We start from the raw sequence: 72,089 nt of genomic DNA on the forward strand, positions 1-72,089 counted from the left end.
ATAAAGTTTAATGCCACATTTCTGCTCCCCAGATCTTGGTGCCATCCCCCTAAATTGTCAGTTTGTAATAGTTACCTGTCAAGGTTCCTTCCCCACTCTGAACTCTAGGGTACAGATGTAGGGACCTGCATGAAAGACCCCCTAAGCTTATTCTTACTAGTTTAGGTTAAAACTTCCCCAAGGTACAAACTTTTTTACCTTTTGTTCTTGAACCTTATGCTGCCACCACCAAAATGTCTAACAAAAATAACAGGGGAAGTGCCCACTTAGAAACATCTTCCCCCACAAAATATCCCCCCAAGCACTACACCCCCTTTCCTGGGGAAGGCTTGATAAAAATCCTCACCAATTTGCATAGGTGAACACAGACCCAAACCCTTGGATCTTAAGAACAATGAAAAATTGATCAGGTTCTTAAAAGAAGAATTTTAATTAAAGAAAAGGTAAAAGAATCACCTCTGTAAAATCAGGAAGGGAAATACCTTACAGAGTAGTCAGATTCAAAACATAGAGAATCCCTCTAGGCAAAACCTTAAGTTACAAAAAGACACAAAACCAGGAATATACATTCCATTCAGCACAGCTTATTTTATCAGCCATTTAAACAAAACCGAATCTAACGCATATCTAACTAGATTGCTTACTAACTCTTTACAGGAGTTCTGACCTGCATTCCTGCTCTGGTCCCAGCAAAAGCATCACACAGACAGAGAGGACCCTTTGTTTCCACCCCCTCCATCTTTGAATGTATCTTGTCTCCTCATTCGTCATTTTGGTCAGGTGCCAGCGAGGTTATCTTAGCTTCTTAACCCTTTACAGGTGAAAGGGTTTTTCCTCTGGCCAGGAGGGATTTAAAGGTGGTTAGCCTTCCCTTTATATTTATGACACTACCAAAGGCCATTATGCCAGCCAGGAGACATCCAGAGTCAATATTCCCCTTTCCTCCTACCAGGCCCTCAATTTCCCTCTGTGCCAGTTTCTACAAAGGGGTATGATGTAGAGCAGTGTTTTTCAATCTGTGGGTCGCAACCCAGTACTAGGTCTTGGCATGTAAGATGCTGGGTCGCTTTGCTCTGGTCAGCATGGCCAACCGGGACATTAATGGTCCCGTCAGCGGTGCTGCCCAGCAAAGGCAGGCTAGTGCCTACTTACTCCAACACTGTGTGCTGTGCCCCGAAAGCAGCCAGCAGCAGTCTGGCTTCTAGGCAGTGGAGCCATGGGGCTCCATGCACTGAATCCCAACCCTGAGCACTGGCTCCACACACCCATTGGCCAGAAATTGGCCAATGGGAACTGGAGGGGGCAGTGCCTAAGGGGGAGAGTTGCGTGGAGCTGCTTGTGCACCTCTGCCTAGGAATCAGACCTGCAGATGGCTGCTTCCAGGGCACAGCACAGTTTATGGTGCACCCCGGCAGCGCCACTGAGCCATTGGGGGTAAGTCTGTGCCCAAATCCCCTGCACCCCAATCCCCTGCACCCTAACCCCCCACCCTAGTGCTGACCCCCTCCCACATCCCAGCCCTGAGCCCCCCCAAACCTGGAGCCCCTACTGCACATCAAACTGCTCATCCACATTCCCAGCCCCAGCCCAGAACCCTGACCCCCTCCTGCACTCCAACCCCCTGCCCCAGATCTGAGCTCTCACCATCTGGAACCCCTTCCTGCACCCCAAACCCCTCATCCCTTGCACCAATGCGGAGCCCTGACCCCTTCCGACACCCCAACCCTCTGCCCCAGCTCTGAGCCCCTCCTACACCCAAGCCCCTCATCCCCAGCTCCGTTGGGTTCCGGACATCAACAATTTTCTTCAACTGGGTCCCCAGCAAAAAAGTTTGAAAACCACTGATGTAGAGACAACTATACTGTATCTATACTACCTGGGGATTCGCTTGTGCCAGCTGCTCATTTAAGGCTGTTTTACATCTCGTTTGCACTGTCAGAGTGGCACAATAGGCTATATCAATGGCTAAGATCATAATGTTATTTTGAAATTCTGATAAAATAAACATTATATCATCTCTATGTAGCATATTTTCTTCTGACACATATATAGTTACATTTCTGCTCTTAGAAATGTAATAGCTAGATCATTCTCCAAAGCAATAAATATTTTACAGGAAAATCTTTCCTATGGAACTCTTTTTGTCAGGTGGATAAAGGCAACAAAAAGGGCCAGATTCAATATATAGTGTTCTTCTTGACGGATAGCTAAACTGTCTTGACACTCCCTTCCCCCTCCCCCTCCCCCGCCCCGCATCCCTTCCAAAACCTGGGAAAGTTAAGTTTTTGATAGAAATATTTTTTTGTCGATTTGTATGTGTAAGGTGAAATTGACATTTGTCTACCTTTACTGATAAAAATCTAATCCTTTCAAGTTTATATATAAATGAAAAATATTTAATTCCTCTGCATATATCACATAGGATATTTAGTAATATTGACAAATTTTGTAAGAAAAGAAGAATATAAAAAGTTCAAACTGAATTAATATTTTTGAAGGAAAGTCTTCACTAAAAAAATACCCTATTTTCAAAGGACACTGTCAATATTAAAAAAAAAAATACAAATTCTACCTGAACTGTTTTTACCTAGTATTTGCACACCTAAGATAATTAGAACTGAAGAAGTTACAGAGAAAATAGTAATCTATTAGTTAGTTAGTTTTTACTTTGTTCCTCTTCCTGGACTGTCAGTAAATTAGTATTACTGAGTTTCTTGTCTAGTCAGTTCCCCTTGTTGATTGTGTGGCTCTTCATACAACAACAGGGACAGGGGAAACATTTTTTTAAAAAATTTGATTGTAAAACTAAGAAAATTGGGAGGTAGACTGATGGTCAAATCTAATACATGAAACTGCTTTCAAACTCTGCTTTTCAAATTGGCTGGATTTTAAATTGATGGTGTCCCCTCAAAATAAATGTCTACAAGATGGATTCTCCTCTACACTATAATCCCAGTGATACAAAGGGACCACAATGTCTGCTCAGCTGATTGTGTAGAGATTTCCCTGAGTGTCGGGAGAATCCCTGGTTGGTGTCAAAGGTAATCTCTTTATACCACTTTCTTTACAGCTCTTGGCATAAGATGTGTGGTCATATTACATCTCTCTCTCTCTCTCTCTCCCCCATTGTCTCCTTGGGGGAATAGATATTCTGCACAAGCTCTCTTTGTGGACACTCTTATTCTGCATTAAAAGTGCCTTTGTGTGGTTTAGCTTAATCTACTTCAAAGTTAAAACACAATAGCTATTCTGCATTTCCAAAGTGGATTAAGCTAAACCTTACAAAGGCACTTTTAGTGTGGAAAGAGAGTGTCCACATGGGGAGCTAGGGTGCTTTAAATTCTCACCTTAGCTAAGATCTCAATACCTTTCCCATATAGGTAAGCCCTTAGGTACTTATATGGCCCCTATGACAAACCCCACACCAGGCAAGAAGGGGTTAAAAAGAGCAGCTTTGGACTCAGCCAGCCCCACCACACCTGTGAGGCATGCTAATCTTGGGTAGAGGGAGGGACTTGGTTCCCCTATAGCCTCACTGGGAAGACTAGTTTGAAGATCACAGACACAAGGGACCAGAAGGACTATTGGCCCTGGCACTCTTGGGTGAAAACCCTGGTTTACCCTGAAAGGGGCAAGACCAAAAGTGACCCAGCCAGTGGGTCAAGTTACAAGGCAATGGGGAGCAGTTGTTGACCTTGTAGGTGGGACTACAGAGTACGAAACACTGCAATGTTGCTCCTAGCCACAAGGCGGCACCTGGCTGGAGAATCACTTTTCCACATTGTAGTAATTACTGAGTGACTCATTATCTTTAATAGATTTATCCTTGCAACTCCCTTGTGAAGTAGAGAAGTGGCTGCAGAATGATCCTTTGGGACCATTGGTAGTTGGGCATAAATTAGAACAGTCCTGAGGTTCCTCTAATTTATGCTGGGGGCTGAGCCAGAGTTGAGGAAGTACAAAGATGTTGTAATGCCACCTTTCTCCCCACAAGTCCTATATTTAGTGCAGCTCAGCCAGGCTCAAGAATCAGGGCCTACGTTTTTGCTCAGCCTGACCCAGAAATATGAAAGTTCAAGTTAATTGAAATCACTGTGTATTTAAAAATGCAGAGTTTTAAAAACTAATTGGCACTTCTAGGCCAACTTCGATTGGCAACTTTTTTGCTAAAAGTGACACAGGCAGCAGGAGTGTTCTGTTTAGGAGTGAGTAAATAAATTCCCCTACTTGCTACAATGTTGGTTCAGCATTCAAAAAAATAGTTCTACATTTTAAAAATTAAACAATTCCTGTAATACTGCATAATAATCCCTTTCTTCTGACTGCTAAAGCAATAGCACAGCAGGCTGAAACTTGATTAGAGTCTATTAAAATGAGCTCCCATATTGCTGGTGCCACAAATGATACCATTTTTTAGCAAGATGGCTGCCACCAACAGCTGTCTCAGAAATACCAGCTACAATTTTTAAAACTTCCAGTTTATTTGTGGTGAAGAGGGCCTCTGATCTTTTGAACTTCAGGTGGTAGGACTGAACCAAATCAGGAGAATGTGCTTGTCAAGGTTCCTCTCCCACTCTGAACTCTAGGGTACAGATGTGGGGACCTGCATGAAAAACCTCCTAAGCTTATCTTTACCAGCTTAGGTCAAAACTTCCCCAAGGTACAAAATATTCCACCCGTTGTCCTTGGACTGGCCGCTACCACCACCAAACTAATACTGGTTACTGGGAAAGAGCTGTTTGGACGCGTCTTTCCCCCCAAAATACTTCCCAAAACCTTGCACCTCACTTCTTGGACAAGGTTTGGTAAAAAGCCTCACCAATTTGCCTAGGTGACTACAGACCCAGACCCTTGGATCTTAAGAACAATGAACAATCCTCCCAACACTTGCACCCCCCCTTTCCTGGGAAATGTTGGATAAAAAGCCTCACCAATTTGCCTAGGTGACTACAGACCCAGACCCTTGGATCTTGAGAACAATGAACAATCCTCCCAACACTTGCACCCCCCCTTTCCTGGGAAATGTTGGATAAAAAGCCTCACCAATTTGCATAGGTGACCACAGACCCAAACCCTTGGATCTGAGAACAATGAAAAAGCATTCAGTTTTCTTACAAGAAGACTTTTAATAAAAAATAGAAGTAAATAGAAATAAAGAAATCCCCCCTGTAAAATCAGGATGGTAGATATCTTACAGGGTAATTAGATTCAAAAACATAGAGAACCCCTCTAGGCAAAACCTTAAGTTACAAAAAAGATACACAGACAGAAATAGTTATTCTATTCAGCACAATTCTTTTCTCAGCCATTTAAAGAAATCATAATCTAACACATACCTAGCTAGATTACTTACTAAAAGTTCTAAGACTCCATTCCTGGTCTATCCCCGGCAAAGACCAGCATATAGACAGACACAGACCCTTTGTTTCTCTCCCTCCTCCCAGCTTTTGAAAGTATCTTGTCTCCTCATTGGTCATTTTGGTCAGGTGCCAGCGAGGTTACCTTTAGCTTCTTAACCCTTTACAGGTGAGAGGAGCTTTCCCCTGGCCAGGAGGGATTTCAAAGGGGTTTACCCTTCCCTTTATATTTATGACAGTGCTTTAACCCAATACTTATTCTGTGCATTCAACACACAAGTCAGAAAATATAATGGTCACTTATGTTCCATTCTTAACCCACTGTTGGGAGGTGCGGGGGGGGGGGATAGTCTTCAAGTTTGGTGTCAGCTTCTCTTTTGAATTTCCTGGCTTTTGTCAGTTTGTGTTACACCAGTGATATTATTTACACCAAGCCCAGATTCAGCTTTCCTTGCACTCTGTGATGGAATGCAGAATTGAGTCTATAGACTGTACAGTTTCAATCATAATTCCACCTTTAAATAGGATTTTAATCTGTTGCAACCAAAGGAGATAGCAAGAGTATCCCATGTTAATGGTTGAGGAAGATCCTGTATTTTATTCCACAAATCAAATACATGGTATTCTATCAAAGTGACAAGTTAAGTGATCTCTATTAAATAAAAGTTTAGGATTTGATCAAAAGACTGTTTAAATCAATTGGAGTTTTCCCATCAACTTCAAAGGGCTTTGGATAAGGCCTATAGGCAGTTTAAAAATATACACAAAGAACTGGAAGAAAATCTAAGTTTCAGTGTGGGAGAAAAGTTTGTGTGTCTCTTCCAGCTAGCCTGCTCGCCATAAATGGAAAGTACTTCATCAGGAAGGGGCCAGCTTGGACTGGACTCTAGTTTCCCTCTGTCAAGGTTCCTCCCCCACTCTGAACTCTAGGGTACAGATGTGGGGACCTGCATGAAAAACCTCCTAAGCTTATCTTTACCAGCTTAGGTCAAAACTTCCCCAAGGTACAAAATATTCCACCCTTTGTCCTTGGATTGGCCGCTACCACCACCAAACTAATACTGGTTACTGAGGAAGAGCTGTTTGGACGCGTCTTTCCCCCCAAAATACTTCCCAAAACCTTGCACCCCCCCTTTTCTGGGAAATGTTGGATAAAAAGTATCACCAATTTGCATAGGTGACCACAGACCCAAACCCTTGGATCTGAGAACAATGAAAAAGCATTCAGTTTTCTTACAAGAAGACTTTTAATAAAAATAGTAGTAAATAGAAATAAAGAAATCCCCCCTGTAAAATCAGGATGGTAGATACCTTACAGGGTAATTAGATTCAAAAACATAGAGAACCCCTCTAGGCAAAACCCTAAGTTACAAAAAAGATACACAGACAGAAATAGTTATTCTATTCAGCACAGTTCTTTTCTCAGCCATTTAAAGAAATCATCACCTAACACGTACCTAGTTAGATTACTTACTAAAAGTTCTAAGACTCCATTCCTGGTCTATCCCCGACAAAGAAAGACTATAGACAGACACACAGATCCTTTGTTTCTCTCCCTCCTCCCAGCTTTTGAAAGTATCTTGTCTCCTCATTGGTCATTTTGGTCAGGTGCCAGCGAGGTTACCTTTAGCTTCTTAACCCTTTACAGGTGAGAGGAGCTTTCCCCTGGCCAGGAGGGATTTCAAAGGGGTTTACCCTTCCCTTTATATTTATGACACCCTCATTCCCTGCAGCCCAATCCTACAAGATGCTGAACATCACTTGTCATGTGCTGAAATCAATAGGGATGATGATGCTCCACACCTTACAAGATTAGATCCCTGACATCATCTAATTCTCTATTATTTATTGTCATAAAATACAAAAATCTTTAACAGAGATTAACAAGTACAAATGTTCTATATTTACTTAAATGCCAAATAACTGCAAGATTGTTGTTCTGTCATCTGGTGTTGTCTTGCACATTTTGGGTTCTTATTCCAAAGAGTAAAGTCTGGTTTCACGCATGTGCTGAAAAAAGCTATGAAGAAGGACAATAGACCATTCCTTTTTCAGAGAGTGAAATGACAAAAGTGGGAGCTAATAGGGTAATGATACCACATAACTCCAACATAATGCATTACAGAGGAGGATAAGTATTATCGTCCCCATTTTGCAATTAGGGGAAAACAAGGTGGAGTGATTTGCTGAAAGTCAGATAACAGGTCAGTGGTAGACCAAGGAATAGAACCCAGGTTTCCTTACTCCTAGCTGAGTGTTCTAGCCCCTAGACCCCACCAAATAAGCTGTTATGGGTAGACAGCAGATGTTCTACTAGAAAAGCAGCTAAGGTACTACAAAGCAGTGTAGTAAAAACTTATGTATGAAAATAGGCAATACAAAGAATAGACGGTGTTACTATTTATTTATTATTTTTATAAAGTCAGATGTATGCTAATGGAGGTACTGCACAAAAACATGAGACTCTTCCTTGAAGAATTTAAACTTTAAATGGACAATATGTAGGGGAGGGAATGAATGCAGCTGAAATCAAACTGACCCTCTGATTTCATTTCAGTCCCCTGTATATATATATATTTATGATATATAAAAATACATGAAAAGAACATTAATAAGATGGCAACGTCAAGCACTCAACAATGAGGAAATTCCAGATATTAAGTTTGCCTGTGCAAACTTGTTTGTATGCATTATGATACAGTTTTTGATTACATGATCACATACTATATTGTCATGAAGTAATGTAAATATATCAAAATGAGAAACCCATTAAAAACATTCCAAAACAAAATATTGTTTTAAAAAAATTCTTGCAGGGATTTGTCTCAATTGACAAGTTTTTCAAAATATTTAGATTTTGGTGAAAATGGCATTTTTAATCAGAACACCATTTTGACAAAACAATTCTGCATTGGCACCCACATAATTAATCAGCAGGGTTTGAACCTCTAGATCCACTGCTCAGATCTCTGTCTCTTGAACTAATGGAATAACTGATAGCAATAGTAGGATGTCATTCTCTCTGTGGAATGGTTCTAATGGGGGGGGGGGGATACATTGCCTGAAGGGCTTCAACAGATATTTGCTGACAGAGCAAAATGGTGAGACTCGGTATTCTTGGGTTCCATTCCAGGCTCTGGAGGGGAATGTGTTATAGTGGGCACAGATTCTTCTGCCCATTCCTCCCAAGCATGACCGCTTCTGGCCTCCAACTTGTCCCCATTCCAGTGCTGTCTTTATCTCATCACTGGCTCCTCATCCGAGTCCCATTCTGCTCCCTCCCACACTCAGTCTCCTGGACCGGCCATTCCCAGTTAGCCCCTCTTTATTTTCAGTCTCCTTGCCCTTGCAGCCCCAGCTCTCTCCTACCCAGCTCCCCAATCTGTCACTCTCCTCACCTTGGTCTCCACTCACCAACCTCCATCCAGACACTCCATCCCCAATGGCTCTCAGTCCCAGACTCCCTCCCTAAGCTTCTCACCCTATGTCAGTGTCTTTGCCCAGTCAATCACAGTTTTTTCCCCAGTACCCCAACTTCTTGTCAGAGCTGTCTCCCCCCACCCCATATAGATGTCCCGCCTCACTGGCTCCCCCAGGCTCCTTGCCCAGCCTGTCCCAGTCTCTTCCCAGCTCCTCATCTAATTTCAGCCCCCCCAATATTTCTCACTGTTTTTCTCACCTTGGTTTCTAGACCTAGTCTCAATGCCCAGCCAGTCCAAATCTCCACCCTCAGTGCCAGCCTCCATTTCCAGTTACTGCCCCCAGGCTCCTTATTCCAATTTACTCTCCCCCAGCCTTCCCTTCCTTTCTCTAGTTCTTGTCCCCTCTGCATTTGAATCAGATGACTTTCTCCTGCATGCTGTCTGGGTGCCAGCTGAGGGACATTGATGGCACAGGAGAGACAAGCTTCCTGCTTTCCATTGCAGTGCCCAGCCCTAAATCAGCCCAGGAACTGGGAACAGCCATTACAGTTAAAGTCTGGCTTTGCTCCTACAGACCTGGGATGGAGTGATCATACTTAGTTGCTCTGTGGGAACAGTGCATGTGCACTTCTGTCACATGCAGGAACTATGAGCAGATGAACCATGCTCAGGTGCTCTGTAGAGTTGGGGCACATGTAACATGGTCAGCACTTGGAGATATGAGAGTATTGAGCTTGCTCAATCTTTGGACAGTTTAGCTGTTAAACTCTAGCTAGTCTCTATTGAGCATGTGTAAAATATTATTTTTTTCAAAGACTTATAATTTGTCCAAATGTGGATAGATTTTCACAGGGATGGCCAAACACACATCCCTCACATCAAGGCCACTCCCATGCCAAATTTCAAGCCCCTGCTTCAAAGAATTGGGACTCTACAGCTTTCCAAATCAAAGGTTGCCAGAATTTTTTTAACATTGAAAAGCAACTTATTTTCCATAGCATCATTCTGAGAAAAGGCTGAACTGTTTTGTTTGAAATTTTAAAAAAAGGCTAATCTGAAGCAGACACTTGGCGTGGAAAATTTCAGCTTGAACAATTAATGTTTGGTAAAGTTATTATAGAACCATAGCAATGTAGGATTGCAAGAGACCTTGAAAGTTCATCAGGTCTAACCCCCTGTGCTGAGGCAGGACCAAGTTATCCTAGACTGTCCCTGACAGGTGTTTTGTCCTTGTCTTAAAAACCTCCAGTGATGGGTATTCCACAACCTCCCTTGGAAGCCTATTGCAGAGATGAACTACCCTTATAGTTAAAAAGATTTTCCTAATATCTAACCTAAACCTCCCTTGCTGCATTAAGCTCATTACTCCTTGTCCTATCTGCAGTGGACAGGGAGTACAAGTGATCACCCCCTCTTTAGAAAAGCCCTTAACACATCCACCATCAGTTGTCTTTTCTCAAGACTAAACTTGTCCAGTTGTTTTAAACCTTTCCTCATAGGGCAGGTATTCTAAACGTTCTACCATTATTTTTAGCTGACCTCTGGACTCACTCCAGTTTAGCCACAACTTTTCTAAAGACTTGTGCCCAGAATTGGACACACTACTTCAGCTGAAGTCTCACCATTACATAATGGAGTGGGGGCAATTGCCTCCCATTTCTTATATAAAACTCTCCTGTTAATATAACTCCAAAATATTAGCCTTTTTTGCAATTGCATCACATTGTTAACTCGTATTCAATTAGTGATCCATTCTACCCCACAGATCTTTTTCAGAACTACTGCCACCCAACCTATTATTCCAATTTTGTGTTTGTGCATTTGATGTTTTTCTTCCTAAGTGCAGTACTTTGTGCTTGTCTTTATTGAATTTAATCTTGTTGATTTAAGACCAATTCTCCAATTTGTTAAGGTAATTTTTAACTCTAATCCTATCCTCCATACTACTTACAACCACTCCTGACTTGGTGCCTTTCACAAATTTTATAAGCATACTCTCCACTCCATTATCAAAGTCATTAGTGAAAATGTTGAATTGTCTCAGACACAGAAAAGACCCCTATGGGACCCCACTAGATATGTTCTCCCAGTTTGACAGCAAACCATTGATAACTATTCTTTGAGTATAGTCTTTCAACCAGTTGTGCACCCACCTTATAGCACTTTCATCTAGACCACATTTCCCTAGTTTGCTTATGTGAATGTCATGTGGGACTGTGTCAAAAGTTTAACTAAAACCAGGATCCATCATGTTTAGTTCTTTCCACTGTCCACTAGGCCAGTAACCCCATCAAAGATGGAAATTAGGTTGGTCTGTCATGATTTGTTCTTGACAAATTCATAATTGCTTATTCCTCATGACCCCATGATCCTCTAGGCTGTCACAAAATAATTGTTTAATAATTGTTTGCAGTATCTTCCAGGTATTGAAGTTAGGCTGACTGGTCTATAATTCCCTGGGTTCTTCCCCCCCCTCCGCCCCCACTCTTTTAAAAATAGGTACTATGTTTGCCCTTCTGCAACCCTCTGGGGCCTCACACATCCTACAAGTATTCTCAAAGGTAATTGGTAATGGTTCTGAGATTGCTTCTGCTGGTTCCTTAAGTATCCTAGGATGAATTTAATCAGGCCTGGCTGACTTGAACACATCTAACTTATCTAAGGTTCTTTAATCTTTTCTTTCCATGTTTTGGCTTACATAACAATTAACATTAACAATGAAGAAGAAATGCATCTGGTCACCACTGACCTTTTTAGTGAAGACTGAAGCAAAATAGGCATTAAACATCTCAGCTTTCTTGATGTTACCTTCCCTGTTAAGTAGACCTACATTTCCCTTTCTCTTTCTCTTGCTTCTAATGTTTTTGAAGTACTTTTTGATCTTATAAGCAACTGAAAATGAGGTTGTCATAACCATACAGCTAAGGGTAGCCTAGAATTCCTCCTTACTTGTAAGGGGTTAAGAAGCTCAATTAACCTGGTTGGCACCTGACCAAAAGGACCAATGGGGAAAGAAGATACTTTCAAATCTGGGGCAGGGAAGGCTTTGTTTGTGCTCTTTGTTTTTGTGTGTTCTCTTGGGAAGCAGAGAAGCACCAGATCAGAAAAGTCCTCCTCCTATAAACCATCCTAAAGTGAGTCTCAATATTGCAAAAAGAGTAAGTAAATAAGGCAGGGCGCGTTAGATTATCTTTGTTTTCAAATTGTGAATTTTCCCTGTGCTAAGAGGGAGGTTTATCCCTGTTTTTTGTAACTTTAAAGTTTTTCCTAGAGAGGAATCCTCTGTGTTTTGAATCTGATTACCCTGTAAAGTTACCTTCCATCCTGATTTTACAGAGGTGCTTTTTCCTTTTTTTTCTTTATAATAAAGTTCTGTTTTTTTAAGAATCTGGTTTGGTATATTATTCTCAAGCCTTCCCAGGAAGGCGGTGTAGGGTTTGGGGGGGGATATTTTGGGGGAATAGGAATTCCAAGTGGTCCTTACCCTGATTCTTTGTCTAAATCACTTGGTGGCGGCAGCATACCATCCAAGGACAAAGGATTTGTGCCTTGGAGAAGTTTTTAACCTAAGCTAGTAGAAATAAGCTTAGGGGGCTTTCATGCAGGTCCCCACATCTGTACCCTAGAGTTCAGAGTGGGGAGGGAACCCTGACAGAGGTGTTAGAATCAGATGAGCCAGGCAATCTTATTAAGAAATGATGCTACCAGCCCTGCCTGTAATAAACCACATATGGGGGTGTTTGCCAGCAAATACTTGACAAATCCTCAGGAATCACAATTCCAAGTATGTCACAGATGTCTAGATAGCTAGGCTAGTTTATGCCTTGCTTCCAGTGGTCACTTACTTGAAATGAGACCCACGCTTAACGGACCTTTTGGAAGGTGTGTGCTTTAAGGAAGGAATTAAAAAGAGAGAAGGCAGTCAGTAACTGGTAAAGAGAGAATACAACAAAAGCCAAAAGTCAGGATCTCTGCAACCACGGAAGTTTATTCCTTTCCTTCTTGTTTTAAATAATTTGAGCAGAATGGAGGAAGAAGCAGGAGAACTCAATTTTTATTATTGGGAAAGGTCATGTGTTTAATACTACTCATATGCATAAATGGACATAGATGCTGGAACTAGGGGTGCAGTGCTCCCAGCTTGAAGTGGTTTCCATCATATACAGGATTTACAGTTTGATTCAAGGGCTCTCAGCACCCCCATTATACAAATTGTTCCAGCACTCCTGTAAACAGATCAGGTCAATACTACTCTGTTTATGCAAGATAACCCTGCTTCTTTACACAAGGAAAACTCATTTCTCTGAAGCAAGCATAAGGAAAAAAATAAACTCAGGCTTTTGAGATTAGCCATATTATAATTTTGGAGTATTATTACTATTTAATATCTTTAAAACTGACAGATTTCTTAAAATGTTTTTTTTTGTACCAAAAAGGCTGGGTCCATTATACTCCAAAATGTCATGTTGTATGTTTTTTAGTAAGAGGACCTAGAAGAGAGTCACTCAAACCAGGTTAATTTTAAAATTTGTGTCTATAACTTAAATATATAAATGGAAATGTAAAATAAAAAGACTCCCAAGATGAATATTTATATGTCAAGCCAAACACTGGAGTGATTTTTTTTTATGGTCCAGTTATGAACCCATGAAAGTAGAGGTTTAGAAGTGCTGACAAAACCTTAAAGTGGCGTGAACAGTGCTACTATAATACTTCTAGATTTCTGGGATTTCTTTTAAAACATTTGAAAATAAATAATACAGATTATGTTGAGAATCTACAAAGGAAAGAAAGTAGCTTTGACAATACATAATAGGTGTCAATACTAAAGATGATTAGCGTTCCAGCAACATATTGCAAATTGACCTTGTGCACTTCAAATAAAAACTTAGAAGTGAATTGCAGTAAAAACAGAACAAAACCCCTTTTCTTATAAATCATAGTCATTCAGTTACCTGAAATTATTCTGATGATTTTTTTCTTCATTATGGCCACCATCTTCTTTTCTGTGGGGTGGGAGGTTTGGGGGAGAAAGACTTTGTGTCAGAAAATAAATATCTTCAAATACTGCATCAGTATTTCTAACACTGATGAGCGTTTTTTGCCTTCATTTATAGTGTATCATCACAAACATACAGCAAACTTATGCTTTCATTTGTAGTTTATAAATTATAGGATTTTATAGTTATTATTTACAATTCATTTATAGTTATATATCTATAAAAATTAAGATTTACATGTACAATAAAACTACATTGTTGTCATGAAACTGATTGTTAGTTAGTTGTTAGTTGCTTAAAAAAAATTGTCCTGGATGAGTGCTCTACTTGTTACAGAACCAATGTTGTATATTTTATCTAGTGACACTATGAGATTGACTAACTCATAAAAATCTATAAGCAGGATGTATCTTTATGGACAGTATAAAGATTATAGAATCATAAAAACATAAGTTTGGAAGGAACCTCGAGAGGTTATCTAGTCCAGCCTTCTGTGTGTGGCAGGACCAAGTATACTTAGACCATATCTGACAGGTGTTTGTTTAACTTCTTAAAAAGCACCAGTGATGGGGATTCCACAATCTCCCTTGGAAGCGTGTTGCAGTGCTTAAGTATCCTTATACAATTTTCCTAATATCTAACCTAAGCCCTGGTCTACACTAGGACTTTAGGTTGAATTTAGCAGCGTTAAATCGATGTAAACCTGCACCAGTCCACACGATGAAGCCCTTTTTTTTTTTTGACTTAAAGGGCTCTTAAAATTGATTTCCTTACTCCACCCCTGACAAGTGGATTAGCGCTTAAATCGGCCTTGCTGGGTCGAATTTGGGGTACTATGGACACAATTAGACGGTATTGGCCTCCGGGAGCTGTCCCAGAGTGCTCCATTGTGACCGCTCTGGACAGTACTCTCAACTCAGATGCACTGGCCAGGTAGACAGGAAAAGAACCGCGAAAAAAGGCGCGAAACGATTGTCTGCTGCTGCTTTCATGGAGGGAGGGAGGGAACGGGGGCCTGATATGTACCCAGAACCACCCGCGACAATGTTTTAGCCCCATCAGGCATTGGGATCTCAACCCAGAATTCCAATGGGCAGCGGAGACTGCGGGAACTGTGGGATAGCTACCCACAGTGCAACACTCCGGAAGTCAACGCTTGCCTCGGTACTGTGGAAGCACTCTGCCGAGTTAATGCACTTTATGCACTTAGAGCATTTTCTGTGGGGACACACACACTCGAATATATAAAAACAATTTCTAAAAAACCGACTTCTGTAATTTCGACCTAATTTTGTAGTGTAGACATACCCTAAATCTCCCTTGCTGCAGATTAAGCCCATTTCTTCTTTTTCTACTTTCAGTGGACATGGAGAGCAATTGATCACCATCCTCTTTAGAACAGTTTAGTTTTCTTTTTTCAAGACTAAACATTACCTAGGTTTTTTAACATTTCCTCATAGGTTTGGGTTTTATAAACCTTTTATCATTTTTGTAGCTCTCTTCTGGACCCTGTCCAATTTATTCACATCTTTCTTAAAGTGTGACACCCAAAACTAGATACAGTAGGCCCAGTTGAGGCCTCACCAGTGCTGAGTAGAGTGGTATAAATACCTCCCATCTCTTATATACAACACTGCCTTTTATACACCCCAGAATATTAATCTTTTTTGCAACTGCATCTCATTGGTGGCTCATATGTCATTTGTGATCCACCATAACCCCTAAATCTTTTTCTGCAGTAATACTGCCTACCCAATTATTCCCCATTTTATAGGTGTGTATTTTATTTTTTCTTCCTGAGCGTAGTACTTTGCACTTGTCTTTATTGAATTTAATCTTGTTGATTTCAGACCAATTCTCCAATTTGTCAAGGTAATTTTGAATACTATACCTGTCCTCCAAAGTGCTTGCAACCACTCCTGACTTGGTGTGATTCACAGATTTAATAAGCAGTCTCTCCACTCCATTATTTAAGACATTAATGAAAATAATGAATTGTTTTGGGCCCAGGAAAGACCCCTTTTGACCCCCACTACGCATGTTCTCCCAGTTTGATAGTGAACCATTGATAACTACTCTTTCAGTACAGCCTGTCAACCAATTGTCCACCTTGCAGTAATTTCATCTAGTCCACATTTCTGTAGTTTGTTTAAGAGAATGTTATAGTCATAGAGGCCAAGGCCAGAATGGACCACCATCTAGATAATGTAGTCTGATCTGGACATCACAGGCCACCAACACCATCCCTCATCTGAACACTAAATTCAACAACCAAAATTAGACCAAAGTATTGTGGCCCACAGGAGAGTAGATTTTTATGTGCCATAAGCAAAGAATAGGAGGGACTAAGGTGCAGCAAGGTCTAGGACCCCACAATAGAAGGGAAATGATTAAGTGAGATATGCCCAGATGATCCTGGCAAGTGACCCACATGCATGTGCTGCAGACAAAGTAAAAAAAAAACAACAACCTTAAGGTCATTGTCAACCTGACCTGCAGGAAATTCCTCCAGGAAATGACTCCAGGTCAATACCAAACAGTTAGACCCATGTGAGCAAGAACAAGCCAACCAAGCACATGAGAGAGAGAGAATGTCTGGTGCAACCTCAGAGCTCTGGCCCCTCCCATCCAATGTCTCCTCTTCAGTCATGGCCTTCTCTGATGTTTTACAGGAAGGAGATTAAAAAACAAATAAACCCAAACCCATACATTAGAAGGAGTAAAAATACCTTCCTGACCTCCGTAAGTGATTGACTGAAAGCCTGAATCATGAGCTTTTAGGATCATAAGATCTAAACCAAAGTGAGTGAGTCCCAGGTCCACTGAGCCTTGCCCCTCACCATCACAAGCAACCCCATCATACAGTCACACTCATAAACTTGTCCATCTCTCATATGGTACTCTGTCAAAGTCTGACTAAAAATCAACATATAGTGTGTCTACTCCTTCCTCTCATCCACTAGGCCACTAATCCTGTCAAAGAAGAAAATTAGGTTGGTTTGGCATGATTTGTTCTTAGAATCATAGAACTGGAAGGGACCTTGAGAGGTCATCTAGTCCAGTCCCCTGCACTCAAGGCAGGACTAAGTATTATCTAGACCATCACTGACAGGTGTTTGTCCAACCACCCCTTAAAAATTCCCAACGATGGAGATTCTACAACCTCTCTAGGCAATTTATTGCAGTGCTTAACACTCTGACAGTTAGGATTTTTTTCCTAAAATGCAACCTAAACCTCCCTTGCTGCAATTTAAGCCCATTGTTGCTTGTCCTATCCTCAGAGGGTAAGAACAACATTTTTTTCTCCCTTCTCCTTGTAACAACCTTTTATGTACACCTCTACCCCGATATAACACGACCCGATATAACTCAGGGTCGCATATAACGCGATAAAGCTCTGACACGCTGCTCTGAGCAGCGTGTTAAGGATGCAGGGTGGGGCTGAGGGGTTGGATAAGGGGCAGAGGGTCTCGGGGGCACTCGGGGGCTCCCCCCAGGGTCTGGGAGGCAGGAGCTCTGGGGGGCACTTTTGGGGGCCCCGCAGTCCCAGAGTGGCCCAGGAGATTAGTGGGGGGTTGGGAGCAGCCCGCTCCACTTCCCTCACCCTGGCGCCAGCCGCGTTGCTTGGGGGAAGGGATCCCCCCGCACTCACTGGCAACAGCAGAAGCGGAGCAGCCTGGTCCCAGCTCATTCCACTCTGCCAGCTTCCTGCCGCAGGTGAGTGTGGGGAGCGTCCTTTCCCCAACCTCCCTGCACTCACCGGCAGCAGGAAGTGGAGTGCTGCGGCTGGGAGGTGACCGAGTGGAGCGGGCTGGGGCCATGTTGCTCTGCTTCCTGCTGCTGCCAGTGAGTGCCTGTCAGGAGGCGGGGGGAGTGGGGGTATGGATAGGGGTCAGAGCAGTCGGGGACAGGGAGCAGAGGAGTTGAGTAGGGGGTGGGGTCCTGGGGGGTGATTAGGGATGGGGGTCTCTGGAGGTGTCGGTCAGGGAACAGGGAACTGGGGGGGCCAAAGCAAGTTCGATTATAATGCGGTCTCACCTATAACACAATACTCCAGTTGAGGCCTAATCAGCATGGAGTAGAGTAGAAGAATTACTTCCCATGTCTTGCTTACAATACTCCTGCTAATATGTCCCAGAATGATGTTAGCTTTTTTTGCAACAGCATTACACTGTTGGCTCATATTTAGCTTGTGATCCACTCTGACCCCCAGATATCTTTTTTCAGTACTTTTTCCTAGGTGGTCATTTCCCATTTTGTATATGTGCAACTGATTGTTACTTCCTAAGTGGAGTACTTTGTATTTGTCCTTATTGAATTTCATTTGATTTATTTCAGACCACTTCTCCAGTTTGTCCAGCTCATTTTGAATTATAATCCTATCCTCCAAAGCACTTGCAACCCCTCCCACCTTGGTATCATCCACAAACTTTATAAGTGTACTCTCTATGCCATTATCTAAATCACTGATGAAGATATTGAATAGAACTGATCCCTGTGGGACCCCACTTGTTAGGCCCTTCCAGCATGACTGTGAACCACTGATAACTACTCTCTGGGAATGATTTTCCAACAATTTTCTTGACAAATGCATGTTCCCTATTACTTACTACCTTATGATTCTTTAGGTGGCAATTGATTGATTGTTTAATAATTTGTTTCCAATATCTTTACATATACTGATGTTAAGATGACTGAGCTATAATTCCACAGGTCCACTTTGTTTCCCTTTTTAAAGTTATGTACTGTGATTTCTCTTTTCAGTTCCTCTGGGACCTTACCTGTCCTCCATGAGTTCTAAAAGATGGGTCTGAGATTGCTTCAGATCATTCCTTAAGTACCCTTGGGTGAATTTTGTCAGGCCCTTACAACTTCAATACAGCTAAATTATCTACATATTCTCTAACCTATTCTTTCCCTCTTTGTTAATATTAATTGTATTAAGGTTCGGATCATAATTAACATTTCTATTGAAGACTGAAGCAAAATAGGCATTAAACACCTGAGCCGCCTTGGGGTATGTCTACACTAAGAAATTAGGTCAATTTTATAGAAGTCGATCTTTAGAAAGCGATTTTATACAGTCGATTGAGTATGTCCCCACTAAGTGCAGTAGGTCGGCGGAGCGTGTCCTCAGTACTGTGGCTAGCATCGACTCACGAAGTGGTGCACTGTGGGTAGCTATCCACAGTCTCTGCTGCCCATTGGAATTCTGGGTTAAGCTCCCAATGCCTGATGGGGCAAGAACGTTGTCACAGGTGGTTTGGGGTACATGTCGTCAGTTTCCCCTCCCTCCCTTCCTCCTTCCTTGAAAGCAACAGCAAACAATCTTTTCACGCCTTTTTCCTGGGTTACCCATGCAGACGCCATAGCACAGCAAGCATGGAGCCCGTTCAGCTCAGCGCTGCTGTTGTGAGCATTGTAAACACCTCGCACATTATCCTGCAGTTTGTGCAGAACCTGGTTTGGAGACTCCAGCACGAGGACGGTTGTGAGGAGAACATGGATGCAGACGTTCCTGAAAGCACGGGATGTGGCAATTGGGACATCATGGCAGCAGTGGGGCTGGTTGATACAGTGGAATGCCGATTCTGGGCCTGGCAAACAAGCACAGACTGGTGGGACCACATAGTGTTGCAGGCATGAGATGATTCCCAGTGGCTGCAAAGCTTTTGCATGTGTAAGGCCACTTTCATGGAACTTTGTGAGTTGCTTTTCCCCGGCATGAAGCACAGGAATACCAAGATGAGATCTGCCCTGACAGTTGAGAAGTGAGTGGCGGTAGCTCCATGGAACCTTGCAATGCCTGATTGCTACCGGTGAGTCGGGAATCAATTTGGAGTAGGAAATCTACCGTGGGGGCTGTTGTGATCCAAGTAGCCAAGGCAATCCGTGATCATCTGCTATCAAGGGTAGTGACTCTGGGAAATGTGCAGGTCATAGTGGATGGCTTTGCTGCAATGGGGTTCCCTAACTGTGGTGGGACAACAGATAGAATGCATATCCTTATCTTGGCACTGGACCACCTTGCCAACCAGTACTTAAACTGCAAGGGGTACTTCTCAATGATGCTGCAAGCACTGGTGAATCACAGGAGACGTGTCACTGACATCAACGTGGGATGGCCTGGAAAGGTGCATGATGCTCGCATCTTTAGGAACTCCGGGCTGTTCGAACAGCTGCAAGAAGGGACTTAATTCCCAGACCAGAAAATTACTGTTGGGGATGTTGAAATGCCAATAGTTATCCTTGGGGACCCAGCCTACCCCTTGCTCCCATGGCTCATGAAGCCGTACACAGGTAGCCTGGACAGTAGTAAGGAACAGTTCAACTATAGGCCGAGCAAGTGCAGAATGGTGGTAGAATGTGCCTTTGGACGTTTAAAAGCTCACTGGCACTGATTGCTGGCTAGGTTAGACCTCAGCGCAACCAATATTTTCATTGTTATTGCTGCTTGCTGTGTGCTCCATAATATCTGTGAGACTAAGGGGGAGACATTTATGGTTGGGTGGGAGGTTGAGGAAAATCGCCTGGTGATCAGCTTTGAACAGCCAGACACCAGGGTGATTAGAAGAGCACAGTTAGGCACGCTGCACATCAGAGAGGCTTTGTAAAACAGTTGCATGACTGGCCAGGCTATGGTGTGACAGTTGTGTGTGTTTCTCCTTGATGCAAAACCACCCCCTTTGTTGAATTTACTTCCTGTAAGCCAATCCCCCACTCCCCTTCGACCACAGCTGGCAAAGGAACTAAAGTCCCTATTGTTTTGAATCCATGCATTCTTTATTTATTTTAAAAAAGGGAGATTACTACAAGGTAGCCTGGGTGGGATGTGGGAGGAGGGAAGGACAAGGCTACATTGCTTATTGTAGCCACAGTACAAATCAAAACTGTTTGAATGACAGCCTTCTGTTGCTTGGGCCATCCTCTGGAGTAGAGTGGCTGGGTGCATTTTTTTTCGCTTTCTAATCTGCGATAACCTCAGGGACAGAGTTGATATGGGGAGCATAGAAATATTTGTACCTGCAGGGGGGATAAAAAGGGAAAGTAAAATTTAAGAAGATACATTCCTGAGATCAAAAGGGAGACTCTTTCACAGTGAATCAAGCAATTCACAGCAGATAGCACATGTGCTTTAAGCACAAGGTCTCATTTTGCCTTTTATATTGAGCACCTGCTGGTATGGGCAACAGAATTTGGTTTCCAGTCAGCCATGGTAAGCCAAAGGCTACACAGGGTTGGCTTCTTCTGCCTTCATAACATGAGGGAATGGTTTCAAACTGTAGCACCCTCCTTTCCCATAGCAAGCAATGCTGGTTGGGTTTGCCGTTTAAAAGGAAGGGCTGCAGTTTTGGGTTGGATGTGCAACACACCCCTCCCCCCACCGCGTGGCTATCTCCGGGATGATCCCTTATAGCCAAGTGCAAACAGCCCAATATGAACAGAGTCCTTTTACTGTTCCCTTACAAAAATTCCTCTATTTCAACCAGGTGACCATGAATGATATCACTCTCCTGAGGCTGACACAGAAAGATAAAGACCAAATGTTGCATGAATACGACCAAAACCCAGGACCATTCACTGCCATGCTTTGTGCTGCAATGATTCCAGAGTACTTTCTACTTGCTACCGGCTTGGCATGGTAAAGTGTCCTACCATGGAGGACGAAATAGAACAGCCCTCCCCAGAAACCTTCTGCAAATACTGGAGGATTCCTGCTCTGTCCCCAGACACGTTAACAGACATTTCCAGTAGCTGAACTGGCCGTGACTGCATCCCAATTCTTCAGGGCAAATCAAACATTAAACACTATTGCTTTTAAACCCTGTACTGTAGTTACAAATGTGCACTCACCAGAGGTGCCTTCTCTGCCTTCAGGGTCCGGAAACCCATCTTGGGAGGGTATTGGCTCCACGGTGATGAAAAGGTCCTGGCTGTCAGGGAGAACGGATTCTCCGCTTGCCTGCTGCGCATTCTGCTCCTCTTCCTCATCCACAAAATCCTCCTCCCTGTTGCGTGAGACTCCCCCTTTTCAGGTGTCCACTGACAGTGTTGGGGTACTGGTAGGGTCCCCCCCTAGAATGGCATGCAGCTGGTCACAGAAGTGGCATGCATGGGGCTCTGACCCAGAGCGACTGTTTACCTCCTTTGTCTTGTAGTAGGCTTGCCTGAGCTCCTTAACTTTCATGCGGCACTGCTGTGTGTCCCTGGTGTAGCGTCTCTCCACCGTGCACTGTGCGATTTTGGCATATATATTAGCAGTTCTTTTTGATTGGAGTTTTGCCTGCACAGATTCTTCTCCCCATACAGCAATCGGATTCAGCATCTCCTGTTTGCTCCATGCTGGAGTTCGTTTGTGATTCTGGGACTGCATGATCACTTGTGCTGCTGAGCTCACCATGCTGACCAAACAGGAAATGAAGCCTTTTTTTCAGGCATAACTCCCATGAAGTCCTTTACTTCATGGAGAGTAATATCAGGCAAGTAGCAACCAAATAAAAGCCACCAAAAATAATAATCTTCATCCAAAATTGTCAGATACTATGCAATCAAATAGATTAACATTTTGAGATACATACTAAAGTGAACAAGGACCTCATATGTTTAGGACATCTGAAGCTCAGTAAATTATTTATATAAAGGTGTGGATGGAATTTGTTAGTGTGAATTGTAGCCACCATGTCAAAGTTTCCTTTGAGAACCAGATCTTCAGGCGGTGTAAAGTGACCTAGCTTCACTGAAGTCTGATCCAGGGCTAAACCTATCACAATGTACAGCAATTGAGGATCTGACCCTGAAACTGCACTGCCATCTGAAAGTTGTTGTACTCCAGATCTTCAGGCTGGTCTGTATTTTTACTGTAACAAAAGCCTAGTGAAGAAGGGTGACTGTCTGTTGTAACAAACATACTGTTTCTTCTTTGGGATGAAATTATAAAGGAATACAATATATTGCTCAGAAGTATCTTTTTTGTTTTGAGTTTATTCTTCAAGGATTTTCCTGCATTATCAGAAGCTTAAATGTCAGTAATTATTCTGATCACATCAGTCGCCTACATCGCCCTCTCAATACCAGGGGGGGTAGCCATGCTATTTTACAGTTTAGTATAATTCAAATGACACTATCTTGTAGGTGGCTGTGTAAGTAGGAAGCCAAGAGTGAAGATATGATGCAGAGAATGAGAAACAGAAATATAATGAAAATGTGCAATTCATGCTACTTTTAGCTAGTGATGTAAAACTTGCTTGCTCTTGGTTTGAGAAATATGAACTAATACCCAAAGCCTATATGATTAAATGGTTTTAGCAATTTTAGGCAGATGAAGAGACTTCACTAACCCTGCTATCTAAAACTAGCAGCTACTCCGAAGGCTTGTTCCATTTTGAAACATCTCTTGATACCAATAGTGAAATCATGCTGCAAATAGTGGCCAAATTGGCAAATTAAAAGCAGCTCTTCATTTCATTATTAATATATTGATTTTTTTAAACAGTTGGAAACCATCCAGTTTTTGTATTTTTCTCTCTCTTTTAACAGTTAGTTATAATCATGTAATAAGAGCAGCTTGATTCAGTTCTGAAGACTTTTCTTTCTTACTAAAAAGAGTAAAATATCTTTTGATATCTGGCACGAGTGATGATCAGATATGTATAATATCACATCTACTTTTAGAAGAATGAGAGCCAGGCAGATGCAAAACTTGAAGTCAGATAACAGACTTGCATTAATTACTTGTAGGCTGAATTTGATACTCAGTGTCCATATTTTTCTTTATAGTAATTGGCCAAGTGAACTTCGGTGCTATGCTCAACTCAATGTCAAGCACAGTAGGCAATACGCTTAAAATTGTTTTTTTTTTACCCACAATACTAGTGATTATATTTGAGGTATTTGCCAAACACTCATACTGCTGATGATTATGGAGCTCTGAATAATATATTTTATTTGATATACATCCAATATTCAAAGGAAATATACATTTAATAAAGCCAGTATAGAAGAGAAAAAGATAAGAGGATTTTCCCCTACAATTAGATTCTATGGGCCAAATTTTGCTCTCAGCTACACCTGAGGTTTTGTACAGATAGAAATAAGAGACAAAATTTGGCCGTAAATCCTTTGCTAACATCTTTGAATGAGACCTGTTGAGAAACAGAGAGTTAATTGGGACAAAGAAGTGGGTCTCAATCTGGCTGGAGGATCATTGAATAATTCCTCTGTAGCATTCCTCCTGATGTCATTTTAGATTCAATGTCTTTAACTAAAAGTTCCAGGTTTTGAGCAAGGAAGCCTGGAAAATGTTTAAAAGTTTCATACATGAAAGCATATAAATGTGGGCCTATTACATTTCTAATGGCTTGTTTTATCACATCTTTTCCAATAGAAGATACTAAAGCAGTAATTAAGTCTACAGGCCAAATTTTGTCCTCAGTTGCATGCAGAAGTCACATACACATCAGGAGTCAGAATTGGGCCCTTTTTCTGTTCCTTAAAGAGAAAAAGTCAAGAATCAAGATGCTGTATTACTGTAATATTCTGATGCGTGGTGGGTTTTTTTTGGATTTCTGTAGGTCCAGTGCAATCCCAGAGATAAATTGCTTTGTTGAGCAGTGGGTGCGCCTGTGTTTCTGGAAAAACAGGCTGCACACCCCTGGTAAGAAAATACAGGAGCCTTATCAGGCCTTGGAAGACACAGGATAATGAGTGGTCCAACTGTGAAGAGCCAGGAAAGGTAAGGCTGGTCTCCCTTTGAAGATGATGGGAGGTTAGAGGCTGAAGGACAGTGAGATACCGGGAAGAGCAGTTGGGAGAAGGGAGGGAACGTGCAGCTGCACAGTGCAGAGTACCTAATTATAGGATGGTAACGGACAGGCTTATTGCTCTTAATTCTGCTGATAATCTGCAAACCTCAATTATTCAGAGACTTTAAAAACAGATAGCTAAGTTGTAGATATGTGGAGTTATATATAGGCTGGCAGTATTGTATGATTCTTTTATATCACTCATAATCACATTGACCATGCTCTTTGGTAGTCACGGTGCAGGAGAATTGTTTGTTTACTCTAGGCTGCTTAAATCATAATGCTGTCAATTGAGGAGCTGATTGTCTGCAACTGCCACTGCTTCTGAGAACAGGGCAGGTGGAATAGGAGAGCCATTGCTTTGGTCACTGACTATTGACAATGGAAACAGTGGCATCTTTAAGGGACATGCTGGCTAGGTTGATTTGTGGCATGGTAGCCAGGAATGTATTATAGTCACATTTCACTTCCAGAAACATTGGTTGAGCTTGTGCCACCTTAGAGACTAACCAATTTATTTGAGCATAAGCTTTCGTGAGCTACAGCTCACTTAGAATCATAGAATCATAGAATCACAGAATATCAGGGTTGGAAGGGACCCCAGAAGGTCATCTAGTCCAATCCCCTGCTCAAAGCAGGACCAATTCCCAGATAAAACATCCCAGCCAGGGCTTTGTCAAGCCTGACCTTAAAAACCTCTAAGGAAGGAGATTCTACCACCTCCTTAGGTAACGCATTCCAGTGTTTCACCACCCTCCTAGTGAAAAAGTTTTTCCTAATATCCAATCTAAACCTCCCCCCCTGCAACTTGAGACCATTACTCCTCGTTCTGTCATCTGCTACCATTGAGAACAGTCTAGATCCATCCTCTTTGGAACCCCCTTTCAGGTAGTTGAAAGCAGCTATCAAATCCCCCCTCATTCTTCTCTTCTGCAGACTAAACAATCCCAGCTCCCTGCCTCTCCTCATAAGTCATGTGTTCTAGACCCCTAATCATTTTTGTTGCCCTTCGCTGGACTCTCTCCAATTTATCCACATCCTTCTTGTAGTGTGGGGCCCAAAACTGGACACAGTACTCCAGATGAGGCCTCACCAATGTCGAATAGAGGGGAACGATCACGTCCCTCGATCTGCTCGCTATACCCCTACTTATACATCCCAAAATGCCATTGGCCTTCTTGGCAACAAGGGCACACTGCTGACTCATATCCAGCTTCTCATCCACTGTCACCCCTAGGTCCTTTTCCGCAGAACTGCTGCCTAGCCATTCGGCCCCTAGTCTGTAGCGGTGCATTGGATTCTTCCGTCCTAAGTGCAGGACCCTGCACTTATCCTTATTGAACCTCATCAGATTTCTTTTGGCCCAATCCTCCAATTTGTCTAGGTCCTTCTGTATCCTATCCCTCCCCTCCAGTGTATCTACCACTCCTCCTAGTTTAGTATCATCCGCAAATTTGCTGACAGTGCAATCGACACCATCCTCCAGATCATTTATGAATATATTGAACAAAACCGGCCCCAGGACTGACCCCTGGGGCACTCCACTTGACACCGGCTGCCAACTAGACATGGAGCCATTGATCACTACCCGTTGAGCCCGACAATCTAGCCAGCTTTCTACCCACCTTATAGTGCATTCATCCAGCCCATACTTCCTTAACTTGCTGACAAGAATACTGTGGGAGACCGTGTCAAAAGCTTTGCTAAAGTCAAGAAACAATACATCCACTGCTTTCCCTTCATCCACAGAACCAGTTATCTTGTCATAGAAGGCAATTAGATTAGTCAGGCATGACCTTCCCTTGGTGAATCCATGCTGGCTGTTCCTGATCACTTTCCTCTCATGCAAGTGCTTCAGGATTGATTCTTTGAGGACCTGCTCCATGATTTTTCCAGGGACTGAGGTGAGGCTGACTGGCCTGTAGTTCCCAGGATCCTCCTTCTTCCCTTTTTTAAAGATTGGCACTACATTAGCCTTTTTCCAGTCATCCGGGACTTCCCCCGTTCGCCACGAGTTTTCAAAGATAATGGCCAATGGCTCTGCAATCACAGCCACCAATTCCTTCAGCACTCTCGGATGCAACTCGTTCGGCCCCATGGACTTGTGCACGTCCAGCTTTTCTAAATAGTCCCTAACCACCTCTATCTCCACAGAGGGCTGGCCATCTCTTCCCCATTTTGTGATGCCCAGTGCAGCAGTCTGGGAGCTGATCTTGTTAGTGAAGACAGAGGCAAAAAAAGCATTGAGTACATTAGCTTTTTCCACATCCTCTGTCACTAGGTTGCCTCCCTCATTCAGTAAGGGGCCCACACTTTCCTTGGCTTTCTTCCTGTTGCCAACATACCTGAAGAAACCCTTCTTGTTACTCTTGACATCTCTCGCTAGCTGCAGCTCCAGGTGCGATTTGGCCCTCCTGATATCATTCCTACATGCCCGAGCAATATTTTTATACTCTTCCCTGGTCATATGTCCAACCTTCCACTTCTTGTAAGCTTCTTTTTTACGTTTAAGATCCGCTAGGATTTCACCATTAAGCCAAGCTGGTCGCCTGCCATATTTACTATTCTTTCGACTCATCGGGATGGTTTGTCCCTGTAATCTCAACAGGGATTCCTTGAAATACAGCCAGCTCTCCTGGACTCCTTTCCCCTTCATGTTAGTCCCCCAGGGGATCCTGGCCATCCGTTCCCTGAGGGAGTCGAAGTCTGCTTTCCTGAAGTCCAGGGTCCGTATCCTGCTGCTTACCTTTCTTCCCTGCGTCAGGATCCTGAACTCAACCAACTCATGGTCACTGCCTCCCAGATTCCCATCCACTTTTGCTTCCCCCACTAATTCTACCCGGTTTGTGAGCAGCAGGTCAAGAAAAGCGCCCCCCTTGGTTGGCTCCTCTAGCACTTGTGCCAGGAAATCGTCCCCTACGCTTTCCAAAAACTTCCTGGATTGTCTATGCACTGCTGTATTGCTCTCCCAGCAGATATCAGGAAAATTAAAGTCACCCATGAGAATCAGGGCATGCGATCTAGTAGCTTCCGTGAGCTGCCGGAAGAAAGCCTCATCTACCTCATCCCCCTGGTCAGGGGGTCTATAGCAGACTCCCACCACTACATCACTCTTGTTGCACACACTTCATCTGATGAAGTGAGCTGTAGCTCACGAAAGCTTATGCTCAAATAAATTGGTTAGTCTCTAAGGTACCACAAGTACTCCTTTTCTTTTTGCGAATACAGACTAACACGGCTGTTACTCTGAAACCATTGGTTGAGCTCTTACTCTTATCTTTCTTCAGTCCTTTTTTGGTAAAATGGAAGAAATTCTCTATAAACCAAAAAGCTGGTTATCTATGGTATTGGCATGGAGAGACCTGTGTTCCCTACCTCCACTGAAACTTCCCAGTGCTTTTTAGAGAGAGAGAGAGAGTCAGTCATCATGTCATCCAGAATCATTCTTTTAAACAGTCTGAGGGAAAACTTGGCCAGGACTCATCTCATATGCTGAACAGGTACTCCCATGAGTCTGATTTTGTCATAAAGCAATCTGTTCTTCCCTGAATCAATTTCACAAGATGACCGGGCCTTGGGGTTCTACCCAAGACACAGAGTGGAATCCCTACCTATACTCCTTACCAATAATCAAACAGAGGTTAGTGATGTGTGCTTTCCATGGCTCTTGGAGCATGCCAGGAACACTACAGCCAGATGTACAGGGCAAAGGAGGACTGATGATAAGCATAAGGTTTTTTATTCAAAATGAGTCCATTTGGGGTCAAAGTATGTAGGAGCTGCCCAGTGTCTCCTTCACATTCCTGTTTTGCAACAAGTGAGTACAAAATTGAGACTTTATAGCATTTTTTTCTAGCACTCTTGCAAATCTCAATAAATTACAGATTTATTTAAGATACGAAGAAATACTTCAATAAATAAGTAGGGTCTATTCCTGCACCCATTGAAGTTAATGGGAGTTTTGCCATTTCAAAATTTCAGCAGTAATAGTACTTTAATATTTACTTCAAAATCATGGGAATAGAAAACAGATGAGGTGTTTTTTCATACTTTCTTTGAATAACCTTCTCCCCAACTGGAACATAAAAATGAAAGAAAAGCCATGTGTCTTGATTCTATTTATTTTTTTTCATATAAGTAAGTAATAGCTGAACAGAAAAGAAAGCATCCAGCAGAGCTATTCTCTGCCATCTGTATTTTATCCTATCGTATCCTACTAAAAAAACAAAAGCAAAAAAACCCTATCGCAAGAAAACAAAAGCTAAAATCAAACAGAGGGAATGGAGACAAAATATCTCACCACCTACTGTGCCTCACCAGTTTATTTAACAGCAAATGAAAAGGAATGCAGTCCCTTGATGGCTTCTTGCCAACAGCTACCTTTCTTTTGCTGTATTCATTTAATTCTTTAGAAAGAAAAAATATATATCAGGAATAATAAAATGCAGATAATCACTTATCTGTCCCTCCCCATTCAGTCTGTCACCTGTCACTGGAACCTTGCGGGGGGGCCCCTGTTGCCTGTCACTGCTGTCGCTGGAACCCTGCTAGGGCCCCACTGGCTGCCAGTTCCAGAGTCCCGCAGCCCCTGGGGCTAAAGCAGAGAATGTCATGGAGGTCTCTGGAAGTCACGGTTAATGTAACCTAAGGGAAGTTAACGTAGCCTTAGTTATTTGTAATACAGTAGCACCCAAAGGCTCCAATCAGGGCCCTGTTGTGCTAGGTACTGAATAAACACAAAGGCTGTTGTAGACTCTAGGGCTTTATAAGGTCCAAAGCTCCTTGAAGGGAATGGGAGTCTTCCCACTGGCTGAAAGGACTTTGGATCAGGCCCTATGTTGTTACGTTTTTGTTATTTATTTTTAATTACGTGCTGGGGCTGTATTCTCAGAAGTACCAGCAATGTTCACAGACAGCTATGATGCAGGTATTATACAGGTGCACACACCGTTGCTATAGCTGCAGGTATTGGATACCATCTCAACTGCTTTACAAAATTCCCCAAGCAAAATCTACAAATATATTGTTCATATCAGTTTACCTCTAGGCACTCTACAAACAGTATAAATGAACTGATACTTTCATGAGTCAAAAAGTCAAATAAGAACACAAACATTGCATTTCAAACTGCAGCAATCTCAGCTTGGAGAGAGCTCTGCAACCATGAGACATCAGAGTTAAAAGCCTTGAAGATATAAAGTACAATATGTCTGAAAATGGAAGGTTGGAACCACAAAAACACCAATATCAGAAAATCCCATGAAACAAGGAGTTAGATTGCCTTTCAAGAACAGTTCCTTATGAAGTGCCAAGCCATGTTATATCATACATATAAAAAGTGTAATCTTCTACCCAATGTTTTGATTACCAGGCAGCAAATGCAGGAATAAAATCATATGCTCTGAAAATTTTTAGTGATGAGTGTATTAATGTGGGTAAATCCTAAAATGGTAAAAAGATGATTTAACTGTTGAATTCACAGAAGGCTGCAGTGTTTTGTCTCCTGTATGACAAACTATGTCAGAAATTATATAGGATAGAAGTTGTAAAAGGGATGAGTCTGAAATAGACTGGACATAAACATAAGAATCCATTTTGGGATCCTGCTCTTCAGAGAGCTCCAAAGCTCTCATCTCATAGTTCATCTTCATTTGTCTCTGACAGAAGTTATGAGGGGAAAGGTAATTCTCTGTTCAGCAGTCTCTTTAGTGGCTTGGGACCCTGGACTTGCATGGAGCTGTGCAAAGTATAAACTCACCCTTTATTATGTAGGCAACGGTGTCTTCCGAGTGAAGGCTCATAACCAGCACAACTCTGTCTTATTCCAGAAGCATACTAGGTTGAGGGCCCCTTTTATTGTCAACTCTATTTTTGGGGGGGAAATGTTTTAAGGCCTGGTCTTAATGTGGAAGCAAATATTATCTTTAGAGTAAAAAATATATATTTTTTAGTTGTTTGAGTTAGAGGAACTTAATAACTAGTTAATTTATTGTCCAGTGTGGAAAACGTTGCCACATATAATGCTTACTAATGTCATAGTCGGTGTGAGTTGTCCCATTGATTATGACAATAAGCCCGATAGCCCAAAGACTTAGGCATGTGCTTAATGTTTCACACTGTAAGTAGTACCATGTAGCTGAAGTCACCTTGCACTACAGAAGGCTGAGTTGATGTTAGATGTTGGTGTTGTTAGATGTTTGGCTGCATGTGTGTGTTCTCCCCGTGTGCTGCCCCAGCTCTGCACAGACAGCCGGCATAGCAGACTTCGGGCGAACACCTGATGACCACAAGATCCTTTAAGATATGAAGGCTCCAGGCCAGGTTGACAAAGCACAGTAATAGCACCTTGCAGACTCTCCGAGGATACTAAGACATAGATGCCCGTAACAATGGATGCAGCTCAGTGAATGGCGGGACTTTCCATTCCCCCTTCAGCTGGACAAAGATACTCCCTCTGAGATACATCTTTATACCCTGATACGAACTAGTTATGTACTACCTCTGACATAGTTACTGCCCCTGACATGGCTAGTTATCACCCATCACCTTGTACATGTTGGTTCAATCAAAACATCTCTATTACATACTGTCATCCTGACCTTATCTTTTAGGAGGCCTCAGTGTATTCCTGTTATCCTTGGGGAATGTTTTTATACCATTCTTGATATCGGGATGTTCTGGTACCACTTGATATCGGGATGTGTTTGCATGAGTATTCTACGCTTAGAATACTTCTTAGGAATTGTATTTCTGCAATATCCATCCTGTTCTTGCCAGATTCTATGAGCAGGTCCTGCCTCATACCAGGCCTCTGATACAAGGGCTTATGGTTCAGGCTCTCTTCCTACTACAACAGGGTGCATAGTTAAGCCTATTCATAAGTCTTTGAAGGATCTGGACCATGCTGGGCAAAAAGTATATGGATTTTAGCTCTGTATTCCATAATTTTTGTGTGCTCAGAAAACAAAAATGGCCTTGTTTTCTCCCAAAAGATTCATAATGAAAAAATCTTTACTTAAAGATTTTATTTAAGTAAAAATAATTTTATTTAAGATGATGCTGTTGACATAGAAAAAAGCACAATGAATTTAAAATATTAGTCCTCCACAAGGATTCACTGTTGGTGGTCATCTTAAAGTTAATGGGGTATTTTAACTGAACATTCAGGATGAGAAATAAATTTACGTTTTGGAAGAAGCAGAAGGATGCATGGAGCTCTTGCAGTGTTTGGATCATGATAATCTCTTGGAAGCATGTTACCAGAAAAAGAACTGGTCCATTACGGATGGAGCTGCCTTGTCCATACAAGAAAATATTTTAATTACAGAACCAAGGGCACAGTGAATTTCTTATCTAATCCTAAAACAAACAAGGGAGACTATATCACAGAGGTGAAACCTTTAGAGCATCATTTTGGCAAGGGATGATTAAGCATGGTATTGAGGGATCTGGAACAGATGTCTTTGACAGTATTATACTACATATTGTAGTTATATATCATTCATTGAGCTTGTAATGTTTACTCATGTTGAGCACAACTCAACATCCTTAGTCAGCATAAATAACACTCTTTAGATTTTTAATCATTTCTACTGCACAGCCATTTATAAAATGTTAGCAGTTAAAATAACTAATAGTGAATACATAAGTGTATCCTAGAATGAAATGTGAATCATAGTGAATTGAAATAACAGTGGGATCAGGGAATGTTTTAGTTCAGACCAGAGCAAGAGGTTATACTGGTCTTGCCCTTATACACTGTATATTTTAAAGCTGATGTCACTCACATTAGAATCATAGAATCATAGAATATTAGGGTTGGAAGAGACCTCAGGAGGTCATCTAGTCCAATCCCCTGCTTAAAGTAGGACCAAAACCAACTAAATCATCCCAGCCAAGGCTATGTCAAGCTGGGCCTTAAAAACCTCTAAGGATGGAGATTCCACCACCTCCCTAGGTAACCCATTCCAGTGCTTCACCACCCTCCTGGTAAAACAGTGCTTCCTAATATCCAACCTAGACCTCCCCCACTGCAACTTGAGACCATTGCTTCTTGTTCTGTCATCTGCCATCACTGAGAACAGCCTAGCTCCATCCTCTTTGGAACCCCAAAGGCTGCTATCAAATCCCTCCTCACTCTTCTCTTCTGCAGACTAAATAACCCCAGTTCCCTCAGCCTCTCCTTGTAAGTCATGTGCCCCAGCCCCCTAATAATTTTCATTGCCCTCCACTGGACTCTCTACAATTTGTCCAATATTCTTTCTGTAGTGGGGGAACCAAAACTGGATGCAATACTCTAGGTGTGGCCTCACCAGTGCCAAATAGAGAGGAATAATCACTTCCCTTGATCTGCTGGCAATGCTCCTACAAATACATTCCAATATGCCTTTGGCCTTCTTGGCAACAAGGGCACGCTGCTGACTCCTATCCAGCTTCTCGTCCACTGTAATGCCCAGGTCCTTTTCTGCAGAATTGCTGCTTAGCCAGTCGGTCCCCAGCCTGTAGCGGTGCATGGGATTCTTTCTTCCTAAGTGCGGTACTCTGTACTTGTCCTTGTTGAACCTCATCAGATTTCTTTTGGCCCAATCCTCTAATTTATCTAGGTCCCTCTGGACCCTATCCCTACCCTCCAGCATATCTACCTCTCCCCCCAGTTTAGTGTCATCTGCCAACTTGCTGAGGGTGCAATTAATTCCATCATCCAGATCATTGGTAAAGATTTTGAACAAAACCGGCCCCAGGACCAACCCTTGGGGCACTCTGCTTGATACCGGGTGCCAACTAGACATCGAGCCATTGATCACTACCCATTGAGTCTGACAATCTAGCCAGCTTTCTATCCACCTTATAGTCCATTCATCCAATCCATACATTTTTAACTTTCTGGCAAGAATACTGTGGAAGACTGTATCAAAAGCTTTGCTAAAGTCAAGATATATCACATCCACCGCTTTCCCCATATCCACACAGCCAGTTGTCTCATCATAGAAGGCAATCAGGTTGGTCAGGCATAACTTGCTCTTGGTGAATCCATGTTGACTGTTCCTGATCACCTTCCTCTCCTCCAAGTGCTTCAAAATGGATTCCTTGAGGACCTGCTCCATGATTTTGCCGGGGACTGAAGTGAGGCTGACCGGTCTATAGTTCCTCAGGTTCTCTTTCTTCCTTTTTTTAAAGATGGGCACTACATTAGCCTTTTTCCAATTGTCTGGCACCTCCCTCAATTGCCACGAATTTTCAAAGATAATGGCTCTGCAATCACATCAGCCAACTCCCTCAGCACCCTTGGATGCATTAGATGGACTTTTGCACATACAGCTTTTCTAAATAGTCCTGAACCTGTTCTTTCACTGCTGAGGGCTGCTCACCTCCTCCCCATACTGTGTTGCCCAGCGCAGCAGTCTGGGAGCTGACCTTGTCTGTGACGACCGAGGCAAAAAAAGCATTGAGTACTTCAGCTTTTTCCACGTGGTCTGTCACTATGTTGCCTCCCTCATTCAGTAAGGGTTCCACACATTCCCTGACCACCTTCTTGTTGCTAACATACCTGTAGAAATCCTTCTTGTTACCCTTCACATCCCTTGCTAGCTGCAACTCCAATTGTGCTTTGGCCTTCCTGATTACACACCCGCATGCTCTAGCAATATCTTTATACTCCTCCCTAGTCATCTGTCCAAATTTCCGCTTCTTGTAAGCTTCCTTTTTGAGTTTAAGCTCACTGAAGATTTCACTGTTAAGCCAAGCTGGTCGCCTGCCATATTTGCTGTTCTTTCTGCACTTCAGGATGGTTTGTTCCTGTGTCCTCAATAAGGCTTATTTAAAATACAGCCAGCTCTCCTGGACTCCTTGCCCCCTCATATTAGCTTCCCCGGGGATCTGGCACATCAGTTCCCTAAGGGAGTCAAAGTCTGTTTTTCTGAAGTCCAGAGTCCATATTTTTCTACTCTTCCTTCTTCCTTTTGTGAGGATCCTGAACTCAACTATCTCATGGTCACTGCTGCCTAGGTGGCCACCCACTTCTGATGTCACTCACATTGAAAATCTACAGAACTGTCTATAGTATGTCATGTTGTTTCTGTTACGGTACATGATCCTTTAACAATTAAAGACAATGAACTAACTTCTGCCAGCATGTGAGTGAGTGAAATTCTCATTGAAACTATCATTTAGTTGCACATGTTTACACCTGAACTGAGTTGGATCCTACATCAAAAGAAATACTTGTGTGGGGGAAGAGATAAGGTTCCTGTAGGAGCCTTAATTTATGAATTTCCCATCTTTTTTGTGTTTACATTTCATACCAAACTTAGCATTTACATAATTTTATTATACTTGAATTGCATTTATTTTAAAAAAAGGAAAGGAGTACTTGTGGCACCTTAGAGACTAACAAATTTAAGATGCCACAAGTACTCCTTTTCTTTTTGCGAATACAGACTAACATGGCTGCTACTCTGAAACCATTTATTTTAAAAACATCCTGAGCCATCTACTATGTTAACTTCACTAAGACAGGATAAAGAAAAAGTGTTTTCTGGAAATTAAATAAATAATTCATAGTATCATCTGCTTAGAAATAATAACCTACATTATAAGAGCAAGAAGCCTTATGAAGACGCTCCTGGGAACTCTGTAAATGACAGGAACCTTATCAGAAGAACACTTATCTAAGGTGACAAACTGCTACTGCTGACCTAAAGGAAAGAACTAAAATGTGGCAAAGCAATGTGGGAGTTCCAACGTGAGAGCTACAGTAACCATACTAGCAACAAACCACTGAAAAATTAAGAATAATTCAAATTGTAAATGTGGCAAAATCAGTTGATAATTGCAAACCTTCATCAAAGCTGGATGTTCTTTATTTTGTTCTAATACTTGATTGAATTTTTAATGACATTATCTGAAAGATAATACTGCTGAAGAATATTTTGTAACACCCAAAGAAATAATAAAGTGGTAGATAAAGCTTCAGGGATGTGGACAAATTGGAGAGAGTGTAAAGAAGAACTACAAAAGGTTAAAAAAACCTGACCTTGAAGAAAGGTTAAAAAAAAATGGTGTATGTTTAGCCTTGAGAAAAGACAACTGAGGGGGACCTGATAGTCTTCCAATATATTAAGGGCTGCTCTAAAGAGGATGGTGAGCAGCTGCTCACAACATACACTGAAGGTAGGACAAGAAGTAATGGGCTTAGTTTGAGGCAAGAGAGATTTAGATTAGATATTAGGGGAAACTTTCTAACTATTAGGATAGTTAACTACTGGAACAGGTTACCAAGGGAGATTGTGGAATCTCCAGCATTTGAAGCTTTTAAGAAAAGTTTGGATATACACCTGTCAGAGATGGTCTAGGAATACTTGGTCCTGCCTCAGCATAAGGGAGATGGACTAGATGACCTCTCAAGCCCTACATTGCTATGATCATTTCCTTAATTGTATACAATTTCATATTTTTTGAGGTGGAGAACTGTGCTTTCTTTCTGAAATGTCATTTTCCAGCATTTGACTTATTAAAACACAAAAATCCCTACAAGAACAGCCTTTCACTTACGGCAGAAACTTCCAAAGCTGCATTTGTGAAAACCATCCATTTTTACCAAATGAGTGAAAAGCCAAAATGAGTTAATTTTATAATACTAATGAAAGATTTCGCACAGTTTTCATATAGACATAATAATGGTGCCAAATGCTGATCTCAGTTTCAATGTCTATATTGGTGCTATAGTATGTATTATAATTATAGCCCTGGTTTAGCAATTATTATTTCTTCAGTAAGTGTAGTCAGCCATGCAACATATGTAGGGCTAAATTTTCAACCTATTTATAGCACTAATCAGGGCAATAATAATTACTAATTAAAAATTAATAAATAAAATAAATAAAGACCCTGGTTTAGCAGTTTATCACAATTAAGCAAAGTGCTTAAGCATGTGCTTAACTGCTTGGGTGAATAAGGATGGATTTAAGCATGTACGCAGATGTTTTTCTGAACTGGGTCTAGAATTTGCAACTTTTATTCATATTCAGTCAAGAGACTTAATATGATTTAACATCAGTGCAGCTGAAATCAGAATTTGGCCCATGATGCTATATCCAATCCACTACCTGTAGAGTACAGAGAGTTATGAACCCCTGAATTATTGCATTAATAATATTCTGGTTGTGTTGGTTAAAGAAAAACAAAATATACAGTAACTTCTGGGATGGGAGTAAATTTTCATATGAAGTGTGTCTTTCTGGGACAAGTACCTCCATAAAGTGTAGTCACATTACATTAAGGAATTCATTCTCAAGTATTCAGAGTCACTGATGAAATCTGAGTGGTCCAGAATTGTTTTTGTTTTCTAAGCTCTGCAGGTCAGTCAGCAGTGAAACGTATGTAGGATTAAATTTTAAATGTATTTAGCACTAAGTTGGACAGTTACACCCGTAGTAACAGACACCAACTGTGGGCCAGTGCTGCAGCTAGTGTAAAATGGCATAGCTCCATTGCTGAGGACATAGCCTGGTATTTTTGCTTGCAGTGGGATACAAGTGGAATATAAGCACTAATAATTAGAGGAGACAGGCTGGGTATTATTGGGGCATGATTTTAAAAATATGTATCTTCAGTGTAAGTTTGAAAGGAGAGCATGCAGGTGCAAGTAGTTATTTAGCGGCCAACATTTTGTACCTTCAAATGCAAAGGAAAGTCCTATGCCAAGGTGAGCAGCCCATATATCAGCTGATCTACATTAGTTCATTAAAACAGCCTCAGATTTGTGGCCAGTCTCAGGAAAGAAGGAGACATGTAGAAGGCACAGACAAGGATTTCTAGACAATGCATTCGTTTTCTTGATTTGTTGGAGGAACAATGTTTCAAAAGTGTAGTTTTGACACACAATCCTGAATTTTTGTGAGAAGCAATAAAGGGCTCGCTGAGTCAAACTCAAAGTGCTCATGGTGAAACCTCTAGTGATCAAAGTAACCACTGCCTCCAATGCCTGTCTACAAGTGCTTTTCAGAGAACTATTGGAGACACCACAGGTAAAGCAATCCATTCTGCTGCTTCTGTCTACACTAAATACTACTATCTGGACGTTTTAGTCATTACATTAATGTCTCTGAAGTCTAGCACCAGCAGCAGTAAATAATGAGAGAGTCTGATGACATAACTAACTTGTCATCAGTCCTGTTTGGTGAAATGAACACTCATTCCTATTACCATAGATTATTCATTATACAAGAGTGTCTTGTTGGGAATCAATCTATAGATCATTTGTGATGCAAAACACCTTGTCACGTACGCAGGAGTTAAAAGCCCAGGCACCTGTTCCGAACCTTATATTCTCAGGTCCGGCTTTGCAGGAAAATTTGCCCCTGGGAAGCTGCATGGTGGCTGACTAATGGCTAAGCAGAGGTTGTCAATTACAACCTTATTAATGATAGTCTATTATTATAATCTGTGATACTATTGAAGACACTGTTTCATAATAAATATACTTTGTGCTTAACCTTTTAACACGTATTTAATGATGACCCTTTTCCAAATCATCAGTTTCTGTCAGACTAATATGATGGTGCTAAGCATCTTGCCATCAGATCCATCATAGGATAAATGTTGGGGCACATTACAACACACCACAGAAAGATCTGTGAGATAGTTCCAACATAGTGTAAATAAGGTAGCCATGAGAGATGGACTATAATGTTCCTGAGCAATTGGATATTGAACTATCAGACCAAAAGGAGCACAATGATCATGAGCCAAGGGAAATGATTGTAGGTTGCCCCTGAAGCTTAAGCTAAAATGCTGTAAATAATCAGCAGAGACTGATGGGGCAATTGCTGAGCTAAATACAGTACCACCATTTTGTTAGTTCCTAAGTGTAAGAAGCTGAATGTATGTTTACAGAAAAAATAGCAAACTGAACTTTTAATCAGTGCAGGATATTGGAATGAAGAAATTGACTTCATCTTGACCTGATTATCAGTTTCCCTGCCTGAAGCTATGGCTGGCAGAAATCTTTGTAAAATATCTGAGGTTTCTAAAATCATAGAATCATAGAATCATAGAATATCAGGGTTGGAAGGGACCCCAGAAGGTCATCTAGTCCAACCCCCTGCTCGAAGCAGGACCAATTCCCAGTTAAATCATCCCAGCCAGGGCTTTGTCAAGCCTGACCTTAAAAACCTCTAAGGAAGGAGATTCTACCACCTCCCTAGGTAACGCATTCCAGTGTTTCACCACCCTCTTAGTGAAAAAGTTTTTCCAAATATCCAATCTAAACCTCCCCCACTGCAACTTGAGACCATTACTCCTCGTTCTGCCATCTGCTACCATTGAGAACAGTCTAGAGCCATCCTCTTTGGAACCCCCTTTCAGGTAGTTGAAAGCAGCTATCAAATCCCCCCTCATTCTTCTCTTCTGCAGGCTAAACAATCCCAGCTCCCTCAGCCTCTCCTCATAACTCATGTGTTCCAGACCCCTAATCATTTTTGTTGCCCTTCGCTGGACTCTCTCCAATTTATCCACATCCTTCTTGAAGTGTGGGGCCCAAAACTGGACACAGTACTCCAGATGAGGCCTCACCAATGTCGAATAGAGGGGAATGATCACGTCCCTCGATCTGCTCACTATGCCCCTACTTATACATCCCAAAATGCCATTGGCCTTCTTGGCAACAAGGGCACACTGCTGACTCATATCCAGCTTCTCATCCACTGTCACCCCTAGGTCCTTTTCCGCAGAACTCCTGCCTAGCCATTCGGTCCCTAGTCTGTAGCTGTGCATTGGGTTCTTCCGTCCTAAGTGCAGGACCCTGCACTTATCCTTATTGAACCTCATCAGATTTCTTTTGGCCCAATCCTCCAATTTGTCTAGGTCCTTCTGTATCCTATCCCTCCCCTCCAGCGTATCTACCACTCCTCCCAGTTTAGTATCATCCGCAAATTTGCTGAAAGTGCAATCCACACCATCCTCCAGATCATTTATGAAGATATTGAACAAAACCGGCCCCAGGACCGACCCTTGGGGCACTCCACTTGATACCGGCTGCCAACTAGACATGGAGCCATTGATCACTACCCGTTGAGCACGACAATCTAGCCAGCTTTCTACCCACCTTATAGTGCATTCATCCAGCCCATACTTCCTTAACTTGCTGACAAGAATACTGTGGGAGACCGTGTCAAAACTTTGCTAAAGTCAAGAAACAATACATCCACTGCTTCAGAAGATACCATAAAGATAACATTTTTGACCATTTTGAGTCTCGTTTTAATGCAGCCTTTCTTTGCTAACCCCTAACCCTTCCTGATGATGCTCCGCCTGTCAGGTGTTGGTGACCATAGCTAGCACCGTTTTTAACTCTGATAACAATATTTTTGTACTAGCCCTTCAGAGAGTGTTCATTCCAGACAGGGGAAAAAAGGGATACAAACACATATGCCATGCTTAGATTAGGTGTTTAGCTATTTGTTTGCAGATATTATGCTTGAACTAAAAAGTAGTATACAGCATTTTGTACCAGATGTTTATATTAATGTAGCAGAATTTTCTTACCAACTTGTTATTTTCTTGCATTTGGCATGTATCGTTTAGATTAGATAGTGAACACAATACACCAAGAGGAAAGTACTGATAGCTCTTTTGAAAATATTTTAATACTATGAAATTCAAAAAATTCACATTATTAATTTGAAGGCTAAAATTAAGCATAGTAAATACCAGACATTCTGTAGCATTTACTCTACTAGTTCAGCTAAATCCCAAATTAATTTAAATTTAGAAAGGCCTTTCCATCTGTAGTGAAAGCATGTTCTCAGTTATAACTGAATTAAATAAGAGATAAGAAGATTTTTGAGAGCTTGAAATTTATGGTATCATTAGGCTGAAAAATTAAACCTAAAAATGTGTAAAAACCCACATTAATCATTTAATTTCAGAACATAAATGCAAATGGATTGGAACTCAGCTTCATTTCAGACTGTAAGTAATAATTGCCTAGCAACACTGCATGAACTTCATTAGACGCCATGTTTGATAAAAAGTGGGGTGCACCAGGGACCTGCACAACAAGAGGATTATGGTATTTAATCAGCACAAAGTGGTAGCCATAAAGCTTCATTAGGTAACATTTTCAAAAACTGAAATCAGGGAGGATGATCTGAAATAAGAGTGCGTGAACTATTCATGAATAGCAAGTTATGCAATTAATCCTGCCCTTTTTTTCTATTCATGAATTATTCGTGAACAGCCTTTGATATATATGAATCAGTTTGTTACTTGACATTATTCACCAGGGTATATAGGAATCTCTTTCAGCTAATCAATAGCTCACACACTACTTGCTGTCACAGTGTTTTTACACATTTGATAATCACAATTTGGGGTTTGTGGTGTGTTATGGTTACCTATATCAAAAGGCTGTTTCTGCTCCCTGGCTAGATGACCCACAACCAGCTTTCAAGATGGCCTGCAAACAGGTTCAGCGTGAATACGCATGCAGATATTTGTATGAGTATTCACACCATTTTTCCTTTCTTCATACATTATCTCTAACAATATCCCACAGTCATTAATATTTGTGAAAAACAAATAAAAGAGGTAGCAAACATTAAGATTCTGTGGATTTTTTTTCTAAATGAACCCTTGCAAATACATTTTTTGCATTATTTTCTCAGCCCGGATCTTGAAAATGAAATCTGTTTCCAGGTGAATGTTAACTCAGGAAAATATAACTAATTTCAGACAGCTGTATTTTAATTCTTCTTTTGTAATAAAAAGTGATGGGGGAAAGATTCATATTTACCAGAGTGAGATTCATGGATTCATTTTCTTTGTTTAGAATATTTTTGTAATGTATACACAAGGCTATTGGATGTTATATTCTAAGAAAGATACTGAGGCAAATACTTCTAGTGCATGAGGAGTAAGATGCACTGCTCCTGTGATTGTAATTAAGAAAAGTTGTGCTGAAAAGTTGCATGCTGATATATTTAACACCAAACTGAAATTGCAACTTTCTTAGTACTTAGCTGGTCTCTCACTGTATGTTGATATAAAATTGAGCTGGGGAGCTTATGTACAGTAATGCACTGAACTGAGAAGAGTGTTTTCATCTCAGGGTTTCTAGGTGAGCTGGCACTATATACAAGGAATTTAGATGAGGTGTATGTCATTCCCTTCTCACAATTCTTTATTTAGGATAATGAAAAAAACTGAATTTGGGAGGTAACTCTTTGATTAGTTTCAAATTGTTTTTGTCCTTGACAAATTATGCATAGTTTAGTACATGAGAAACATGTATTAATTGTTTTCTTGCCATAAAACATGAAATATATTATAATCGTACATTGGTAGAAGATAGAAAAAAGGTCTCGAAATATACCCTGATGTAGACTTTTTACAGTATCTTCTAACAATGTTTTAAAAGTTTAAGGAAATGAAAGTAGTGCATTAAATTACATGAAACACGAAGGAATATAAATGTAAATGTTTCATTATATATTGTATTAATAATAATTATCTGAAAAAATATAAATGCAAATAAGTATACAAACCAACAACTAAAATGTACAAGTCTACTTTTCATTCTATAGAACAGATATCTATTGAAAGGGTATGATATCTCCACTCTAGTCAGGCCTTTCCCCTTCAGTCCAGTAAATAAAAAGCTCTACAAACCTTAATTTGTCCTTCCCTTATTTCAGTGGTGAACTCAATTTCTAAGCCTTGAGTTGTTTTATTTTTAAGAATCCCTAATTGCGTTTCCAGATACTCAAAACTCTTCAAAGCATAACCACTGTTTTTGTGGCTATGTGGCTAATAAATGAGTAGTCTTTAAGAATTGAGCGGTAGCTGACATAGGGTTTTGGCCATTAGGACTTATTTTATGGAGCATGATAGAATTTTAGGTAGAAACCCAGAGTTCCTTTCTAGTCTTTTGAACAATGCTGTGAGATCTTCAGCTTCCTACCTGGTCAACAATCAGAGAAGGGCAGAAGGGACTTCTGTTTAATATCTTTGTGAAGGTGGCATGCCAATTCTGGTTAAAGTTTAATTCTGACAGATGACATCTCTATCAGTTCTGCACTACAAAAGTCGTAAACTGCATGTGCTCAAGACCCTGCATAGGACTTCAATCCATGATGTTCTGAAACAAAGGTAAGAGTATTGCAGTGGATCTTACTGATTTATACAATGGCCTCTTTGTCTTATGTTCTCCAAGTCTTCCCTACCCGTTTAATATTTATCCTGAAGCTCATTAATTTGTTGTGGCTGTTGGCTATGTTGCATCTTACAATATCTTCACCTCAGCACTTTTATCATCTGTACGGTTTAAAACTAGGCCGAGTGCTATATTTCTAGATGCCTCTGCGATCTATTTATTTACAGGGGCAAATATCAGAACCTTTCTTAAGGAATGCAAAACTTATGCTTGTAGAAGTTTGCATGTTTATCCAGGTATTTCAGAACATCAGATGTGAACCTCTTCAATAACAGAGGAATTTTGGATTCATATCTCTGTCCAAACGATCTCTACAATATGGATCTGAACTGCAAATCAGATCTGAAGTTCAAGGTTTTGGGAAGTCGCTCTCTGATTAGAATGAGTATTGCTTAGGTAGCTGAAATGCCCAATGATTTGCTATCTTTTCTCACAAAAATCTCTCCATTTTGAATCATTGTCTCATCTCCTACAATATATAACATTGTCTAGATGTCAGCAATAATCCTCTGATCATGATTTTGATTATCTTTAAGTTCTAGGCTGTTTTGAATTGTTTTCTCCTCCCCACCATGGCTATTTTTATCACTCTATCATTTTATCCCAAAATTTTCTCCCTCCCCTCCCAGCTTCTACCCCTTCCCCACACCTTCTGCTCCTAACCCCCTCTCCTCTGCCATGTTTTGCTATACTTTCCCCAAGAATGTTCCTTACCTCTCTGCATTTGAGTCAAGTTTCTCTCTGTTTTCATTTCTGATGTCTGGCACCATGTCAGCAGTTGGAAACAGCAATTGTAGGAAAAAGCCGTGATCAGTCCCCACAGTCCTGGAATGGAGCATGCTCAGTTGCTCTGTAGGGATGACACATATGCTATCTAGTTTGTACATAAGAAATGTGAAGGAATGGAGCATGTTCAGAGTAGATGGAATCTTCAGAGAATTTAGCTGCCAAACTGTAACATGTCTCTACTGAGCACATGGAAATTGAGATTTGTCAAAGGTTTATAGCTTGGGCAGATTGTCACAAGGATTGCAAAATGTCCATCCCTGACACTAGGGCAACCTCTTGCCAAATGTCAAGTCTCTGATCAAAAGCACAGAAATGTTAGTTTCTTAGCATAACAGTTGTAAGATATTTTAACTCATCATCACACAGCCTCTTGCATGAATACAGATGCTTCCTTTCAAAGTAGCCACTCGGGTTGTGTAGTGGATATGTTACTGCCTTATTTTGCTGCAATAACCACCATTGTGTAGTGTATTTGGATAACTCCTATTTCAGAAGAAATCATTCCTCTCTTCCTCCCAGCATTGAAATGACCTGGACCTGGGGGACACGGAAATAATCTAAAAATATTAACAGAAAGTTAATAGAGCAAACAGCCATTATGCAGATTGAAAACTGAAGTACACTAATATGAGAATCTCTTAGAAAGATCTTGCTGTAATACACAACACAATATTTTCATACCTGGAGCTGGAGAGGAAAATAAGTACTAAGGGCAGATATGACATAATTCCACTGTCTTGTTGGCAAATGAGCACAAACAATAAGAAATTTTAAGATAGCTAAACTACTACATGGCGTTCAGACATTCTGGAAGAGCACATGCCGCAGAAGTCAGCACATAGCTTCAGAAAGAGAAGGAAACCTCCCTCTTCAAGTTTAAACTTCACCCCAAAACTCCAATCTCAGTTACTGATCATTTTTGATCACTTCGAAACATACTCTAATTTAACAATTGTTTACAGCAAATGTTAATAGCAGAGCAGGTCAAATACCCAAACACAGTGCAGATGGACTTTCACTGTATTTCTGAATGGTTATTCAATCTGAATCAAATCCTTTACTTTTAGCATTGATGAATACTCTCCAGAAGTAGTTTATATTCACATGAATGTTTCAGAAATAGCTGTTCCCCTCATAGGTTAAATTTGTCCACATAGTTATTCTGAAAATATGTTAACAGTAAACAGGATCGGCTCATAAGCACTTTGTAAACAAAATGCTGAATTCATGGAATAATTTATTCCCAATTAGCTCTAGGTAACTAGTTATATTTGCAGTGACTGAACTTTATGTTCTTTACAATGACAATTTCTGATTTTTTTTATACACAATTTCTGGATATGGCCACCAGCTGTCCTCAACCTCACCCCCAAAACGTCCAAATTTGATAGCTAGATTGAAGGGCCAATTATAGATTATTTTAGACATGAGATTGAATTGAAAAGAACTTTCAGACCTCCTGCAATAACAAATCTGCTGCAACAGTATTCTAGGAGGCACTTTATGGGAGGGTAGATGGAATGTCTGAGACCACTATTAAAAAACAAAGTCACAGCAGTACTAACCAGTATTTGGAAGGGGTGGAGCATGTGAAAAGACTCCAAAGTTAAACCTTCTAGGACAATTCTGTGCTGAGTTAATGCATGCATCAGGTTTTTTTTCAACTTATTTACCACAGTGATGCCACTGATTTCACTGAAGTAACTCCTGATTTGCACTAGTATATGTGAATTCAAAATCCCATGTATTCTGAATGAAAAGAATGGGATTGTGTGAGGTGTAATCTAGTACAGAATTATGCCATTTTCTTTTGGAGGTACCAAACTTGGTCTGAAGGTATTTTACCAGTGCCTGGGAATCATTTTGAGAAGCGTTTACATATGTCTACAAACATTCAGTTAAATTTATGGTGTAACTGTGACTTGATTGGAATTACATCAGGAATGAGTTTTGCCCATTATTTTTAAACGAATTACTTGTGGATGTGAAATACCATTTAATTTAGCAATTGAATTCTAACAGCTGTGGCAAGATTTTAAGTAGTACCATAGGTGAAAGTATTCATGATTGTTTCTAGAAACTCCCTGAACATATGCAAATGTAAATATTGAATAGTTTTTCATTTTGCCTGCTTTTATTTATTATTCCAATGTGTTACTAAAATATAATGCTGAAGTAAATAGTATCATTTTAAACATATATTAATAGAAAACAAGCTGGGTGTAATATTTTAATTTGTAGAAGGCAGTCAAATTAAAAACATCTGTTGTGGAAAACAGAAGTGAAACCTGTAGGTTTAATAGAGAAGCAGTATAGCATAATTTATAGTGAGGGAATGAAATTTCTTGAACTTAATCAGCCCTGAATTAAACAAGCACTGAAAGTACATTAGTCAAAATTTCAAACTAGCTTTGTCTGTACTGCAAAATATCTTTGAAATGGTAACCATGGATATGATTTGTAGCTTCCTCTGAAAAATGGATGTAAAACTAAAGAGAATGTAAAACATGAATACCTACTACCAGTCAGCACCATCAAAGCTTCCCCCACAGTAACTTGACAAAGCCCCTCACAGTCCCATTTTCTACAACAGTCCTGTTGTGTACCAGTATCTGACAGCTTATGTTGTCACTGAAAGGCAGTATTTCCAGGAAAAGCTTTGTAGTACCAGTCAGTAAGAGGGCCTCATGAGGCAATGTTATTCCAGGGATGATCACTTTGAGGGTATATATGTGGGAAAAGGCATATGCTCCTCATTAACATAAAAAAGGCAGGAATTCACTCCCGTTCATAGGAGAAAGAGGTAGCAAACCAAATATCATCATATAGTATAACCAACAGTTACAAGCAAATGAATGGTCCACTCTACCACTCCTAAAAGACAAAAAAAAGTATTGTGAAATGAATTTGTGATCTAGTCCGTAGTTACACTGTCCCAGGAGAAGCCCAGGACAATCTTGAGAGTGACCATCTCCCTCTTAGTCTCTCCATTGCTCTGCAGAAGGGATAAACAATAGCAAGTCGATACCTGACACTGCGTAGATTCCATGAAATGCTGGCAGCATTATGTCATCAATACTCCAACACCTCCCCAGCCCTCTGCACTCATCTGCATGAGGAGGGTACATAGCTGCTCTGTGGAGACTGCTTCTTTCCTACATATGCAGGAAGTGGTGGTATAGGCCACCAGCACAAGAGATTCTGTTGTGCCAGCAGGAAGGATGAGCCATAATCTACCCCACAGTGAAAAAGCTCATTAGACCTATGTAAACAATAAATGTTCTGTTATTGCACCCAGTGCTGGCTATTATTTAAATCAAAAACAAAAAATATTGCTGGACTAAAGAGTTCAGCATCTACCGTGCTAAGTGCCCATATTAAACTACATCTGAACACAGTTACTGTTGGGTATAGTACTGTGTTAATAACCCAGCTTTAGTGCAGGAACATGCATCTAGTGAGCACAGTGCAGATGGGTGCAGTCATCCTCTGAGTGTTATTACTGTCCTGGGAACTAACAGAATTTTAAAAAAAGTGTTTTGTTCCCGTATATGTAAAGGACTCTTTCATCCTGAGCATTATTTAAAAAACCCAGAGCCAAATCCTGAAGTCACTGTCAAATTTTTACCCTGTTATTTTAGTCCTTTAAGGCATTCAAGTCCATGAGAATATTCCTGAGTGAGGGCTGATTATGAACCAATGGCCTGATCCTGCAAGGTGCTGAGCATCTCCTGATACCTGCTCAATACCTTCAGATCCCAAGAATTCAATGAGTTGAGGGCACTGAGTGCTTTGCTGAGGGCATTCAACACCTTGTAGGTTCATGGCTGCCATAGAGAGGAGGGCCCCAATCATCAAAGGCTTTTAGATGCCTAATACCGTTTGATGATCTGGGCTGAGGTGCCTTGGATAGAACAGTGTGTTTTACTGCAGTCTGGTCCAACCCATGTTATCCTGTTGAATCTGATTATAAACTCATGTAGTGAGAACTAAATTCATACACAGACTCCAGACCTGCAGTGGGTTCTGTGTGGATGGACCCCCTCTGCCTACATGGAGCATCTTTCAAGACGAAGGCCAGAATCCATAAGCACAACTATGAGGCTAATATAGATGAGCTCTTACTAAATGATGGTTACTCATTATGGAGATGCACAAGGGCTTTCCAAGCCTTGAAATTCAGATGAAATTTATTCTCACTAAGCTCTCCATCATAGACATTCAATTAGATATCCTGAAAACACATACAGAACATAAAGAAAGCCAGGGAGACAATGGAAGCAAAGACTAAAGTATTAAAAACTACAGAAAAAGCAAGGAGTGTAGGATAATATTTGCACAGAATAACTGGTAAACTAAATAAGTGCCAAACCCCTAGAGTTCTTGGATGCCATATGTAAAAATAATTATTTGCTACAAGACTCACTAGTTGCAAAAGAATTCCTGATTTGCTGCATCTGGATGCTAAGGAAAATCCTGTGAACGTGGAAAGATGTGTATTCTACATAAAACTACTGGAGGATTTCAATGTATCAATGTGCTTCAGTATCTCCCTCTCCTCCCCTCCCACACTCCCTCTCCCCAAAAGAAGAGAGACACATAAGTTAAAATAGAAACACATCTATTTTCTTTTTTGAGGCTCAAGTCCAGTAACCCAATGTTTTCTTCATCTACCCTAATGTTACAGATAGAGTGTATATTTGGCCAGATCTTAAAGACAGGGGATGATGACATGCTATCTACCCCCAGAGGAGGGGGAATAAGGGTTGGGAGGGAGTGGTCATCAAAGTTGACTCTATGCCATTGTTATACCAATAAAATAAAAACCAGCAGGATCTTATTAAAGGGGAAAAGGCAAAATGCCACATTTATTGTGAATACGGAAAGAATCATAGTAAGCAGTTAGTTATAGCTATAACATTCCATTCAATTTCATATTTATTCACACATTCATTCATACACACACACACACAGGTTCTGCAAGGTTGTTATCATAGTTACCAGCCTTCGAGTTGCTCGTGCCAAGCCACTGCCCAGGTGGTCTGGACATGAGGAGGGAGCAGGGCCTTGTCAGATGCTCATCTGATGCTCCTGGAAGTTGGTTTGAGGAATCAGACCCCAATGTTCTCAGTTTCTAGAGTCCATTTTTATAGGAATTTATTCCTATGCCAGTCTATGGGAATTGTTTCATCATGCTATTGCTGAATCAATCAGCAGATGGCACATTCCTGATGGTTCCGTGCTGCCAGATGTTATCTTGTTCTTTGGTTCTCCCATCCTTGAGGCTGTTAGGTGGATTCCAGTCTGCCCTCCGGGGGTCCTCTGGTTGTTTCCACTTGACGCCTTCTTTGGCCTATGGACACTGGATTCTTAGGCTGGCACCCCCTTGATCATTCATTCATTATTCACACCAAGCATCCATCCACATACAACCTCTATCTCTATTTTAATCACAATTGTTAACAAAGCAAGATAAATACAACAAAAGGGCAGGGAGTCTCTGTGTGCTGTTTTTGTTGTTACAAAGTATTGCTTTGAGAACAGACTCTGTTTTAGGATGTGCTAACACAATTAGCAGCTTGCAAGTTTCACACAGAGAGGGAGAGAAACAGTACCAAAAACCAAGAGACCTCTTAACTAGTAATACCCTGGAATTTAAACTACAGGGAATCAAACTCATTTGTGATTTTAATACAGAACTTCTTTAATATGATCCAACACCATTAGTGATTCCTATTCACAAGGGGAATTGTGAGCTGCCTTTTAAGATGGGTTTTGAGTCTCTTTGTGCCAGAGACGTGGTGGATAGGGACTGGAGTGAGGCAGAGGATCTGGTCCTGAAACTGTTATTTTAAATAATGAAAATAAAAATTAACAAGTACACATGGAACGAACAATTCTCTTTCTGTGTGTTCAAAAATATCCAATTATTATCGTGTCAGATTTCTCTCTGCTGCCGAGTCTCTCTTTAATTTAGTCATGAAAAAAAATCTCTCTTCTTTCCATTTAGACACCTATTTGCTCCTTTATTCCCATTGGTCTAGATTGTAACTCAGCCTGGGCATGCACCAGATTATGATTCTGATTGTCGTCATTTGCTCTTTTTCCCCGCGTGGGTGGAAGTCTTCACCAACCCTTCTGTTGGCACATTAAATCCCGCCACCTTCCCCATGTCTGGTGCATAGACCTGCACATTAGAAGGGGATGCTTTGCTAACTTCTTTCATCCACTCTGTGCCCACCTGGATGGGAAAGGGGATACTAGCTTATCAGACACCAGTGATGTGGGTGGGCTACACTGGGGCATAAGGGGGCTCCTTATTCTTGTTTATTGCCCTGCATCGGAATGCAGCAGGGCTTACAACTGATATAACTGTGTTTAGTAATCTATCCCAATTAAAAGTATGCTTTGTCTAATTTGAGAGGATGACACCCCTTAGCACTCTCAGCTGTTGGTTACCAATTAAAAGACACAATCTAAAATCCTGCCTAGTGCATTAACCTTTAATCAACCTTTGTCTCTGCCTATAATACAAAGTAGTTTTCTTCCTCTGAATTCCTTAGCAATGGTAATGCACAATGGCACAGAATAAATGCCATTACAATCATTAACTGCAGGTGATGGAAAAGATCAGGTAAGTCCTTCAATCACCTCGTTGAAATCTTGCTTTTTGTTTTTTGAATGCTGTTATTTCTTCCATAAAGGAGGTCCCGATCCAACATTGATTAAAGAGAGAGTGCATTTTACAGCCAGAAAATGCAATTTTTGAAAATTATCACCTTTCAAGAGCTGAATTGCAATTAAATAATTACTTGGATTGTCGAACTCTGACATTTTAGCAACCTTTCAAAATAGTATTATAAATATAAATTATTTATGACCCTATAGTTGTAATATACAATACTGATTCTGGTCTGGCAGACATTTAATCTTCACTAACTGTGAGATACAGTACCCATCTCTGCTTGAAAATTCTTCAGTTACATTCCATATTTCCCACCATTAGCAGTGTAGCCAGAGGCCTAATCACATCCACTTTAACACAGAAGTCTGCTCTCCTATTTCACCTTTGCTGTGGCTTTAAAAAGAAAATCATCTGGATGTTAGTCAGCACACACAGTATAACGTAAAGATTAGTAATCACTCAGCAGTGCCATGTCAGCAATAGCAACAAAAGGATTCTGTGCTTGACCTTTATTCAACAGGAATACAATCGTGTTGCAGCAACATAATTAAAAAGATTAATTTGTATATAGTTTTCGAGGAGATAGCTAAGAAGCTGTTCTGCTGCAATACTGAATGTTGGGGTAGGGGGGGAGAATAAACTTTATGAAAAGAGACAGATGTGGCAGGTATCAGCAAAGAGCTATCCAGCTTCTATCTAGGGACAAAAACATGATTTGGACAAAGGTCATAAAGCAAACAAATGTGCAGCAAAAAGCAATCACAGAGGAAAGCCAAAGTAGGAGTGAAATGTGAACAGAGAGCTTTATGTACTGTTTGGACTGGTCAAAACAAATTAAACACCACTACTAGGCTAGTTCATTCTTTTAAGGAAATATAAAAAACTGTCAATAACAAGAGAAAATGTCACCAAATGCCAGCAGCAGAACCACAAAATAAAGCCAAACATTTTCCTACTGATAAAAGTTGTACAAACTTCACAAAACTCTCCAAATCAAATTCCAGACGAAGAGAATAAAGCAATAGGAGAGACTGTCAATGCTAATAGTGAGTGAAACAGAAACCCACCTATTGAGGTCACATCCATGAGAACCTCCACCGAAATATCAAGTACAGATGGACCTGAATCAATAACCTGTGGACATCCCTAAACCTAGGGAGGGACAGAGATTTTAAAATCTGAATTCAATTCAAATCTGAATTTTGCAAATGACCCCTATACATTATAAGTAGAAGAAAAAGAATTTGAGCCAAATCCCCCTGAAATCTGGTGTGCTCTAAAACTATGTCTGACTTTTGCAGCTTGAGCACTTATATATATAAGATATTTAGATTTTAATAGCTAATGATAAATGGATATATTTGCTGAAAAAGTATAGTAACAGAATACATGTAACCACTATTTATATTTCCTTTTCACACCTATAGGAACGGTGGGTCCAATACATGATGGCATGCAATCCATAAATCATTTGCCACTGTGGTCTAGCATGCCTAATAAGATGTTTATATCTGTGTCCAAGCTTTAAAAATGTCTGATTTGTTTATGTTGCTCATTTGCATCTCTGTTCTGATTTCAGATTTGTTTTACTGTAAAATGAGGAACTGAAAAACAACAAAACCCAACAAATTCTTCTGTCTCTCCAAAAATTGGGAGATGAAAGGAAGGCACCGATACCAACTGCACCTACATACCATTTGTACTTAATATACAGCCTCCAAAATAAACTCATTTTAATAATTTTGAAAAGCCAAACTCATATCTACAGATCATGTAGCCAACTCTTGGACTTGTTTCAGATTAGAGAGAGAGGAGGAATTTTGGCTGAAGAGATGTACCCACTAAAACTCCACACTGCAGATTTCCTATCTATCAAAAAGGCATGAAATAGCTCAGCCAGAAAAGATTAAATCTAATGTTACTGCCATAGAAATGAGGCAGTAACACCAAACCCGCAGGCTTTAAGTCTACTGTGACTTTAATAGCATGTTTGCAGCAGCATCCAAACAATCCATTATGTGCCAATATTGGCTTCTGATGCAAAACTAGGTTTTGAGGGTATGAGAATAAAAGGAGAGAAAACAAGAGCAAAGAAGCCTCAAGTCAATGCAGTGAAATAAATGATTGTAGGAGAAAACATCTGTAGTGCAAAATGTAGCTGACTTCACAATCAGCATTCCATGGTTGATTAGTTGCAGGATTTGGGTTATGGTTACCTTTATACATGGATTAGTTTTCTAAGGAAGTTATTTTGAAATTACTCTATTCGAATTTTCGGAAGCTATTTTATACATTCGGTCTTCTGTGTCCCCACTAAAGCGCATGAATTTGACGGAGTGCATCCACAGTACCAAGGCTAGCATCGAATGTCGGAGCGGTGCACTGTGGGTAGGTATCCCACAGTTCCTGCAGTCCCTGCCACTCATTGGAATTCTGGGTTAAGCTCCCAGTGCATGATGGGGCAAAAACATTCTCACGGGTGTTTCTGGGTGTGTGTCGTCAGTCGCTCCTCCCTTCGTGAAAGCTATGGCAGACAATCGTTTCGCGCCTTTTTGGCATGCAGATGCCATACTGCTTTCAGCAGACGGTGCACGGCTGCTCTCCTGCTACTATGAATCCACCCCTCATTTCCTCTCATCTTCCTATGTAATCTCTACTATCTACTCCTTCTCTTCCTCATCGAATGCTTCTGCTGCCAACTCTGCTCGGCCATTGTGAACCGAGCAGCACAGCTTCTGCCGTCAACTCTGCTCTCCCATTATTGCCACGCTTCCGAGCTGTTGTCCTAGGCACCCACCTCCGTGAAAGCTAGAGAAGACAACCATTTTCCGCCTTTTTTTGGCTACCATGAACCAAACAGCACAGCTTCCGCTGCCTCTCTGCTCTCCTGCATTTCGCGCCCTTTTTACAGGATTACCCGTGCAGGTGCCATAGCCATGGAGCCTGATCAGATCTCCTCTGCAGTTTTGACCATTGTAAATACCTCACGCATTATCCAGCAGTATGTGCAGTACCTGCAAAACTGGGCAAGGAAGTGACGAGAGCGTGATTACTATACTGATGTGGACATGGACACAGATGGCACGGCATGTGGTGATTGGGAGATCATGGTGGTGTTGGGCCAGGTTCATGCTGTGGAATGTTGATTCTGGGTCCTGGAAACAATACAGACTGGTGCGACCACATAGTGTTGCACATATGGGATGATTCCCAGTGGCTGAGAAACTTTTGTATGCGTAGGGCCACTTTCATGGAACTTCAGGACAGGGGACAGCAAGTCACGAAGTGCAAAGACACCAAAATGAGAGCAGCCCTCACAGTTGAGAGGTGAGTGGCCATAGCCCTGTGGAAGCTTGCAATGCCCGACAGCTACTGGTCAGTCGGAAATCAGTTTGGAGTGGTGAAATCTACTGTGGGGGCTGCTGTGCTGCAAGTAGCCAACACAATCATTGACTAGCTCCTATCAAGGGTAGTGGCTTTGGGAAATGTGCGGATCATTGTGGATGGCTTTAATGCACTGGTGTTCCCTAACTGCGGCGGGGCGATAGATGGAATGCATATCCCTATCTTGGCCCTGGAACACCGGGGTGGCCAGTACGTAAACCGCAAGGGGTACTTTTCCATGGTGCTGCAAGCACTGGTGGATCACAAGGGAAGTTTCACTGACATCAACGTGGGATGGCTCGGAAAGGTGCATGACGCTCGCATCTTCAGGAACTCTGGTCTGTTTGAACAGCTGCAGGAAGGAACTTACTTCCTAGACCAGAATATTACTGTTGGGGATGTTGAAATGCCTATAGTTATCCACGGGGACCCAGCCTACCCATTAATGCCATAGCTCATGAAGCCGTACACAGGCACCATGGACAGTAGTAAGGAGCAGTTCTACTATAGGCTGAGCAAGTGCAGAATGGTGGTAGAATGTGCGTTTGGACGTTTGAAAGCACGCTGGCACAGTTTACTGACTTGGTTAGACCTCAGCACAACCAATATTCCAATTTTAATTGCTGCTTGTTGTGTGCTCCACAATATCTGTGAGAGAAGGAGACGTTTATGGCGGGGTGGGAGGTTGAGGCAACTTGCCTGGCGGCCAGTTTCACACAGCCAGACAACAGGGTGATTAGAAGAGCGCAGCAAGGCACGCTGTACATCAGAGAAGCTTTGAAAGCCAGTTTCATGACTTGCCAGGGTATGGTGTGACAGTTGTGTTTGTTGTGTTTGTTTTTCTTAAAGTTACCTGCCTCCTACATATATGAAAGGAAATAAAGTCACAATTGTTTATGATTTATTGCAAAATACATTGAGAGAAATCAGAAGCTAGATGGGGGAGGGCGGTATTGGGGGGTGGAGGAGGAGGGAAGGACAAGTCCAGAAACCAAATAAAAATTTAGGATATGCCAGCTTTCTGCTGCTTGTGCAATCCTCTGGGGTTGACTGTGTGGGTCCCTGTAGCCTCCTCCCCCCCTCCCCCGTGTTCTTGGGCATCTGGGTGAGGAGGCTATGGAACTTGGGGAGGAGGGAGGGCGGTTATACAGGAGCTGCAGCGGCAGTCTGTGGTCTTGCTGCCTTTCCTGCATTAGATCCACCATACAGCGGAGGATGTCACTTTACTCCGCCATGAGCTTGACCCTAGCATCCTGCCTGCTCTCATCGCGCACGTCCCTCCTGTCTTCGTGTTCATTGAACGCTTTATGAGACTCCGCAATTGTTTGCTTCCACGCATTCAACTGCGCCCTACCAGTGCGGGAGGACTGCATGAGCTCAGCAAACATGTCATCCCAAGTTCGTTTTTTCTGCCTTCTAATCTGGACCAGCCTCTGGGACGGAGTAGATAGGGGCCGCGTTGAAACATTTGCACCTGCTGCGGGAGGAGAAAAAGGGAGGGTAGTATTTTAAAAGATACATTTTAGAGAACAAAGGGGACACTTTTTCTCAGTGAAACAGGCAATTCATAGTACACAACACATGTTCTTTCTGTATAAGGTCTCATTTTGCCTCTTATACTGAAGTGCCTGCCACTTTGGTGTGAGTAAGCCATCACATGCGGCCAGGCAACAGAATTCAGCTTGCAGGCAGCCATGGTAAGCTGTAGGGGCGCACGGGGTTCTGCTTCCTCTGCATTCATTTCAATGCTTTCAAACTACTGGGCTCCCTTTCCCATAGCAAGCAATGCCTGGTGGGTTTGCCATATAAAAGGAGGGCCTGCGGGCTCTCTGGGATGATCGCTTCACACAGCACCCTCCCCCACCACACACACACACTGCGGGGCTCCGATGAGGCACTGAGCAGGGATGAGTCCTTTAAACAAAATGCGAACAGCCAAGCGCAGCTGGGTTTTCCCCCACCGTGTGGCTCCAATCAAGCTCTCACTCACCAGAAGTGCCTTCTCCAGGGTCACGGTCAGGGAGCATGCTTTGGGAGTGGGGGGAGGCTATTGGCTCCAGCGTTAAGAATAGTTCCTGGCTAGGGGGGAAAACAGATTCCCCACTTGCCGCCTGTGCACTGTCGTCCTCCTCCTCCACCTCCTCCTCTTCGTCCTCCAAAAACTCATCCTCCTCCCCCCTTGCAGGTGTCTATGGACAGTGGTGGGGCAGTGGTGGCATCACCCCCCATAATTGTATGCAGCTCACAGTAGAAGCGGCGTGTTTGGGGCTGTGACCCAGAGCACCCGTTCGCCTCCTTGGCTTTTTGGTACGCTTGCCTGAGCTCCTTGATTTTTCTACGACACTGCTCTGTGTCCCTGGAGTAGCCTCTTTCCATCATGGCTCTGGAGACTTTAGCGTACGTATTTGCGTTTCTTTTTTTGGAATGTAGTTCTGCCATAACAGATTCGTCTCCCCAACATGCAATGTGATCCAGTACCTCCCGCTAGGACCATGCTGGAGCTCATCTGCGAATCTGGGACTGCGTAGTCTCTTGTGATGGTGGACTCTGCATGGTCGCCTGTGATGGTGGACTGTGCTGATGGTCACCTGTGCTGCTGGTGACCAAACAGGAAATTCAAAAGATCCTGGGGCTTTTACTGCCTACATGGCTAGTGCATCGGAGTTCAGAGTATTGTTCAGAGTGGTCACAAGGGAGCATTCTGGGATAGCTCCCCGAGGCCAATATTGTCAAATTGTGTCCACAGTACCAGTAACCTGGAACTGCGATCTCGATTTTAGTCCTACTCCACTTGCTGAGATGCAGTACAGAAATCAGATTAAAGAGCCCTTTAAATCGAAAAAACTGGTTTGGTCGTGTGGATGGAATCAGTTTTATTTTGAGGTAACTCGGCTAATTCCGAAATAACCACATACTGTAGACCAGGCCTAATATTTCCAGTTGTTAACATCCCCTTTTCCAGTTTGTCAAACAATGAGGGTTAACAGCCTTTAACATAAATCCCTGCAGTAATTTGGCTACAACAGCTTCTGGCAAGTTGAAATACTGCTAATTTTTTTTTTTTTTTACAGATATGTATAAACTTACTTACATTTGGTGTGCTGTTCCCATTGATTTCAATGCAAAATAAGTTTCTTTCTGCCCTTGGTTGTCACTCTCTCCCTGTTAGCAAGCAATATCAATATTCACAGAATAAGCTCAGAACTATTCATAACCATAAAAAAGCTGAAATGTCTAGTCTATTTCTTAAACAATAGTTTTTCTTGGAGGGTAGCGAACAAGTTAGTTATTTATCTAATTATAAAATGTGTGATAGGAAAACACTGAAATTTTCCTTTAACACCTGTTCTTATTTCCCTATTCAGACTCATGTGCATGTATCTTGCCTGATGGCACACACGCGCTGGAGATCTGTGTCTATATATACAGCCCTTTCTGTATATAGGGTAGTAGTAAGGCTATCTAACAGTGTACAGGAAATGAAAATTTTGAATCAATATTTTATCTCTCATTTCACCTATTTTTGATTGCTTAAGGATCCAATCCCACAAAGACTTATGCACATGGTTAACTTTATGTATCTTAATAGTGCCACTGACTTTCAACAGAACTACTGCTATGTGTAAAAAGGCATGTCCTTAAATCTTTACAGGGTCGAACACTAAAAGTGAAACTACATGAATGCTATTTAAATATTGCCTTTCCTCTTCCAGGCTTTCTAAATTCCTGTTGGCCAGGCTTCCCAAACCCAAGCACACACAGCAAAATAAAACCATTCCAAACTATGTAGATCTTGTTCTGCATGTTACATTTCAATAGCCTCCATTCATTCTAATTCTAGCATTCTAAAACGCTCAATTTTTTTTTCTGGCATTATAGTGTAATTTCAATACCTATTTAAAGGCTTGTTCTTCAGTGCTGGATTAATGGAGGCTGTAGAGGGGTGGATTGGCCGCCCACAAACCAGGAAGGGGAGGATCCACTCACTGAACCCTAGTGGGTGGAGCCATGCCTCGCTCAACCCTTCCGCCAGAAGTTAGTGGGGTGGGACCGGAAGTACAAAAGGCAGGCAGGAGAACTCAGTGGGGAGGCAGCCGCTGGAGGATCCAGACGCCTCCTGTGAGCTGGGAAGCCGCTGAAGACCCCGAGGGAGCCTAGGACTGGCCAGGAGCAGTAGGGCCATTTACAGACCCGAGCATGGAGGAGCTACAAGCACTGACAAAGGCCTTCTTCCCCGATGAACAGGTGACCCTCTATAGAGCCAGGTACACCCTGAGGGGAAGTTGGGAAGTGGCCCAGCAGTAGCCGACCCCTGTCTGGCTGCAACACTGACAGCGAGTGAGTCATCATGTTGCAGTCAGGATCCCCGCTGACCCAGTGGCAGACCGCTCTGCCATTGCTAGGGCCCTGGGCTGGGACACAGTGGAGTGGGTGGGTCTGCGTCCCCCCGCCACCCCAATCCATGGGTGGCAGTCTCCCCCTCTCTTAGGCAAGAAGCCTGTGCTTGTGAGCCCTCCCACCAGAGCTAGGAGGCCCGACTGTTTGCTATTCAACCTCAGTGCAGGCCTGAACCCTCAGACTCTCTACTGCCCTGCCCTGCTCAGAGGCCTGGGCTATCTGACTGGTTGCTGCCCAGCCTGAGCACAGGCCTGAGCATGAGACTCTTTGCTGCCCCCCTGCCCCCCCCACCGCCGACCAGGGGCAGGGGCTCCATAACTGTGTTTGATGTTCAGCCCTGATCACAGTCAAGAGCTCCCGTCTCCCGTCATCCCGCTGATTCCCCATGTCAGGTGACCCCTGGAGATGTAGTGGGACAGATTGGCTGCCCACAGACCCAGAACAAGAGGAGCCATGCCCTGAAACAGACTACACTTGGTGGAGAATTCAGGCATCGCCCTGACCCCTGCAGTAAGGGGCCCCACCGCAGCAGCCCGCCTGTTAGGATATAGATATGCAGGCCTGCCTGTAAAGGCCTATACTTTAAGAATTTCGGTATATGTTTATCATTTAGCTAATTATAGAGGTGTAAAAGAAAGAATCAAAATCACAATCTGCCTGTATAAGGGCCTTTTCTCACTGTGACAGTCTAAGGCCCTGTTTGTAAACTAAGGCCTCTGGCTAAGCAGCAGAGGCAGCCATAAGCTGGGAAGTGTAAGGTCACATCCCCACATTCCAAACCAGTCACATTGAAAGAAGGTGCTATTGGGCTGTTAGGCATTATCAGGACAGGATTGTATTCCTATCACCTCCAGAGAAAGGGAAGAGCCTAGAAGATTTAAACAAAACTTAGTTTGATAGCATCCTGTCTGGCAAGAATTTACTTATCAATAGCTGGGGTGTGAAATCCTCATTTCTTTGTTGTTCTATCACTGTAGTCCCCATTTCCCTATTGTTGGTCTGTATAATCTCTGTCTGGTTCTGTGATTGTTTCTGTCTGCTGTATAATTAATTTTGCTGGGTGTAAACTAATTAAGGTGGTGGGATATAATTGGTTAAATAATCACGTTACAAAATGTTAGGATTGGTTAGTTAAATTTCCGTAAAATAAATGGTTAAGGTATGACTAAGCAGAACTCAAGTTTTACTATATAGTCTGTAGTCAATCAGGAAGTAAGGGGGAAATGGGAACAGGGAATGGGGGTGGGGAATTGGAATCATGTTTTGCTAAGGGGGAAATGGGAACAGGGAATGGGGGTGGGGAAATTGGAATCACGTTTTGCTAAGGGGGGGAATGGGAACAGGGGCACAGGTAAGGCTCTGTGGTGTCAGAGCTGGCAAGGGGGACACTAAGGAAGGTAACTAGAATCATGCTTTCTGGAAGTTCACCCCAATAAACATCAAATTGTTTTCACCTTTGGACTTTGGGTATTGTTCCTGTCTGTTCATGAGAGAAGGACCAGGGAAGTAAGTAGGTGAGGGAATAAGCCCCTAACACCGCTGTTGGCAACCCTTAAAAAAAAAAAAAAGAGAGGAAAAAAAATGGAACTTGAGAAGCTCATCAAATATCTGACTGAGAGCCAGAAGCAGCAGCAACAGCAACTGATGCAGCCGCTGGGGACACAGCAGCAGCAGTTACTCCTGGAGCTGGGGGCCCAGCACCGAGAGCAACAGCAACAGTGCCTCCAGCAACTTGCGACACTGCTGCTCTGACCTAGTCCGGCCCCAGCTGGGGCCACAGGGAATCCCCCCACGCCCTCAATGCCCATACTACTCTCCCAAGGATGACCCTCAATGCCCATACTACTCTCCCAAGGATGACCCAAGGATGACCCAGAAGCCTTCCTTGGCACCTTTGAGCGGGTCGCCATAATGGCAGGGTGGCTCCAGGAGCAGTGGGCCACTCTCCTGGCCCCCTACTTGACTGGGACAGCAAAGACCGCCTACCGGGGACTTGCTCTGGAGAAGGGGTGAGACTATGTGTGGGTGAAGTTGGCCATCTTAGATGCCCTTGACATCACTCCAGAAACCTTCCATCGGCAGTTCTGGACAACGACCTACCTGTTGGGCACCCAGCCCTGTATCGTAGCCCAGGCAATTAAAGACCTCTGCTGGTGACGGCTTGTTCAAGAGAGATGCTCGACGAGTGAACTCGCCAAACAGGTCACCCTAACGCAGTTCATCCAGGTGCTCCCACCCTGCGGTAGATACTCCGCCACCGCCCTATGACCTTGAGTGTGGTGGTCACCTTGATGGAAGACTCCCTGGCCACAGAGACCCCCATCGGATCAGGAACGCGCCAACCAGGAGACCTGAACCCAAGACCAAACGCTGACTGAGGGTCTTCAACCCAGACAGCCAGCCCCAGGACATCCCTTGGTGATCCGGAACTGTGTTTTGCAGACACCCAGAGCAGCTTGGCAAGGCGGGCTGGGACTCTCACCGAAGCCCTCCCTCAGAGACTCCACCTTAGTCAGGACGTCCAGAAGTGGGATCCTGCTTCTCCTGCGGCCGTTTTGGGCATTGACAATGGGAATGTCCTGAGATGGACTGCAGCTTCGGCCAGGTCTGTACCAGAGAGTCCCGTGCCCACAAGCAGTCCACCCTGAAGCTGACGACGCCTGTGGGGGTGGGGCTGAGACAAGGCGTGGCCCTCCTGGACTTGGAGTGTGGGCAGACCCTCATCCATCAGGGGATTATCCCCAACCCTAGAGTGATGGAGAGGGAGATCAGACTCCAGTGTATACATGGGGATGTGAGAGTGTACCCCCGCGTCAGGGTACTCCTGAGGATAAATGGTGTGACAGAGGAAATGACACTGGGGTTGGCCCCCATTCTCGCGTATCCCGTCATGGGCTTTAATGACTTGCTGCAGGAGGCCAGCCTCAGGGTACCTCCTACCCCATCGGCCCTAGAGGGAGACCCCATTCGAGATGGGGACACTGAGGCCGAAGAAGGGGGACCCCTTAAAAATGTGGAGGGGCGGCCAGAAGGAGAGGACCCTGATGAGTCCGGGATCCTGACCCTCTGGGGGAAGGCCCCTCAACAAACCCCCTAACTGACTTCCCTCAAGACCAGCGGGATGATCCTACATTCAGTCATGCCTATGACCAGGTAGCCCGCATTAATGGGGCTGTGACGGACACCCAAAGAGCAGTTAAGTGGCTCTAATTTGAACTCGTAGCATATCGCCTCTATCGAGTGGAGCGGGACCCATAAGCACAGACAGTTCGGAGCCAGCTGGTCATTCTCCAGTGTCATCGGAATTGCATTTTGAAGCTCGCGCATGACATCCCTGTGGCTGGACATTTGGGGCAAGAAAAGACCCTGGCCTGAGTCATAGAATCATAGAATATCAGGGTTGGAAGGGACCTCAGGAGGTCATCTAGTCCAACCCCCTGCTCAAAGCAGAACCGATCCCCAATTAAATCCCCAATTTGTCAAGCCTGACCTTAAAAACTTCTAAGGAAGGAGATTCCACCACCTCCCTAGGTAACCCATTCCAGTGCTTCACAACCCTCATAATGAAAAAGTTTTTCCTAACATACAACCTAAACCTCCCCCACTGCAACTTGAGACCATTACTCCTTGTTCTGTCATCTAGTACCACTGAGAACAGTCTAGATCCATCCTCTTTTGAACTCGCTTTCAGGTAGTTGAAAGCAGCTATCAAATCCCTCCTCATTCTTCTCTTCTGCAGACTAAACAATCCAAGTTCTCTCAACCTCTCCTCATAAGTCATGTGCTCCAGCCCCCTAATCATTTTTGTTGCCCTCCGCTGGACTCTCTCCAATTTTTCCACATCCTTCCTGTAGTGTGGGGCCCAACACTGGACACAGTACTCCAGATGAGGCCTCACCAATGTCGAATAGAGGGGAACGATCACGTCCCTCTATCTGCTGGCAATGCCCCTACTTATACATCCCAAAATGCCATTGGTCTTCTTGGCTACAAGGGCACACTGTTCACTCATATCCAGCTTCTCATCCACTGTAACCCTAGGTCCTTTTCTGCAGAACTGCTGCCAAGCCATTCGGTCCCTAGTCTGTAGCGGTGCATGGAATTCTTCCATCCTAAGTGCAGGACTCTGCACTTGTCCTTGTTGAACCTCATAAGATTTCTTTTGGCCCAATCCTCCAATTTGTCTAGGTCCCTCTGTATCCTATCCCTACCCTCCAGCGTATCTACCACTCCTCCCAGTTTAGTGTCGTCTGCAAACTTGCTGAGGGTGCAATCCACACCATCCTCCAGATCATTTATGAAGATATTGAACAAAATCAGCCTCAGGACCGACCCCTGGGACACTCCACTTGATACGGGCTGCCAACTAGACATGGCGCCATTGATCACTACCCATTGATCCCGACAATCTAACCAGCTTTCTATCCACCTTATAGTGCATTCATCCAGCCCATACTTCTTTAATTTGCTGACAAGAATATTGTGGGAGACAGGGTCAAAAGCTTTGCTAAAGTCAAGGAACAACACGTCCACTGCTTTCCCTTCATCCACAGAACCAGTTATCTTGTCATAGAAGGCAATTAGATTAGTCAGGCATGACTTGCCCTTGGTGAATCCATGCTGACTGTTCCTGATCACTTTCCGCTCCTCTAAGTGCTTCAGAATTGATTCCTTGAGGACCTGCTCCATGATTTTTCCAGGGACTGAGGTGAGGCTGACTGGTCTGTAGTTCCCAGGATCCTCCTCCTTCCCTTTTTTAAAGATGTGCATTACATTAGCCTTTTTCCAGTCGTCCGGGACTTCCCCGGATCGCCATGAATTTTCAAAGATAATGGCCAATGGCTCTGCAATCACATCCACCAACTCCTTGAGCACTCTCGGATGCAACGCATCCGGCCCCATGGACTTGTGCACGTCCATCTTTTCTAAATAGTTCCGAACCATTTCTTTCTCCACAGAGGGCTGGTCACCTCCTCCCCATGCTGTGCTGCCCAGTGCAGCAGTCTGGGAGCTGACCTTGTTCGTGAAGACAGAGGCAAAAATAGCATTGAGTACATTAGCTTTTTCCACATCCTCTGTCACTATGTTGCCTCCCTCATTCAGTAAGGGGCCCACACTTTCCTTGACTTTCTTCTTGTTGCCAACATACCTGAAGAAACCCTTCTTGTTACTCTTAACATTTCTTGCTAGCTGCAACTCCAGGTGTGATTTGGCCTTCCTGATTTCACTCCTGCATGCCCGAGCAATATTTTTATACTCATCCCTGGTCATTTGTTGAATCTTCCACTTCTTGTAAGCTTCTCTTTTGTGTTTAAGATCAGCAAGGATTTCACTGTTAAGCCAAGCTGGCCGCTTGCCATATTTACTATTCATTTTTCACATCGGGATGGTTTGCCCCTGTAACGTCAAGTCCTATCTCACTTCAACTGGCTGGGAGTCCATTGGGAGGTAAGAGCCTTGTCCCTCATGCCCCGAATGCCAGTTGGCTGCCAGCCCAGAGGTGCCAAAAATGCCCTTGGTTCCCTTGCCCGTGGTAGGTGTTCCCTTTGAGTGAGTCGCAATGGATCTGGTGGGATCCCTCCCAAAGAGCAAGGCTGGGTTCTGGCATATACTCATCCTAATGGACTACACAACCCGCTTCCCCAAAGTCATTCCACTAGAGACACCAATGCCCACACCATCGCAGCAGAACTGGTGAAGGTATTTGCCTGCATAGGGCTTCCCTGGGAACTCCTCACTGATCAAGGGACTAATTTCACTTCCCGGCTGCTCCATCAGGTGTGTGCCCTGTTGGGCATTAAGAAGCTGTAGATGTCAGTGTATCATCTGAGATGGATGGGCTCGTTGAGCACTTCCATAGGACTTTAAAGGGAATGTTGGGTAAGTTCCCTCCACAAGAATTGCAGCAGTGGGACCAATTGCTGCTGCCGTTGCTGCTAGCCATCTGCGAGGTACCCCAGTCTTCCACTAAGTTCTCCCCCTTCGAACTCCTGTACAGCCGACAACTCCACAAGATACTGGATCTGATGAGAGAGGCCTAGGAGCACACACCTTCAGCTTCACAGGGGCTTCTCTAATATGTGCTGCAATTACAGGACTGACTCGCTTGATCAGGGGCCCTGTGCAGGAGAATCTCCGGGCGGCACAAGGGACCCAGGAGTGGTGTTATTACCAGGGGGCCTGAGACCAAACCTTCAAGCTCGGTGACCAAGTACTCCTCCTTCTCCCCTCTAAGGAGACAAAATTGCTTGCCCAATGTCAGGGCCCTTATGACGTGGTCTGCCAAGTAGGGCCAGTCACATATGAAGTCCACCAACCAAACCGAAGAAGAAAGAAGCAGATTTATCATGTAAACCTTCTGAAGTCTTGGCATGCACAGAATGGACTGCTAGTTACCCCTTGCCCTCCCAAGGTGACCTTAGGTCCCCAGGTCCCTGATATGGCCAAGACCAAGGAGCCTCAACTGAGGGATACCCTCTCCCCAGAACATCAGAAGCAGGCTCAGTGCCTGCTGGACGCCTTTCATACACTTTTACCACCCTCCCAGGCCAGACTAGCATAGTCCAGCACACCATTAAGACGAACCCCGGGGAGGTGGTTCGGGAAACCACTCACCTGCTCCCGTGACAGACACAGGAAATTGTTGAAAGGGAAGTCGAAGCAATGATGGAGCTGGGAGTCATAGAACGATCACCGAGTAAGTGGCACAGTCCCATCATGTTGGTTCCGAAGCACGATGGGACCCTCCAATTCTGCATAGATTTCTGAAAGGTGAACGCGATATCAAAGTTTGACGCCTACCCGATGCCCAGGATCAATGAACTCCTTTATCGTCTGGGGACCGCCAGATACATCCTGACCCTTGACCTCACAAAGGGCTACTGGCAGATTCCCTTGGACCTGAACTCCAAAGAGAAGACTGCGTTTGCTACGCTGAGCAGGCTCTATCACTTCACCAGGATTTCCTTCAGCCTCCATGGAGCCCTGGCGACTTTCCAGTGCCTGATGGACCGCCTCCTGGATCCCCAGATAGGGTATGCCGTGGCCTACTAGGACAATGTTGTGGTCTACAGCTGCCAGTGGGATGAGCATTTAAATCAGGTGGCTGCTGTCCTCCGGACCCTGTGAAGGGTTGGGCTCACGGCCAACCCCCAAAAATGTTGAATCAGCTGACAGGAGACTATGTACCTGGCATGTACCCTTGGCCAGGGCCTCATCTGCACCCTCATAGGAAAGATCCAGGCATTGCAAGCATGCCTGGCCCCAACAACAAAGCACCAGGTACGACAGTTCTGAGGCCTGGCTGGATGCTACTGGCCCTTCGTGCCCGAATTCGCATCAATTGCGGCCTTGGTGGTGTCGACGTGCTCAGATACTATCTTCTGGGGGCCCCCTTTGTCCTGATCACCGACCATGCACCGCTGAAGTCACTAAACACCATGAGGAATCATAGAATCATAGAATATCAGGGTTGGGAGGGACCTCAGGAGGTCATCTAGTCCAACCCCCTGCTCAAAGCAGGACCAATCCCCAATTAAATCATCCCAGCCAGGGCTTTGTCAAGCCTGACCTTAAAAACTTCTAAGGAAGGAGATTCTACCACCTCCCTAGGTAACGCATTCCAGTGTTTCACCACCCTCCTAGTGAAAATTTTTTTCCTAATATCCAACCTAAACCTCCTCCACTGCAACTTGAGACCATTACTCCTTGTCCTGTCCTCTTCTACCACTGAGAATAGTCTAGAACCATCCTCTCTGGAACCACCTCTCAGGTAGTTGAAAGCAGCTATCAAATCCCCCCTCATTCTTCTCTTCTGCAGACTAAACAATCCCAGTTCCCTCAGCCTCTCCTCATAAGTCATGTGTTCCAGACCCCTAATAATTTTTCAGAGTAACAGCCGTGTTAGTCTGTATTCGCAAAAAGAAAAGGAGTACTTATGGCACCTTAGAGACTAACCAATTTATCTGAGCATAAGCTTATGCTCAAATAAATTGGTTAGTCTCTCAGGTGCCACAAGTACTCCTTTTCTTTTTGCTAATCATTTTTGTTGCCCTTCGCTGGACTCTCTCCAATTTATCCACATCCTTCTTGTAGTGTGGGGCTCAAAACTGGACACAGTACTCCAGATGAGGCCTCAGCAATGTCGAACAGAGGGGGGACGATCACGTCCCTCGATCTGATCGCTATGCCCCTACTTATACATCCCAAAATGCCATTGGCCTTCTTGGCAACAAGGGCACACTGCTGACTCATATCCAGCTTCTCGTCCACTGTCACCCCAGGTCCTTTTCCGCAGAACTGCTGCCTAGCCATTCGGTCCCTAGTCTGTGGTGGTGCATTGGGAACTCTAACGCCAGGCTGATGTGCTGGTACCTTACCCTCCAGCAATACGCCTTTACCATCAAGCACTGGGCAGGTAAGGAGAACGCCAACACTGATTTCTTTTCCCGATTAGGGGGGAATCAAGAGACCAGCCCCGAAGTCCGGGAGCTGGAGTTGAGGGGAGGAGTGTGTGCATGTAGCGGGGCAGATTAGCTGCCCACAGACCTGGAGCGGGAGAAGCCCCTCATTGAACCCTGTTGGGCCTCGCTCAATCCTCCCACCGGACATTAGTGGGCAGGATCAGATAACTCAGTTGGGAGGCAGCCACCGGAGGCGCCAGATGCCTCCTGTGAGCTCCCAAGCTGGGAGGCTGCTGCAGCTCCTGAGGGAACCGAGGACTGGTCAGGAGCGCCAGGGCCATTTACAGACCCGAGCTCGGAGGAGCTACAAGCTCTGACAGAGGCCTTCTTCCCCAACAACCAGGATGACCCTCTATAGAGCCAGGTACACCCTGAGGGGGAGTTGGGAGTGGCCATGGGGTAGCCGACCCCTGTCTGGCTGCAACACTGACAGCGAGTGAGTCATCATGTTGCGGTCAGAATCCCCGCTGATCCAGTAGCAGGCTGCTCTGCCACTGCTTGGGCGCTGGGCCAGGACTCAGTGCAGTGGGTGGGCCTGTGTCCCCCTCTGCCATCCCAATCCATGGATGGCAGTCTCCCCATCTCTTAGGCAAGAAGCCTGCGCTTTTCAGCCCTGTGCCAGAGCTAGGAGGCCCAACTGTTTGCTTCTCAGCCTGAGTGCAGGCCTGAGTCCTCAGACTCTCTACTGGCCTGCCCTGATCCAGGGCCTGAGCTAACTGACTGTTTGTTGCCCAGGCTGAATGCAGGCCTGAATCAGAGACTCTTTGTTGCCCCGCCCCAACCAGGGGCTGGGGCTCCCTAACTGTGTTTGCTGTTTGGCCCTGATCAGAGGCCTGAGCTCACGTCTCCCATCACCCTGCTGATGCCCCATATGAGGCGACCCCCGGAGGAGGAGGAGCCACTCCCCACAGGGGCATTCAGACTTGTGATCAAGAGAGTGCCTACTGAGTGAATGAAAGTAAGCTTCTGAATTTTGAGGGTCTTGTTCACTAGAGGGGGAGGAAAGTTAGATGCTGCTCTAGTAATTAATGGTTAAATTACACTTGGGTAGCATGTAGTAGGTAGCATAACTTTACAATCTGGTAGCTCTAAATTTCACATATAATTGCAGCTGTGGGAGTTTGAACACAGGTTGAAGACATAATGAAATTACCACAGGGAGGAACAGGCTAATGAGCTGAAGTCCAGCAAAAGTTATAGCTAGGTTGCTGTCATCCTGAAAATCTGTAAATAACAGCTTTGAAAACCACAGAGGGCACTAGACAATAGATTTTATGTACACGTAAGCATAAATTGTGGATTGGGAGGGATAATAGAGTTTGCTATATTGTCAGGTATGTACTTGGAAAAAATCACTGGGTCATCACTTTAATCTCCATCACACACCATTTTCATTTTATTTGCACTTTTAATGCAGAAGACTGCAGAACCACTCTTAAGTCATACAGCACTGGGTTGTGTTAAATGTTGAGTATACAACTTTATAAGTCTATTAATTCCTCAGTAAAATGCTTAGGGGAAATATATAGTAAAAGGCAAAACATTATCACTCCACTCCAGGCTTTAGGTACCGCAATGTTCAATGTCATAATTTGGCCTGTTAGAAATACTCAGAATCCTCAGTCTACCCACAACTGCTATACGGAATGTTAACTTTAAAATAGCCTTTAAATGACTGCAGCCTGCATTTAATAAAATAATCTGCTGCTAATAAATTACAGATGGGTGAATCCTGTGCTGTAGCCAGTATTTGTTAAAAATTGGATTTCTGTAGTTGTCCCCTCCTCAAGAAAAACTATATTGTTTATATCAACGCACTTTTATTTACACTTGTATAAAGTTCTGTGCTGTAGAGGCATAATATATAGGTGCCAAATCTGACCATTTCCCTTCTAAATATGGTTGGTGAAATCTGAGTTGACAGTATTTGCCATCTCTCTCTCTCTCATATATATATTCATTGTCAGCATATACCTTGGTATACTTAGTTTTCTCAGCTTCACAGGCTCTTTTACAGATAACAGTCACAATTCAGGGAACTGCACCTGTCTTTCTCCCTCCATGGGCATTCACTCTCAGGGTTCCTGCTCCTCAGCAATTATCTCTTTCGGGCAGAGACATGTCTCTCTCCCCAACCTGACCTGGGTTTTTCCAGGCTGCACAGTTCCCTGCCTACTTTGTGAGTTCCCGAGCAAGTCAGACTGCCTCAGCAGGCCTACTTTATTTTCTCCTCAGAAGCTATAAACAGCATAATTGCCCACAGTTATAAGGTACCACACAGCCCTTTCTAAGCAAGCACATTTTTTCTTATGTTAAAAGCATTACAGAGAAACATATTTAAAAAAATACAATAACTTACATTCACACTAGTAAGCTTTCCATATTTCATACCCAACTTCAGCAAGGGCTCTGGTAGGACTCAGTCCTTCAAATCCCACTAGTGGGCTTTTTTTATGGTCACAAGTTCATAACAGCTTTTGCTCAGAACAACGAACCCCATGAGTCTGTCAGTCACTCCTTTATACAGGCTGAGCCTCTGATCTTGTCCCCCTGTAACAGGCGATCAGCAGTCAGGGGTCCCTTTCTCAAGGCAAAGCTTCAAAAGGCTGAGTTCTTGCATAACTGGAATGGGTATATTTGCATACACCTTCCCCTAGATATTTCCTGGGAAACCCACCTAAACTTTGTCCCACAAGCTCATTGTTGTCTGGCCCATTGTTTAAGTAATCCTTTGAAGCTCAGAACGTTTCCCAGGGTTTACATTAGTCACAATTCCCCCTTGAAGACATTACATACAATCCCACAATCATACATAAATATTTTCATTTTGATTACAATGAACTCCTAAAATACTTAAACTTAATTTAATACGGTTTGTCCAGGATATTGCAGGGAATTACTATATCTGTCACAGTAACAGTCAATCTTTTATCCAAGGTGACTGTGTAGACAGCATTAGTATGTATTTTAACTTTGACAATGATTAGGCTGCTGGTGTGCTAAGACCACAGCCTGCCATATTGACCATATTGTCCCACTGTTTCCTTGTACTCCCCTGTCAATCAAACTGTATCCATTTGTTGTCTGTTTTAGGCTTATATTGTAGTCTCTGGAGGGCAGGGCAGAAACTGTCTTTTTGTTCTGTGTTTACACAGCACCTAGCACAATGCAGCCCTGGTCCATGACAGGGGCTCCTAGGCAGTATGATGATACAAATAAATAATAAGGAGGGTTATGTAGGGAAGATCTGATTGTGAGAGTAACCATTCAGGGGTTTGGTTTAGAGCTCCTGTTGGTTTACAGATCTGTGGTAGGAGGATAAGGGGAATGAGTGAGATAAAGGAGATGTGAGTGGGGACTGAAAAGGAGGCTGGAAAGTGTACCTCAGCTTTTCTGCTGGGCATCTACTTGGTGAGATTTCCAGCTACTTGGCCGAACACCAGAGTAGAGGATTTTAGCTTAAATGCGTGGTAACTGTTGAAAGAATTTTGGTTTTAGGACCATCCCAAAGAATTACAAAATGTTTTGTTGTTGTTTGCAGTCCACTTTTGCTAGATGCATGGTCCTGTCTTGGATTAGGACACCATATTTTGCCACGTCTTCCTGAAATGTGATCCTTCTGACTTTCTGCATGATTCGTTGAATTAACAAAATATATCCTAATATTTAGGAAACATCTAAATTGCAACATAATTCAACCTTGAAAAATGAACTTTCTTTGCTGGGAAAAAGCTGTGGCAATTCAATTTTGATGAGACCATCTAGAACAATATGGTCCTGGTCCATGGCATTATGATACTACAAATTATTTATTTATTTATTTATTATTATGTTGTACTACATGTGTTGGCAGGGATCAATAATGACTTTTAGTTCAGGTAAGCTCTTATTTCTATAGGTGGCTCAGAGGGTGTCTTCATTAGCAAGTTAGCTTGATTTATTTACACTTGAGTTAACTGTTCTTGAGTTAGCCTAGTTTCAGTGATAGCAGTCACATTGCCAAACAAGAGTCAAGTTGAACATTGATTAGATTAGTAGCACAGTTGCCAACTATCATGTGGTAAATAAACACCCTGACTTTTACAATAAACCAAAAATCAAGCTAATCTCATTTCAAAACAAGGCCAAAACAAGTCAATTCCTAAAAACCCCAGCACTCTATATGACTAGATCCCCCCCGGCGTGCAGTCTGGGACTGTGATGGACCTGCTGTACACCACTGACTCTCTCCCTCCCTTGCCCCTGCTTGCTGGGAGCTGATCAGAAAAACTAGCCAACAAGCAACTCACAAGCCAATTAGGCCAAAAACAAGCCCAATTTCTGTATTTTTTATTTGCAGGTTTGGCATGTCTGTTTAGTAGCACAGAGTAATTGCATCCTCATTGCATTATGAACTCAAGCATCAGCAGTACTCAAGCTTGAACCCATGCCATCTGACAGGCCAGCTAGCATAGATTTAAAGCACCACATTACTTGAGCTAGAGACTTTTGTGTGTGCATGGGAGTTGGGTTAGATGCAATGGTCAAGCTGTACCTTGTGCTAATACTGCAGTGAAGACAAACCTACAGAAAATCCAAGAGCAGTCAATCAAACACTTCTGTCACTTGTATTCCCTCAGCCCCTCAATTTTTATTTTATATTACTCCTCTATCAAGCTTTCTCATACAATAAAACACATAACCAAAGCAAGGAGGCAAGATGGAAAAAAAGCACTAGAATCTTCACTTTGTGGGGTTTGTTTTCTAACAAGCTTAGTCTTTGATCATTTCTCATTTGATCAAAGCGTACTTTGATGCTCTTTGAAGAAGTACTGAATTATTGGAGTAAAGCTATACAATTTGATCACAATTTCATCATGACAAAATAAGCAAGAGATGTGCAAATAGCTTACAGGAGGTATACCTAGGACATGTGTTTTTCTTTCCACTTGTTTATAAGTATAAAATAGAGAATAATCTAATTTTAGTTATAAAAGAAAGTGGAAATGGGGAAAAGAAAGCCATAGTTATAGCATAGTATGCTTCTATGGGGTCTATGTCACTAATAGTTAAAGAAATGATGATAAATGCCTTCAATTTGGAAAGGAATGCATGCTTTTGACTATTATACGGCATGTGTTTGGTACAGAACAATGCCAAAACCACTGTGCACCATGGCTGGAATAATTTCAGTTTTGTCTGTTATTGTAAGAAAAACAGGGAGGACAAGTTTTGAAAAATAGGTGTATTTTTAGTATTCTGTGATCTTGGTTTGTGTTCAGAGAATATTTTGGATTTAAACAAAAAGTATTGTAAGTGGGAAGTTGTTTGGCATTCCTGAAAACCCTACATTATGCAGTTTCAGAAAGTGCATATGTGAAAGGGTGTTTCATGGTTAGCTGGATTGTTTATCATGTATATGGGGATAAGAGTCATTGCAAATGTAAAATGCAAAATTTGATCCACTTCCCCAGGCGACTAATGTGAAGAGAAAAATACATCTTTTACAATGTCTTTCATCTGAGGATATCAAATATTTACAAACATAATTAAACCTCAGAACAACAAGATGAGGTAGGTAGACACTGACTATTCCCAGT

The 72,089-nt window shown here is 42.8% G+C and overlaps 1 long non-coding RNA gene across 1 annotated transcript; it reads left to right on the top strand.

Moving 5' to 3' along the window:
• The first annotated feature begins 24,356 nt into the window (after window positions 1-24,356).
• LOC311520077 lies at window positions 24,357-54,519 on the top strand. Its single transcript, XR_014711474.1, has 4 exons — window positions 24,357-24,511; window positions 40,508-40,550; window positions 42,634-42,728; window positions 51,846-54,519. It is a non-coding gene; the product is annotated as an uncharacterized lncRNA (long non-coding RNA).
• The last annotated feature ends 17,570 nt before the right edge of the window (window positions 54,520-72,089 follow it).

This window comes from Lepidochelys olivacea (assembly GCF_965140295.1).
Source record: "Lepidochelys olivacea isolate rLepOli2 genome assembly, chromosome: 4".
In the NCBI taxonomy this organism is placed as follows: Eukaryota; Metazoa; Chordata; order Testudines; family Cheloniidae; genus Lepidochelys; species Lepidochelys olivacea.